The sequence below is a fragment of the Triticum urartu genome, chromosome 1, assembly GCF_003073215.2.
Source record: "Triticum urartu cultivar G1812 chromosome 1, Tu2.1, whole genome shotgun sequence".
Lineage (NCBI taxonomy): Eukaryota > Viridiplantae > Streptophyta > Magnoliopsida > Poales > Poaceae > Triticum > Triticum urartu.
This window is the reverse complement of record NC_053022.1, coordinates 157,107,671-157,179,759: the sequence shown is the minus strand read 5'-3', so window position 1 is coordinate 157,179,759 and position 72,089 is coordinate 157,107,671.

Here is a 72,089-nt window from a genome sequence, read left to right as displayed (position 1 = left end):
TGTCTGACTCTTCGAGACTGGAGATCCAGACATAGTCCGTCCTTAATATGGAGGAAGAGTTGTCGACTCGCTCCTCGACTACCGCTATCTGGTGGGTGATTGACGGAGATTTGATTTCTCTCTGATCGGGTTTAAGCCCAATCCGATCGTAGTCTGTAGCGACCCCTAGGGCGGCGATGTGATCTAGGAGCTCGTTTAAGGATGAAAGCTCTGCCGGATCCATCTGCTTGGAGTGTTCGGAGTCGATATGAAGGGGGTTTTCGATGACCCAAGAGGTCATCATCGGCTTAATGACCGAACGGACGGTCATGGTAAAGCCGCCCAGCCGGAGGCTTTGGCCTGGAGGCAGCGTTCCTCCAGTTGCGATATTATCCTTGAGAACAAGGCAAGACATCGATCTTGTTGTCGATGGCACAGTGGAACTCTCAATGAAAGCACCAATGTCTGTGTCAAAACCGGCGGATCTCGGGTAGGGGTTCCCGAACTGTGCGTCTAACGTCGATGGTAACAGGAGATAGGGGACACGATGTTTACCCAAGTTCGGGCCCTCTCTATGGAGGTAATACCCTACGTCCTGCTTGACTGATATTGATGAATACGAGTATTACAAGAGTTGATCTACCTCGAGATCGTAATGGCTAAACCCTAGAGGTCTAGTTGGTATGGCTATGATGATGAATTATTCCCTATCTGGACTAAGTCCTCCGGTTTATATAGACACCGGGAGGATCTAGGGTTACATAAGGTCAGTTACAAAGAAAAGAATCTACATATTGGACGCCAAGCTTGCCTTCCACGCCATGGAGAGTCCCATCCGGACACGGGTGTAGTCTTCGGTCTTCGAATCTTCACAGCCCATCAGTCCGGCCCATGGCTAACAGGCCGGACGCTGGAGGACCACTTAGTCCAGGACTCCCTCAGCCGCCGCGGCCTCGTCCTCCACGCCGCCAGCGCTGCTGGCCTCCCTGGCGAGCTCCGCCTCCACCGCCCTGGCGGCGATATAGTCCAGCTCCTCTTGGGTGGTGTCCTGGATGAGCAGCAGCTCTTCACGGACGTACTTCTCCGACAGGGTGTCGAAGAACATCTGCACCTAGTCCGCCTCCGGCTCGACCCAATTCGGGTCAAGGCCGTGCGCATTACAGTCCGGCATCATGGCGATGATGTCGGTTTGGTGGGAGTTGTTGCTCTGCGGGACCACCCCCGCCGGCAACCCGAATAGGGGCCCCTTGGCGACCTTGCTGGCCTTCGCAAACTTGCTGGTCCTCTCGGCCCTGCCATCGCGGTTCACGTCGAGCTGAAAGAGCCGCTGGTAGAAGTGGGCATGCCCCATCACCATGAAGTTGTGTTTCAGGCCGGGACGGAGCGCATGATGCCAGCCGCATTCCTGAAGAGCCATGCCGGCCTCCCCTTGTTGTGTAGTGGAGCGATGCGGCGGCGGATGAAATCCGCCACAATCATCTCCAGGGTAAGCCCGACAACAATGAGGCGATGGATTCTGGTGATGGCGACCGTGAGCTTCCCATCCTGGGCATCGACATCGCCCCAGTCGTCTTTGCGAACCGGCGGCACCTGGCAGAATTCCTGTGGGTCCTCCTCCTCAATCCAGCACCAATGGCTTCGCCACTCCTCTCACCTCTCCTTCTGAGCACCCTATGGATACGTCCCCTTCTCCAGGGTCCTTGGGATCCAGGCGACACAACCGGAGCCTCCCCTCTGGATCCGAGGATAGAAGTAGTGGCGGAAAAGCGCCGTGTTGGGATGCACTCCGGCGAAACCCTCACAGAGATGGGCGAAAAGGGCCATGCACGCCATGACATTTGGAGTGAAATCCATAAGCTGGAAGCCATAGGTGTGCATGACATCATTGAATAAATCGGAGAAAGGGGGGCAGAGGCCGCAGGAAAAGTACTCGACGTAGAATGGGTACCGATTCGGGGCGGCCTTGGCGCAATCAGCGGGGATGATGCGCGTGGCCGGGTGCCCCGTCGTCTCACCCCCCGTCTTGCACCTCCATAGGGGCTTGAAGTTGTCCCGGAGGTGGACCGCGTCAACCGTCGAGGGAAAGTAGGCGAGCTGCGTCCGCCGCTCCGCCGACTCACTCTCCGGCGGCTCCGTCCCCCCGGCGTCCTTCGCCACTCCTTTGCCTTTGCTGGTTTTGGGTGCCATGGCAGCTGCAAGAGGTGAAGGGGGAAGGGCAGAGAAAACACGACCGCGGCGAGCGAGAGCAAGAACTTGAGGAGGAGGAAGGAGGGGACGGCGGTTCCGAGATTGGAGAAGGCACGGAGGGTAAATGAGCAGCGCGCCCGCGGTTATTCCTTTTTATGGGGAAGGTGTGGGCCGCCTCTTTACCATCTGCCATGATGTGACGCACGCGTGCGGAAACCTCCCCACGCATGACCCCCACGTCACGCATGACCCCCCCACGTCGCACGTTCAACGCAGGTCGTGGGGAAGCACATCAGGCGGAAAAGTTACTGTAGTAAAAATCCGCCTGCCTGCCCACGCACTGTTCTGGGCCTAGCCCAACAATGGGTCGCGCTTATGTGTGGCCCAGGCCCGGGGGCTCCCGTCGGTGTAGAAAAGTAGGGGCTCTCCTTTCGCACCCCTTTACTTGTGCACGGGCAGTCAGAGCCGCGCCCACGGCCGCACTGAGTAGGGCAGAGGAGGGATGCCGGAGCGCAAGACAGCAAGAGCAACGCCAAGACCATGGGCGCAAAGAGAGCAAGAGGGCGAGGCGGACTCCCCCAGCAAGACTCTTGATGGGGTGGCTTCCGCAGCCCCGGCAAGATCCTTGACGGGGCAACTTGCCTGACACCAGCAGAGTGCGCCACCCTTGAGCCCAAGGGTTCCCGACGCCATCAGCCACATCAAAACCAAGGCTCGGGAGGCACCTCCATGGTGGCATGCAGACCCTTGTAAGATCATAAATACGCAAGATCGGATGAGAACCAGAAGACGGCGGTCCTTGGCGAGATCCTTGCCAAGGAAATCCACGAGACCCCCGGCAAGATCCTTGCCGGGTACGGCCGCGGTGCCACGGCAAGACCCTTGCCGGACCCCCGGCAAGACCCTTGCCGAAGACATCTACGGGGCCGAAGCCAGGCCCACGTCTGCCCAGACTCCATCGTCGCTCCCATGCAGCTGCTAACTCAACCAGTTGGGCAGGCGTCTGCGTGGCAGCGTGCGGCCTCCACACCGACTCAGCAAGCACCTGCGTGGTGGCATGCAAATCTTCGTGAAGGCTCCGCCATTACGCCAGCCCAGCAGCCAGCCAACGTGGCACTACAACACCTCGTCAGCTCGGACGCGCGTCAGAGCCAGGCGAGGCGGCGACAGCTGGGACGAGCTTCCTTGCCGTCCCCAATAAAGCAAGAGGGGCACGTCGGCAGCGCATTAAATGTGCTTGTCCGACGATGCCAGAGGATAGACTCAGCCACGATGCACCTTTCCACCTCCTGTGTGCCACTGTGGCGACCCCTTTCGTCTATAAAAGAAGGCCCGAGGCGTACTGGAGGGGGATTCAGATCTTTGGAACCTGAGAGACACCGTAGCTAGTTCAAGGACTCAAGAACAATCAAATATACATCAAAGCAGGACTAGGGTATTACATGTCTCCGCGGCCCGAACCTGGGTAAATGATCCTTGTGCTGACCGCCAGACCCGCTCTTTGCACAACCCCGCGCCCGTCAACTATAGAAGGGATCACAGTGACCCCATAGGTGTCATTTCCCACCGACACTACGGCATACCTGCAAGCTTAAATAATCCACAAACTTCATCCACATATATTAGGTGCAAGTCGGGATGTAATGTTCCATCTCCTGTAAAAGGATTAGCTAGCAGTTTCTCTATCATACCCGAACGAATTTCAAAATAAAAATTTTCAGTAGGTTGAGGAGCAACTCTTTGCTCTACTGGTCAGGGTGAAGATACCCCGAACAAGCCACTCAAAGGATTATGTTCCATAGTAACAAGTAACAGTAAATTTCAGCACACTATATAAATTTTTCCTTACCAAATTCCACCTACCAAAGGTGCTTCACTCACCGGCAATGCCACCAGAAAAGAGTCTTGATGACCAACAAGTGTAGGGGATCTATCGTAGTCCTTTCGATAAGTGGGAGTGTCGAACCCAACGAGGAGCAGAAGAAAATGATAAGCAATTTTCAGTAAGGTATTATCTGCAAGCACTGAAATTATCGGTAACAGATAGTTTTGTGAAAAGGTAATTTGTAACAGGTAACAAGTAATAAAAGTAAATAAGGTGCAGCAAGATGGCCCAATCCTTTTTGTAGCAAAGGACAAGCCTGGACAAACTCTTACATAAAGGAAAGCGCTCTCGAGGACACATGAGAATTATCGTCAAGCTAGTTTTCATCACGTTCATATGATTCGCGTTCGGTACTATGATAATTTGATATGTGGGTGGACCGGTGCTTGGGTACTGCCCTTCCTTGGACAAGCATCCCACTTATGATTAACCCCTATTGCAAGCATCCACAAATACAACAGAAGTATTAAGGTAAACCTAATCATAGCATGAAACATATGGATCCAAATCAGCCCCTTACGAAGCAACGCAGAAACTAGGGTTTAAGCTTCTGTCACTCTAGCAACCCATCATCTACTTATTACTTCCCAATGCCCTCCTCTAGGCCCAAACAATGGTGAAGTGTCATGTATTCGACGATCACATGACACCATTAGAGGAAAGACAACATACATCTCATCAAAATATCGAACGAATACCAAATTCACATGACTACTTATAGCAAGACTTCTCCCATGTCCTCAGGAACAAACGTAACTACTCACAAATCATGTTCATATTCATAATTAGAGGGGTATTAATATGCATAAAGAATCTGAACATATGATCTTCCACCGAATAAACCAACTAGCATCAACTACAAAGAGTAATCAGCACTACTAGCAACCAACAGGTACCAATCTGAGGCTTTGGGACAAAGATTGGATATAGGAGATGAACTAGGGTTTGAGATGAGATGGTGCTGGTGAAGATGTTAATGGAGATTGACCCCCTCCCGATGAGAGGATCGATGGTGATGAATCCCCCCCCCCGGAGGGAAGTTTCCCCGGCAGAACAGCTCCACCGGAGCCCTAGATTGGTTCCGCCTCGTGGCGGCAGAGTTTCGTCCCGTGAGCTAGCTTATGATTTTTTCCTAGATGAAAGACCTCATGTAGCAGAATATGGGCATTAGAGGGCTGCCAGGGGGCCCACGAGGCAGGGGGCGCGCCCAGGGGGGTAGGGCGTGCCCCCCACCCTCATGGATGGTGGGTGGCCCCCCTCTGGTACTTCTTTCGCCCAATATTTTTTATATATTATGAAACTTGCTCCCGTGAAGTTTCAGGACTTTTGGAGTTGTGCAGAATAGGTCTCTAATATTTACTCCTTTTCCAGCCCGGAATTCCAGCTGCCGGCATTCTCCCTCTTCATGTAAACCTTGTAAAATAAGAGAGAATAGGCATAAGTATTGTGACATAATGTGTAATAACATCCCATAATGCAATTAATATCGATATAAAAGAATGATGCTAAATGGACGTATCAGCCACCGGAAGGGACCCGCTGTCCATCACCTTCGGGTCCAGCGAATTTCCCGAAGATGAGGATCGCTCGAGGTCGGAACAAGCCGGACTGCAAGTGCACGATTCAGCATGACAAAACTATGAAGTAAAGAGGATGATATATGAATGGGTCAAGGTCTTTGGATACTCACGGTTAGGCTGGGGGCTTATCTCGGGGACACCACTCTGGGTTGCTATCGATGTCCCATGCGGAGTTATCCGCGAGGGAGACTTTCCCCTTCTTGTACGCCTCTACTTCCAGAGTTGTGGAAGCCGCCCTCTTCTTCCTCCCCCCTCAGGGGGAGAATTGCTTTCCTCCTCCTCCTCATCATGTTCGGCGACGGAGGAGTGAGTTTTGGCATCTTCGGGCGTCATGTCTGAAGTACCCTTGTAACGGAGGCCACCTCTGGTCCCCTTGGCCTTCTTCTTGGCCTTCTTCTCCGGCACCTGGTAGGGCGCCGGAACCAGCATCTTCATCAGAAGCGGGATGGCTGGTTCCTCAGGCAGCAGAGCCGGACGCTGAATCCGCTACGCCTTCTTTGTCCAGCCCTGAATATATATATATATATATATATATATATAGGGCTTCTTAGGCCCCTTCTCTGAATAAGGAAGTAAAGGATACGCCATGAAATGTGAAAGTCTTACCGGACTGGTAGGATGGGCTAGGTTGTGCCCGCGGTCATCGGTCGTCTTCGGCCACGTCTCGTTGGCCTTGAAGAGCACCTTCCAGATATCTTCATGCCTAGTTCCGAAGAACCGCTGCAAGGTCTGCTGCTCGGCCAAATCGAACTCCCATAGATGGCAAGCCCGACTCTGGCATGGACGGATCCGACAAACTAGCATCACCTGAATCACGTTGACAAGTTTGACGTTCTTGTCCACCAAGCGCTGTATGCGCGTCTGCAGCATTGTCAGCTCGTCTGACAAAACCCAATTTAGGCCCTTTTCTAGCTAGGAGGTGAGCCACATTAGGGAGTCGGACTTGACTTCTGGAGCTACGACCCAGGTGGCGTCGCGGGGCTCTATGACATAGAACCACAGTTGCTGCCACCCTTTGATGGTCTCCACGAAGGAGCAGTCAGGCCATGTGACGTTGGGCATCTTGCTCACCATGGCGCCTCCGCACTCTGCTTGTTGGCCACCCACCACCTTCGGCTTCACATTGAAGATCTTTAGCCACAATCTGAAATGGGGTGGGATGCGGAGGAAAGCCTCGCACACGATAATAAATGCCGAGATGTTGAGGATGGAATTTGGGGCTTGATCATGGAAATCTAGCCTATAATAGAACATAAGTCCACAGACGAAAGGGTGGAGTGGAAACCCCAGCCCGCGGAAGTGGGGGATGAAAACTACCCTCTCATGGGGCTCCGGGGTAGGGATGATCTGTCCCTAAGCCGATGGGCGAGTTCCTTGGCCAAATATCCGGCCTCCCGGAGCTGGGTGATGTCCTTCTCCTTGACGGAGGAGACCATCCACTTTCCCTATGCTCCGGATCCGGACATGGTTGGAGTGCTTTTTTGGAGGCGAAAAAAATGAGAACTTGGGCGCTGGAGCTCGAGAGTGGGTAGGCAGAGAGAGAGAAGGCGTGGGTGAAAGAGGGTGAATCCTTATAAAGGCAGCGAATATCAAGCGCCCCCCACTAGCCTTAAAACTCGCCTGTTTCCCAAGGGCCGTGCAAATGGCACGGTTGGATTACCCACGCCCGTATTAATGAGAATCCCGCAATAAGGGGACACGATCTCTGCTTTGATAAGATGTGCCAGTAAAACTGCATCTCGAAATATGAAGCGGCAGGCCGAAAAACGCTTTGAAATAATGACCGGGTGGTGATGTTATGTAATCCTACAAAAAGTTGTCTGTGGATTGGACTCGTGGAATATTATACTCTCTGCGGTTGTGCGTGGTGCTTGTTTTGCAGAGCCGGACACATTCTTTGTGTCCGAAAAGGTTGTTGACGGTGTCCTAGACTAGGGGGTACTCACCATGTCGTCTCCCGACTAGTGCGTCAAGCCGAGGACCCCCACGGCGGTTCACTAATGGGCCAGTTCGGACAGCCGATCACATATACGAGGAAGATTCCACAAGACTTGGTGATCAAGACAAGGAATCCTCTCCACCGACGTATTCAACTAGGAATCTTGTTATCCTAGGCCTCTGGTATGTTATATAAGCCGAGGCTACGCTAGTCGATAGATCATTATGACATTATTCATCATACCCTCAGGTTTTGGACCACAACATATGATCTCGCGGTAGATCAACTCTGTACTTGATACTCCATTAATATAAACAAAAGCAGGACGTAGGGTTTTACCTCCATCAAAAGGGCCGAACCTGGGTAAAACATCGTCTCCTTCATTCATGTTACCATCAATCCGAGAATCCACAGCTCAAGACCCCCTACCCCGAGATTTGCCAGTTTTGACACCGACAATGGTGCTTTCATTGAGAGTTCCGCTGTTTGATCGGCGAAAGGATCAATGGCTCGCCTGCAGATCAACTGCGACATCGACGTCTTCGTCGCCGCCTTGACTGGTCACCTTGTCTTGATCGAGGACTGTGCCCTAACTCCAATCATCATATTCAGACGAGGGCCTTCATCAATATCAACTCCGATCTCTATCAAGATCATGGAGGAATCATCCATGGAGCTCGGGGGCTCAACGTCAATATTGCCCTCGGGCGACCGTGCTGTTTTTCTGGACAGTGAATTTGTATCCGCCTCCACGAGTGTCGTTTTAACTATTTCTTCGGTGGAATTGTGCAGAATTGAGTCTACAACAACCCTAGAAAATTTCGTCGAGTTTCAATGGAGGAATTTCTGGCAATCTATGATATACCGGAGCCCTATCAAATCTGGACGGGAATCTGTACGAGTTTAGGGCGTGGTCTCCAGAACCCAGCTCGGAGGTCCTTTGGAAGATCCAACCGTTCATCTTATCTGGAATTCCCATATCTGCCACCCCTCAAAATTTCAGCTCGCTCCGACCATCCAAACTCCGGGAACCTTCTGATTAGTGCATCATTTTTCAGATCTGTTTTCTGCGTGAGAACGAATCTGACCCGAGTTCATCTTTTTTATGAACGGGATTTCAGACAACCTTTTTGGAAGAATCTCTTTCTAGGGTATTGTGTTTTGTTTCTGAACACATGCTCACAAATTTTGCTCCTTTTCAGAGATAATCTTCACTGTCATGCTAGTGTCAAACCAGTCCGGCAATATTGCTTCACAACTGCCGACCTGCAGTAGACATGTCGTTGCTTTGTTGAGCTGAGCTCAACTTCTTCGGATCATCATCTCAGCGAGCCGAACAAAAGTTTTCGGAATCACAAAGGATAAATCATCACCAACATCGCCACCCCATGGATCACACAGAGCAGGCACACCGGCATCGCCGCATGGTCACTTCATCAAGCCGGCATTGGTCGCGTCACAAATTACGACCTATGTCGGCATGGCCGCACTGTTGCTTCTTCAAGCCGATGTCCATCATGCCGAACTGCTTCAACACCTCGGCTGACACGACAGCTGCAATATCACCTTACCGACCTGCTTTGTCACCTCGGCTGGACCAGGGGCTTCACCATATCTTCATCAAACCTACTCCGGTGGCTTCGGCATCACCAGCCGACCTGCTTTGACTCATCGGCTGACATGGAGGCTTCGACACCTCGGCTGGATCGGGGACTTCGCTATTTCTTCATCAACATACTCCAGTGACTTCGGTGTCACCAGCCGACCAGCTTCGTCACGTTAGCTGTACCGGGGGCTTTGCCTCGGTGAGCCAACCTTTGCCAGCATCGCCATGCCGTCACTTTATCGCCCATCAGGCAATGGGTATGCGGATCGAGTCCCAATTTTGGGAGTCACTTTTCTTCGGACTACTACAACAAATAAACCAGGTGCTATTAATCCCAACAATTTTTGCTTGTTTGGGTTTATTTTTCCCAAGGAATTATTACTCTGGTTTGTTCCATCATCCGTACACAGGTCTATCAACTAGTGGTCGCATTAACGACGGTCGCGTGGTGGTTCGGCTTTGCCACGCCTTTACCGCATCACGCCAATGCCCTGCATCGACATTGACTTCGGCGCTAGGCCCAATATCTTTAAATAAATTATTTTGCGTAAATTAACTACTCGGGGATTTTTATATATTTATATTATTATTGTTGGACTGCACTATTTTACATGTGTAGATAATCGACTTTGACTACATCACGCGGTCACTCCGGCAAGCCGACATCGTCGTTCCAATCGGCCTAAATCGGCTCGCGTGATCACCTTGCTGGTCGAATTGCCATACCGACATGTTCGGTTGCCTCGGGACTTCGGCATCGCTGAGGGAGCTCTACCACATCGAGTGTTCGGCACACATGCCATATTTCTTTTATTACTCACTTTGCATAAATTATTAATTATGCAACAATTTTTTTAAATTTATTATCATTACTATTATCTTCGGTTTGCACTATTTCTTATGCACAGGTAAATGATCCGGGTCGGGCAGTGTTGTCACCTCGGCTGGACTGGGGCCTTCGTCCTCACTTCATTAAACCGCGCCGGGGACTTCGGCGTCCCTCTGCCGGCCTGCATTGGCCGTGCTATGTTACCACTCCGGAGTGTTGAGCTCTTCGCTCTGCCACCTCGGGACTGGCTTGAGGGCTGAGACCTCGTCCCGCCGTAAGCTCGGACTGCGTCATCAATGCCGAACACAATAACCAGCTAAGTCGCTTTTATGCTCAAAGCTTTAAATTTTTAAATTTTTTTCGGTTCGACCAAGCATTATACTTTTTTGGCAAAGAGTTGTTTGTGAAAAACTTCCTTGTCAAAACTTTGTTTGTGACACACAAACTCAAATACCCCATTTACTTGGGGGCTTCCTTTATGAAGCCTTCCTCTTGCATATGATTATACTTGTACGGCTTCGTTCCTTGTTCGTGTATTACGCCACAATATGCACCATGTTGACTTAAGTGTTCCACAAGCTGGGTTGCCTTGCTCCTGTGTTTACCCCTACATTCCCGATTGTTCGGCTAGGGAGTAAAGGGAGAACCTCTGCGATTGTCACGATCGGGTCATCCTAGCTCGGACCTCAGACTGGGTGAAGCCGAAAGCTAGCGCTCTTATTGTTTTCAATCATGGTCGGCACACAACGGAACTCATGAGTACAAAAAATATGTTGCACAAGTCTCATAGTAACAATGAGAAACCGAAGAAAGGTATGGGTGGGGGTACTATTTTCTTCAAAGATGCTTCTTACACTTCATCAGTAATATAGCATAAGTTCCCTGAGCGCGCTTTGTCTGTTACAGCCTTATGGACTGATTGCCTAGTTATCGGAAACATCGTCGATATTCTTGATAGATGGAGTACATAACACTTTTCGACCCTTGGACGAAGAGGGAGAAGCCGACGGTCGGTTAAGACGCGTTTAAAGTTCGTGTGAACACAAATATGATATAAGTACTTCGGTACATACAATCATTATACATAAAATTCTTTTACCCAAATCACTTGGGGGCTCTTAAATTATGTGAGCTGTTTTATAATAAGTGTTCTTCTTCTTAAACGTTGCAAAATCTTTTTCTATCACTCCTTTTTCGACGCGAGTGTGTGGTCAATAGCTGGATAGCCCATTTTCTCTCTCGTGACCGCTTGAGTTTAGTTCGCTACACTGGTCTAACGAGCAGTACTCCGCCTTTGGCATAGGAGGTTGCAGCCGTAGGCTGACCCGCTTGAAGTCTTGAGATCGGATGTGTCATATTAATGCACGACAGAAGCACAAAAGTAAGACTAATTTTCGGATTGGCACCGAACACTCGATCTAGTTCGGACGTCAAGTTTTTACTGATATTTTTTGGTTTTCCAAACCTATGGTACTTTAAAACTATTTGTGTGCTTCCAGCATAAGTCTCGTAGTGCAAAGCCGGACACCTTTAGAGATTCGGCAAAACATTCTTGGGTATTTCTTTATATGCATCGGTTTCAAATTGTGTCTTCGGTCAATAGTTGGGTTGCCCGGCTCCTGTGTTTCCCTCCTACGTTCCGCTTTGTTCGACTAGGTGTGCAAAGGGAGAACCACTGCAATTGTGCTTCCAACTCGCATGGTTAAGCGCCTCAGTGGAGAAAGCCGAAAACTGACTGTCACAATAAGCATAAACTGGTCAGCAATCCAATGACCATGTTAAATTATGGGCCATTCATAACATTGGCCGAACTGTTAATGGCTAGACTTCGGTCAGTGTCGAACACTAACCGGGGGCTCGTAGCTAGCTTCCCCAGTTTAAAGCTCCTATGACTAAGTAAAAGTTATAAAGCCCGCATATCTAATTGCCTCATTTCTGCTAACACAACCACCTTCGGGCACCGAGACGTCGGTAAGAGTTGTTTTGTTATTGCGGAAACACCCTACGTAGCATCTACAAGGGGGTGGAAGCCGACGATGGGCCACTTTCAATTGATAAACGGTCGAAACGGAGTCAAAATAAACATATCATCGGTGTTTGTATTTCATATACGAGGGCTGCCTTCCACAATCATTGTTATAAATCCATAAATATGCATCAATTTGACTTAAGATTTTGGACCAAGCTGGGTTGCCTGGCTCCGGTGCTTACCCCTACGTTCCCGATTATTCGGCTAGGCGGTAAAGGGAGCACCTCTTGATTGTTACTACCGGGTCATCTGAGTTAGTAGCTCAGACTGGGTGAAGCCGAAAGCTAGCGATCTTAAAGGATATAATTGGTCGGCAACGACGGAAGTGAAAATTTTGGTTCATTAATACCATAGAGTTTGGGAACTTTCCCCGAACTAAATCCTCAATATTTTCCTCCCACATTGATTGGAGGTGAGGTTTCATGATCATGATCAGCATGACAACCCAAAGAAAGGAACCAATAGCGGGATTATTTTCATTGAAAGATGTTTCATATCTCTCTGCGTACCTTTGTTTATAAAACCATATGGCCGGACTGCCTAGTTTTCCATAAATCTTTGCCCTTATAACGGGTTTATAAAGTGGGACAAACGCTCCCCGGCTTCTGGCCGAGGAGGTTGAAGCCGATGGTCGGTCAACAAAGTTTTGTACAATGCGGATCCGAGCATTAATGATGTAAAGTACTTGGATACGTAGAATCATTACACATAATTTGTGATTTTACTCTAGATATCGATCCTTAATTCGGCCACCTGTGCCCACATTAAGGCTCGAGGGCTACTGGGCTTCGGGCTTATCATTCATTAATATTAAAAGGGGCATATCGATCCCCTGATCTGGTGTTGCCACCCGACCAGTGGTTCGGGGGCTACTGCATTGCTTATTCAATGCAGAAAATTCAAAGTGCTCAGTGTTCAGCATGACCGAACTATGGAAAAGCGCGTCTTCAGACAACAATAAGTACCATCTAGGACTTATCCAGCATCAAGCTAATATATCACGGCGACTTCTCACAACCCTTTCTCAGGGGTCTGTCCACCGATCACTATTTCTAATATATTACACAGTGTTTCTATTCCTACGTATGCTGCCGAGCTAGGAGTTGATCCTCAAGACGATTTCGCAAATCGACCTGAGTCTCATGGGCTACTAGGATCAGCAGTTTTATGTTTTCCTTCAGGTGCATCTCGGGTTTTAGACCGACACACACCTTGAGGGCTACTGGATATACATATACTGGCTATATATCTTGGCAGAGAATAAATTGCACCAATAAAAAATATACACAAAAAATCGACCCGCAGACGGGGTGGTGCACCACCTCGGAAGCAGTCCGGCATAAAGCTCGGGCGCCAGTGGCTGGCTCCACAGAGGGCATTTCCGGTATTAAGCTCGACTAAACTCCTTCAATTTTTTTGAACCAAGGTGATCTATGACACCTCGGATATAGTCCGGCGTTGGAGCTTGGATATAGTCCGGCATTGGAGCTCGGATACATTCTGGCGTTTGAGCTCGGAAGCGGTCCGGCGTTGGTGCTCGGCTGCAAAAGATACCTCGAATATAGTCCGGCGTTGGAGCTCGGACGCAAGAGGACACTGACACCCAAGAACAATTTCAAACCCGAGGTGGGCGTAAAAATAACAAGGCATTGATAACAGCCTATAACTTAAAGGGGCTCCTTGGATACCCGACATGTAAACTCTTCGGATTTACTTCAGCAATCCTCAAGATCGAAGATAAGGAGATTTGTTGAACCAGTTTTCAAGACCGACGACTGAAGATGAAGAACAGTTCGGAGGAATCGATGAGCGTCCCCAACTTGAAGACCGGTTCAGGGGGCTACGGATGGTGTCCTGGACTAGGGGGTACTCACCACGTCATCTCCCGACCAGTGGGTCAGGCCGTTGCCGAGGAGGCTTACACCAAGTCAAGTCAAGATTTGATCTCCCGCCAACGTGCAGAGTTCTGGCGCCGTTGCCGGGGAGATCTACGCACAAGTCAAGACATACCAAGTACCCATCACAAACTATTATCCCTCGCATTACATTATTTGCCATTTGCATCTCGTTTTCCTCTCCCCCTTTTTCTGTTCGCCTTCTTTTCGCTTGCCTCTTGTTTACTAGTGTGTTGGATTGATTGTTTGTCACGATGGCTCAATATAATACTAAATTGTGTGACTTTTCCAATACCAACAATAATGATTTTATTAGCACTCCGATTTCTCCTCTTACCGATGCTGAATCTTGTGAAATCAATACTGCTTTGCTGAATCTTGTCATGAAAAATCCGTTTTCTGGCCTTCCTAGTGAAGATGCTGCTACCCATCTAAACAGCTTTGTTGATTTGTGTGATATGCAAAATAAGAAAGATGTGGATAATGATATTGTTAAATTGAAGCTATTTCTGTTTTCGCTTAGAGACCGTGCTAAAACTTGTTTTTTGTGTTTGCCTAAAAATATTATTGACTCATGGAATAAGTGCAAAGATGCTTTTATCTCTAAGTATTTTCCTCCCTCTAAGATCATCTCTCTTAGAAACGATATTATGAATTTTAAGCAACTTGATCATGAGCATGTTGCACAAACTTGGGAGAGGATGAAATTAATGATACGTAATTGCCCTAATCATGGATTAAATTTACTAGTCACCAACCCGTGCACTCGCACGGGCTAGCATGAAATACAGCTGTATACGGTATAAGAATCTAAAATATTTTTTGAGCTATGGTTTGTCTCCTATAAAAACACTAAAAACATATGGACAAACTAATATCACAGCTAAACCTATTTAGTAATTATAAAAATTAACTATATGAAAAAATCACATGCATCAGAAGTATAATCATTACAAAACTTTTGAAATAATTATCGACAATACAAGATTGGTTGTACAAAATTTGTTTTCTTGCTTAATCTATGAAATGGTAATAATATTATCAATGGTTAATTTCAACAATGCAAACAATAAATGGCAATTTTACAATGTATCTAAAGTTCATGTATAGAAATATTTCAGCTATTTTTGCTCGAATTTCTAATGTAAAGGCCTGGACAGAAATTTCTATTCTCATGGGAGACTTATATTGTTCCATAGTTGTTTTTGAAAGGTCTAGGTCCATAATTTAGTTGTATTTTGAAATACTTAAGCTAATTAAGTTCCCCTCTGTACTTTTTATAGTATTAGAATTGTGGAAGCTAACATTCTATAGCTTGAAGTCATGTGCCGTTACATATTAACTTCTGTCTTGTCACATGCTACAATTTTTAGTTTTGTTTTATATTTAATAATAAACATTAATAATTTTGAACTGGTATGTCTGGCTGGTGTTGTGAGATGGTTCAAGGTCAAGCAAACTTTCTCACTAAAGAAGTAAAATATAGTAATGCACAATGTACGCTCCGTATAGTTCAGTGAGATTGCATAATATTCTGCTGGAAAATAGACTACATATTGTTCTTTTCACCATGAAAGATCCCACAATATTCTTAAGTATTTTTAATCAGTATTATTATCATCTGTTTTTTATCTTGAATATTGAAGTTTTGATAGAGAAAAGGAATATTTAATTGTATTTTATGCCAATCACTAAAATTTCTAAATTATTTAGTTGTAAAAGAAAAAGAAAACATTCTCTAACTTCGTATCTTTATCCACAAAACGCTAAAAATAATCCTTAAACATACAATATACTATCTAAAAATAAGGATAGGGCCTTTTACATTTGCATGATCTAAAAAGAGCATGGTCAACCATAAAAGAGCATAAGTAGGAATGACATAGTGTCCAGTCTTACATGGTGGGAAACAGTCGATTGGAGATAGTACCAGGCATTTATTGAGGATACCATCGGAAATGTAAAGAAACATATGAGCCATTGGGTACTTCCATTTTGTTATCCCACAACCGGAAAACCTTTGTCGAAACATAAGATGACCGCTTTAAGAATTGAAATTGTAAAGAATTCGTTAAATCAAAGAGGCCCTTTTTGGCCAAAACATTTTTAGATGGATGAACCAATAATTCAGTACATGCTCTAAACAGGAGTTCAAGTCATTATATTCATGGATCAAGCATCTCCTATCCCATACAAAGTGGTACTCGTCTGAAAGGTTCCAGGTAGCCTGAGCTACAAAGGAACTTTGCGCTCCAAGATACTATTAAGGTTCTTGACAACAATATCTATCTAAATAGTATCTGTTAATACGACTCACCGTACATACATTGAGGGTTGCCCAGAAGGCCATAAGTTGTTTCTTTGCCTACCTTACATACCTTGATGGTAACGCAAAATTAAGGACAGACTCTTCTTTCTGATACTTCTCCAAATGTCTGAGACATAAGATGTTAAACTGGATGCTTAAGAACTAATCAAAATGTATCACGAAGAACTGAAAACTTAATGCACAACACACACTTAATTCTGGATCTGACATGATATAGTGTCTATCATCACCTGCATGCGTCCCTATTTGTAAAATCTATTTGATTGCTATCTTACAGAAATTTGTTCTGCAATTTTCATTCAGCTACGGGAATTGAATATCTCATATTAACTCTTTTTAATCTTATATTAACTAATGCTGCATGCGCGTGCCTGCTATTGTACAAATATATCTTCCAACAACCATGTTACGCCTTATCATAGCTCTTGCGCTGTTGACCTGTTGTTATCTTCAGAATTCCACTTATTGCTGAAACTAAATCTACTTTCACATTAACCTCTCTAAAGTAATCATGTTTTACTTCCCTGCTTTTCCCTTTCTTGGACATCATCTTCTCCATGTCTTCCCTTAAGATGATTGTTCCAATGCTTCCTTAGAACCATATAGACCATGTTCTCATCCTCAAACGCTAATGAAACATCCGATGCAAGTGATGTTAATACGCCGACTTTAGAAACATCCTGCCTGGGGATTTTTTAATTATGGAAAACACATCAAATATTAACATCAAGCTAGCAGTCAACCAACATACACATTCAGAGTCACCTTTAGGCTAGATGTCTGGTGTCTAAGTCCCTTTTGCGTAAACATGACACATGGCACCATCTGGGTAGCTCTACTGGAGTACAGTGTTGCGGGGTGCGGAAAAAGGCAAAACTATGGTGCAATGTGGCATGGTCGTTAACTCATCATTTGGTCTGTGTAATTTGGCTGCCACGTGTTCCCCGTATTTTGCACTCGTCAATTTTTTTGCAGTTGTCTACGTATGGGCCAAAATGTATATATTATATAGACCGGATTTTATTCAAGTGTCTATTGATTGATAGAATTGTAATAACCATTAAAAGTTTATATCCATACGTGAGTAACAAAACAAATCTTCACTGTCTTGAGAAAATGAGCACAAAAAAGAATTGGCTATCCAACATAAAGGGACGATATTTATTGGAGTAGCAAAAGAGGGAACAAAGTCTTGAAAAGCCACAAGTTTTAATGTACATGTACTAAATCAAACAACTCAGCAGCCTTGTTATAATCCATTGTGAATTTATAAAGTTAGAAGAAATAGAATCCATAAGCTAAGAAATTACGCAGTTGGGAATGCATTTATATAAGTCTGATTCATCTGAATAATATGATGGCCAAAAGTAGCAGGAGCATCAGTGTTACATATATCGGGGAAGTTCTTTTAACAATCTCAAAGGATAATAGGCATAAAAATAACCATATAGGTATTGAGCCTCATTGACGAATTGGTCAAGAAATTAATAAGATAAACTGAATACACAGGTACTTAAAATAACCATATAGGTATTTAGCCTCATTTACTTGAGCCAATGCTGTGGAAAATCTGAACAAATAAATTGCTTAAGTGTACATCTCATAACATCAGATCAGGTGCATAAAAGAAGGTAGTAGTGAGTGCATGTTATAGAAAATTAAAACGCTACATACACGTACTCTTCAGAGCATCCATGTTGGATCGTCTTGCATAGGTAGATGATAGAATTATTCTCCAGTGTGCCTGCATGTGTGAATAGCATAAATGAAAATTTTGAAGTGCATCATTCATTAAGTTGACATGGAAATCAGAAGATACTTTATGTTGGAGCATTGTATGGCTTTTATGGTGTTTCCAAAGCAAGTACGACAACTTTCAGAATGCACTTCCATTTGTGATTAATGGCAACAATTAGATGGAAATTTAGCTTAATGCACACATGTGAAAAGGGAAGACCCTGTCGGAGCTAAATTCTGACAGTAAAGATATGAAATCTGGAAGATAGTAATATTGGGTTACAACAGCCATAGAAGCAGACTTACAATTAGTATGATTTTAAGGAAAAACATCAGCAAACACATGGGATCAAATTTCCAACTTATAAAACTAAACTAACATTGACCAGGAAATAGAAATCTTGCTATCCAAGCACAACCCTCTAGAAAAATCAACACTCACTAAGTTACCATAAGGCTAATTTAATTTAAGGTTAGGCTCATGCAATTCATTACCAAAAAATTGTATAAAGTAAGAATTCAGATATCATATAAAAGTAAAACTGGATGGGAAAATATAAAGCGGGTGAAAAACTTCCGGGAATATATATAGATGCAGACTTTAGTCCAACAATATAATCTTGCTGCAGCAAGTCGTATTACAACATGGTGTATCTCGTGTTCCTAAGTCCAGTAGTAAATAGCATCAGGAAACATGGGATATACACTATTGGAGCTAACCATGATTTATTAATTAAGTGGTCATGTCCCGTTCGGACTTGGGCAATGGCGTGGTTGTGTTGATCCTGTACTCCGGCTGCCCGATCCAGTAGATAGCTTAGGCTAGCCAGCCTTGTCTGGTGCGTCCTGCATGAATCAATCAAGGTGCTTGAGTCCTTGTACTTTGTCCTACCTGAAAAAGAATCTTCAAGGCCATAGGGGAAAAAGTCCTCAACCTAGGATCGAGACCTGCGTCAACATAAATGGTACTGTTGCAATTACTTGCGTTCTTACACAAACATTTTAGATTATAAACTACAAGAATTTTTTTTCAATCGAATCAATGATATCAGCGGAAAAACAAATAAATTAAGAGCCAATACAGAAGCTGCACGGTAGAATCGGCCAGCGCTGTCCGCACCTTACCCTGATCAATCCTTTCTGATCATCAAGATTTTTGTACTTCCACGGCCACATCTAAGCTCCATTGACAATCAAGCACTTAGGAAGTGGCGCAATAACAACGTTGTGCACCGAGGCATCCTCTAGTTGGTGTCAGCACCGGCCGGAATCGGCGACCATTACCAGATAGATCGAGAAAGTATCACAGAGGACGTGGATGGCGGCAGAATTAGGGCATGACGCCAGTCGAGCAGAGATACACGGATGGGCGATAGAAGCCTGTGAATCGTGGTCTATTGAGATATGTCAGATGCGTGCAAATCATAAATAAAAAAATATGCGTGCAAATAACTTGATGGCATACGTGGGTATTTTTTAACTATAATATGAAATATCTATTGTTTCAGCCGAGGATTCCCATGTGTTAATCTACACCGTTATAACTTGGTCCCATCAGATTAACGGCTCGTATTTTCTAATTAACATGGGAATTATTAGAGAGTCTGTAATTATTATAGATATAGATATGGATGGATGATCATACAAAATTTTTATGTTGAATTGAATTTTGCTTCTAGAAATCTTTTAGATTCGGCAGCGGGAGGCACTTTTATGGAAATCACTTTAGGATAAGCTACTAAACTCCTAGATAATATTATGGTTAATTATTCTCAATGGCACACCGAAAGATCTACTAGTAAAAAGGTTCATGCTATAGAAGAAATTAATGTTTTGAGTGGAAAGATGGATGAACTTATGAAATTGTTTGCTAATAAGAGTGTTTCTTCTGATCCTAATGATATGCCTTTGTCTACTTTGATTGAGAATAATAATGAATATATGGATGCGAATTTTGTTGGTAGGAACAATTTTGGTAACAACGCGTATAGAGGAAACTTTAATACTAGGCCGTTTCCTAGTAATTTCTCTAATAATTATGGTAATTCCTACAACAACTCTTATGGAAATTTTAATAAGATGCCCTCTGATTTTTTGATTAGTGTTAAAGAATTTATGATTTCTCAAAAGAATTTCAATGCTTTGCTTGAAGAAAAAATGCCTAAGATTGATGAGTTGGCTAGGAACGTGGATAGAATTTCTCTTGATGTTGATTCTTTGATTAGATCTATTCCACCTAAGCATGATATCAATGAGTCTCTCAAATCTATCAGAGTTTCCATTGATGAGTGCAAAGAAAAAACCGCTAGGATGCATGCTAAAGAAGATTGCTTTATAAAAGCGTGTTCTTCCAGTTTTCACGATAATAAGGATGAAGATCTAAAAGTGATTGATGTGTCTCCTATTAAATCTTTGTTTTGCAATATGAATCTTGATAATGATGGGACTGGAGATGAGTCAACTTTAGCTCAAAGGTGTCCCAATGATTCGGAGTTTTTAGATCTTGATGCAAAAATTGGTAATAGTGGGATTGAAGAGGTCAAAACTTTACATGTGAGTGAACCCACTATTTTGGATTTCAAGGAATTTAATTATAATAATTGCTCTTTGATAGATTGTATTTCCTTGTTGCAATCCGTGCTAAATTCTCCTCATGCTTATAGTCAAAATAAAGCTTTTACCAAACACATCGTTGATGCTTTAATGCAATCTTATGAAGAAAAGCTTGAATTATAAGTTTCTATCCCTAGAAAACTTTATGATGATTGGGAACCTACTATTAAAATTAAAATTAAAGATCACGAATGATATGCTTTATTTGATTTGGGTGCTAGTGTTTCCACGATTCCAAAAACTTTGTGTGATGTGTTAGGTTTCCGTGAATTTGATGATTGTTCTTTAAATTTGCATCTTGCGGATTCCACTACTAAGAAACCTATGGGAAGGATTAATAATGTTCTTATTGTTGAAAATAGGAATTATGTGCCCGTAGTTTTCATTGTTCTTGATATAGATGCAATCCTACATGTCCTATTATTCTTGGTAGACCTTTCCTTAGAACGATTGGTGCAATTATTAATATGAAAGAAGGAAATATTATATTCCAATTTCCATTAAGGAAAGGCATGGAACACTTTCCTAGAAAGGAAATTAAATTACCTTATGAATCTATTATGAGAGCCACTTATGGATTGCATACAAATGATGACAATACGTAGATCTATTCTTGTTTTTATGCCTAGCTAGGGGCGTTAAACGATAGCGCTTGTTGGGAGGCAACCAAATTTTATTTTTGTTTCTTGTTTTTTGTTCCTGTTTATTAGTAATAAATAATTCATCTAGCTTATGTTTAGATGTGGTTTTATGTTTTTAATTGGTGTTTGTGCCAAGTAGAACCTATGGGAAGACTTGGGGGAAGTCTTTGCGATCTTGCTGTAAAAAAACAGAAACTTTAGCGCTCACGAGATTTTCTGCCATTTTTTACTGGAGAGTGCGATTAGGTTGATTATTTTTGAAGATAATTAATAGACAAATTCCTCACGTCCACAAATTTATTTCAGAATTTTTGAAGTTACAGAAGTATTCGAAACCTACATATTACTACAGACTGTTCTGTTTTTGACAGATTCTGTTTTTTTGTGTGTTGTTTGCTTATTTTGATGAATCTATGGATAGTATCGGGGGGTATGAACCATAGATAAGTTGGAATACAGTAGATTTAATACCAATATAAATAAATAATGAGTTCATTACATTACCTTGAAGTGGTGGTTTGTTTTCTTATACTAACGGAGCTCATGAGATTTTCTGTTGAGTTTTGTATTGTGAAGTTTTCAAGTTTTGGGTAAAGATTTGATGGATTTTGGAATAAGGAGTGGAAAGAGCCTAAGATTGGTGATTCCCAAGGAACCCCAAGGTAAAATTCAAGGACAACCAAAAGCCTAAGCTTGGGGATGCCCCGGAAGGCATCCCCTCTTTCGTCTTCTTCCATCGGTAACTTTACTTGAGGCTATATTTTGATTCACCACATGATATGTGTTTTGCTTGGAGCGTCTTTGTATTATTTGAGTCTTTTATTTTTAGTTTGCCACAATCATCCTTGCTGTACAAACCTTTTGGAGAGACACAAATGAATTGGTATTTATTAGAATACTCTATGTGCTTCACTTATATTTTTTGAGCTAGAAAATTTTGCTCTAGTGCTTCACTTATATCTTTAAGAGCACGGTGGTGGCTTTATTTTATAGAAATTATTGATTTCTCATGCTTCACTTATATTATTTTGAGAGTCTTTTAGAACATCATGGTAATTTTCCTTGGCTATAAAATTAGTCCTAATATGATAGGCATCCAAGATGGGTATAATAAAAACTTTCATAAAAAGTGCATTGAATACTATGAGAAGTTTGATACTTGATGATTGTTTTGAGATATGAATATGGTGATATCAGAGTCATGCTAGTTGGGTAGTTGTGAATTTGATAAATACTTGTTCTAAAGTTTGTGATTCTCGTAGCATGAACGTATGGTGAACCGTTATGTGATGAAGTTGGAGCATGATTTATTTATTGATTGTCTTCCTTATGAGTGGCGGTTGGGGACGAGTGATGGTCTTTTCCTACCAATCTATCCCCCTAGGAGCATGCGCGTAGTACTTTGTTTCAATAACTAATAGATTTTTGCAATAAGTATGTGAGTTCTTTATGACTAATGTTGAGTCCATGGATTATACACACTCTCACCCTTCCACGATTGCTAGCCTCTCTAATACCGCGCAACTTTCGCCGGTATCATACACCCACCATATATCTTCCTCAAAAAGCCACCATATCTACCTATTATGGCATTTCCATGGCCATTCCGAGATATATTGCCATGCAACTTACCACCGTTCCGTTTGTTATGACACATTTCATCATTGTCATATTGCTTTGCATGATCATGTAGTTGACATCGTATTTGTGGCAAAGCCACCTTTATAATTCTTTCATACATGTCACTCTTGATTCATTGCATATCCTGGTACACCGCTGGAGGCATTCACATAGAGTCATATTTTGTTCTAAGTATCGATTTGTAATTTTTGAGTTGTAAGTAAATAAAAGTGTGATGATCACCATTATTAGAGCATTGTCCAAAGTGAGGAAAGGATGATGGAGACTATGATTCCCCCACAAGTCAGGATGAGACTCCAGACGAAAAGAAAAAAAAGAAAAAAAAGGCCATAAAAAAAGATAGAAAATGCCCAAATAAAAAAAATGAGAGAAAAAGAGAGAAGGGACAATGTTACTATCCTTTTATCACACTTGTGCTTCAAAGTAGCAACATGATCTTCATGATAGAGAGTCTCCTATGTTGTCACTTTCATATACTAGTGGGAATTTTACATTCTAGAACTTGGCTTGTATATTCCAATGATGGGCTGTTGGGGAACACAGTAATTTCAAAAAAATTCCTACGCACACGCAAGATCATAGTTATGCATAGCAATGAGAGGGGACAGTATTGTCTACGTACCCTCGTATGCCGTAAGAGGAAGCATTATGACAACGCAGTTGATGTAGTTGTACGTCTTCACGATCCGACCGATCCTAGTACCAAAAGTACGACAGCTCTGCGATCTGCACACTTTCAGCTCGGTGACGTCCCACGAACTCATGATCCAACAGAGTGTCGAGGGAGAGCTTCATCAGCACGACGGTGTTATGACGGTGATGATGATGCTATCAGAACAGGGCTTCGCCTAAGCACCGCTACGATATGACCGAGGTGGATTATGGTGGAGGGGGGCACCGCACACTGCTAAGAGATCAATGATCAACTTGTGTGTCTATGGGGTGCCCCCTCCCCCATATATAAAGGAGTGGAGGAGGGGGAGGGCCGGCCCTCTCTATGGCGCACCCTAGGGGAGTCCTACTCCCTCCGGGAGTAGGATTCCATCCCTTCCAAGTAGGAGTAGGAGAGGAAGGAAGGAGGAGAGAGGGAGGAAGGAAAGGGGTCCGGCCCCCTCCCAATTCGGATTGGTCTCGGGGGGCGCGCCTCCCTCTTTTCCCTTCCCTCTCCTCTATTCCACTAAGGCCCAATAAGGCCCATATACTCCCCGGAGAATTCCCGTAACTCTCTGGTACTCCGATAAATACCCGAACCACTCAGAACCTTTCCGATGTTCGAATATAGCCTTCCAATATATCGATCTTTACGTCTCAAACATTTTGAGACTCCTCTTCATGTCCCTGATCTCATCCGGGACTCCGAACAACCTTCGGTACATCAAAACACATAAACTCATAATACCGATCATCACCGAACGTTAAGCGTGCGGACCCTACGGGTTCGAGAACTATGTAGACATGAACGAGACTCATCTACGGTCAATAACCAACATCGGAACCTGGATGCTCATATTGGCTCCTACATATTCTACGAAGATTTTTATCGGTCAAACCGCATAACAACATACGTTGTTCCCTTTGTCATTGGTATGTTTCTTGCCCAAGATTCGGTCATTGGTATCTCAATACCTAGTTCAATCTCGTTACCGACAAGTCTCTTTACTCATTCCGTAAAGCATCATCCCGCAACTAACTCATTAGTCACATTGCTTGCAAGGCTTATAGTGATGTGCATTACCGAGAGGGCCCAGAGATACCTCTCCGACAATCGGAGTGACAAATCCTAATCTCAATCTATGCCAACTCAAGAAGTACCATCGGAGACACCTGTAGAGCACCTTTATAATCACCCAGTTACGCTGTGACGTTTGGTAGCACACAAAGTGTTCCTCCACTATTCGGGAGTTGCATAATCTCATAGGCAGAGGAACATGTATAAGTCATGAAGAAAGAAGTAGCAACAAACTAAACGATCATCGTGCTAAGCTAACGAAATGGGTCAAGTCAATCACGTCATTCTCTAATGATGTGATCCGGTTAATCAAATGATAACTCATGTCTATGGCTAGGAAACTTAACCATCTTTGATTCAACGAGCTAGTCAAGTAGAGGCATACTAGTGACACTCTGTTAGTCTATGTATTCACACATGTATTAAGTTTCCGGTTAATACAATTGTAGCATGAATAATAAACATTTATCATGATATATGGAAATAAATAATAACTTTATTATTGCCTCTAGGGCATATTTCCTTCAGTCTCCCACTTGTACTAGAGTCAATAATCTAGCTCACATCATCATGTGATTTAACACCAATAGTTCACATCTTTATGTGATTAGTTCACATCTCCATGTGACTAACACCCAAAGGGTCTACTAGAGTCAATAATCTAGTTCACATCGCTATGTGATTATCACCCAAAGAGTGATCATGTTTTGCTTGTGAGAGAATTTTTTTTGATTGGAAACTGTGAGGCAACAGCCCCACAACACTTTATTAAAACTCAACCACCAAACAAACAAAGAGGTTCTGAAAAGAAAGCTAACTATAGAGGTAGAGGACTACTTACCTATTGATCTATTTACACAACTACAGAAATATATACATGGATACATACAACCAACTAGGGCAATGAATTGACCCAAGCTAACAGCAATGGCTTTAGACTAGGCTTGAATCTTTGAGAGTGCAGAGTAACATCATGAGTGAAGTTTCTCTTCCAAGCAGCAAAAGTTGGCCTTTTATATCTGAAAATTCTGCCATTTCTGATGAGCCAAATATTCCAAGCTGCTAGATAAGCGACCTCCCTGAAGAAAGGTTGCCCCAAGCTCTTCCTTGCAGCAAGTAAACACTGAGCTGGGGTTAAACCAGCTAACCATTGGATGATCAAGTAGTTCCATACTCTTGTGCTGAATTGACATGTGAAGAAAAGATGATCTCTATCCTCATGAGCATGGGCAAAGCATAATGGGCATGTGTTTTCATCCTGAGGTGATCGCCAGTGCCTCCTCACCTGCATATCTCTGGTATTGAGCCTATCATTTAACATCAACCAGGCAAACACCTTTATCTTCATTGTCGCCTTACTTTCCCAAATCCATTTGGCTGGAGTATCAGTGGCCATATGAGCATGCATCACTATATAATAACTTTTGGCGGAGAAAATACCTTTGCCAGGTGTCCAGGACCATGAATCAGGAATCCCTTCATCAGCATGAAGGCCAAGGAGTCCAGACTGGACAATGATCATCTCATCCATTGCTTCTAGTGACAAGGGTAGATGAAATAGTTCAGACATATCAGTTGTGTTTATCACCTCTCGTACAGACACCTTGTCATCAATGGCAAAAGAGAACAACCTAGGAAATCTCTCTCTGAGGGGAACAAATGAGCCTAGGAACACCCAAGCATCAAACCAAAAAAGAACAGAGTCCCCCCATGTTGATGGTAACCTCAGAATGAAGTCTGAAAACTTCATTGAGCTTGAGTATGTCTCTCCACCAATAAGAACCACATAAAACTGTGCCATGAGGAACAACACCATCATAGTAGGTATTCCAAATGAGAGAAACCCAAGGGATATTTGCTTTGTTATAAAACTTGGAAAGGTGCTTGGAAAGGAGAGCTCTGTTTTGGATGGTTAGATTTACTATCCCCATGCCACCTTTATCTTTGGGTCTGCAAACAAGAGGCCAAGCTACAAGTGATTGCCTAGGAGTATCAGAATTTCCTCTCCATAAGCACTGCCACATAATCCTTCTAATTGCTTTATAATACCAGCTGGCAAACATAAACTGCAAAGAAAATAGATGGGCAAAGAGGACATCACTGATTGTAGTAATTGTAACCTAGCACCCTGATTGAGAAGGCTAGAACTGGCAGACAACCTTCTTTCAACTCTATCAACCACAGAAAATAAATCTTGGATTCTGGGTTTAGTTGTTCCCACAGGGAGCCCCAGGTAGGTAAAGGGAAGGGTCCCAACTTGGCAACCAAAAACAGAAGCTAACCTGGCAGTTTCTGCCTCATCCACATTAATAGGTAATATGCATGATTTATGGAAGTTTACCCTAAGACCTGTGGAGGCATGGAAATCTTGCAGCATCTCCTTGAGAGCTAATAGTTGCGAATCCACAGCAGGCACAATGAGGAGAGTGTCCTCAGCATATTGCACTATAGGGAAATTAGGATCATGAGTTTCAATAGGCAGGGAGATCACTCCATTTCTGAGCATATTGTTTACCAAAGTTTGTAGCAGATCGGCTGCAAGAACAAACAAGAGGGGTGACAGTGGGTCACCCTGACTCACTCCCCTTTTGCAGGTAAATTGTTTTCCAGGCACACCATTTAGAATGATAGAAGAAGTACAAGAGGATAGAATCTCTCTAATCCAACCAATCCACTTGCTATCAAAACTTTGTGATGCAGGAGTTTGAGTATTAGGTCATGCTCAACAGTATCAAAGGCTTTGGCAAAATCCAGTTTAAGAATCAAGATAGGCTTCTTGGACTTGTGACACTGATGGATATATTCCAGAGTCCAAGTAATGCAATCTTGGATAGACCTGCACTTAAGGAACCCATATTGGTTTTTATGAATGCACTTTAGGATAACCTTCTGCAATCTATTAGCCAGCATTTTAGTCAGAAACTTCAGATAAGTATTTGTTAAGGAAATAGGCCTAAAATCATTAGGACTCTCAGGTGATAGTTTCTTTGGAATTAAGGTGATTAAAGACCCATTGATGCTGCTAATAGTGACATTTCCATCATAGAAATCTTGGAATAGCTGCAAAAAATCATCCTTAATGATGTGCCAGCACCGTTTGACAAACAAACCGGTAAAACCATCAGGGCCAGGGGCCCTATCAGTAGGCAGAGACTTAAGAACCTCATTTATTTCCTCCTCAGAAAATGGAGTAGACAAATTATCCAGATCATCCACTTTGTCAATCAATGAGGCTAGGTAAAACTTCATATCAGTCCCCTCAGTGACACCCATTCTATCCTTGAAAGTGCCCCATAACATGCCAGCCATCTGTTGGTGATCAGAGATAACATCACCATTTTCATTATGCAGAGAGGAAATTGAGTTCCTCCTGAAACGTTCAATCGCCATTGCTTGGAAAAACTGAGAGTTCTCCTCCCCAACTTTTATCCACCGAATGGTACATCTCTGTTTCCAGTATAGAAACTGCAGGTGGAGTATTTCCTCGATGTGAAGTTTAACAATTTTCCTGAAATTAAATTCAGGTCTTGTTAAAGGCCTTAACTCTTCCAGATTATGAAAAAAGATGACCACCTTGTTACAAGCTTGAATGGCCTTCTTAAGTTTAGACAAGATGATGTACCAGTGTTTAAGAGCATTTCGAAGTCTCTTGAATTTTTCAGTCAAGCGAGTTGCAGAATTTGTTCTTTTTGTTGGGGCATTCCAAGATTGTTCCACACAGTCATAGAAACCAGGAAAATCCACCCAATAGTTTTCAAACCGAAAGATCTTTGACTTGGGAATAATTGTTGCAATGGAGACTACACAAGGTACATGATCTGACACTGTTCGTGCTAGAGGAAGGACCATCGTGTTAGGATAGTCATTAATCCAAGTGGAGAAAGTGAAGAACCAGTCCAGTTGTTCCAGCAACGGATTTTCTTGCATATTAGACCATGTGTACGATCTTCCTTTTAATGGCAACTCAAGGAGACCAAGGTGGCCAATGACCTCATTGAAGAGGAAAATATCATTTATATCTCCTCCTAGCAAGTTTCTGCTCTCAGGAGATCTAATGAAGTTAAAATTCCCCACAAGGAGCCACTTATCATCTGTTGGAATATCCAGATCATACAGCCACTGAACAAAATCATCTCTATGCTGCCCTTGACAAGGCCCATAAACATTGACCAAGGTCCATCGGCTTGCATTATGGGCGGATATGAAGAAGACTATGATACCAAACGGCTTAATATCCACTAAAGTGCCAGTGAACATGTTAGAGCACCATAGCACAAGGATTTCACCAGAGGTACCAACAGAGGGTGAATAAACAAAGTTATCAAATCGTCTCGGGCAAAACTTTCTAATCGTACGCTGATCGAAGAAATCACATTTAGTTTCTTGCAAACAAATGATAGAGCAAATTTAGTCAACGGGTCTGCCACATTCAGAGCCGTATGTATTTTGTAAATTTTCTATGTCTGCAATGCTTTGCACGGAGCTACTCTAGCTAATTGCTCCAACTTTCGATATGTATCTAGATCGAGACTTAGAGTCATCCAGATCCGTGTCAAAGCTTGCATCGACGTAACTCTTTATGACGAACTCTTTGTCACCTCCATAACCGAGAAACATTTCCTTATTCCACTAAGGATATTTTTGACCGCTGTCCAGTGATCCACTCCTGGATCACTATTGTACCCTCTTGCCAAACTTATGGTGAGGTACACAATAGGTCTGGTACACCACATATCATACTTTATAGAACCTATGACTGAGGCATAGGGAATGACTTTTCATTCTCTTTCTATTTTCTGCCATGGTCGGGTTTTGAGTCTTTACTCAACTTCACACCTGACAACACAGGCAAGAACTCCTTCTTTGACTGTTCCATTTCGAACTACTTCAAAATCTTGTCAAGGTATGTACTCATTGAAAATATAGCAAGCGTCTTGATCTATCTTTATAGATCTTGATGCTCTATATGTAAGTACCTTCACCGAGGTCTTTCTTTGAAAAAATTCCTTTCAAACACTCCTTTATGCTTTCCAGAAAATTCTACATTATTTCCGATCAACAATATGTCATTCACATATACTTATCAGAAATGTTGTAGTGCTCCCACTCACTTTCTTGTAATTACATGCTTCACCGCAAGTCTGTATAAAACCATATGCTTTGATCACTTTATCAAAGCATATATTCCAACTCCGAGATGCTTGCACCAGTCCATAGATGGATCGCTGGAGCTTGCTCACTTTGTTAGCACCTTTAGGATCGATAAAAACCTTCTGGTTGCACCATATACAACTCTTCTTTAAGAAATCCATTAAGGAATGCAGTTTTGACATCCATTTGCCAGATTTCATAAAATGCGGCAACTACTAACATGATTCGGACAGAGTGTTAAGCATTGATACGAGTGAGAAAATCTCATTGTAGTCAACACCTTGAACTTGTCGAAAACATTTTGCGACAATTTGAGCTTTGTAGATAGTAACACTACTATCAGCACCCGTCTTCCTCTTGAAGATCCATTTATTCTCAATGACTCGTCGATCATCGAGCAAGTCAATCAAAGTCCATACTTTGTTCTCATACATGGATCCCATCTCAGATTTCATGGCCTCAAGCCATTTTGCGAAATCTGGGCTCGTCATCGCTTCCTCATAGTTTGCAGGTTCGTCATGGTCTAGTAACATGACTTCCAGGACAGGATTACTGTACCACTCTGGTGCAGATCGTACTCTGGTTGACCTACGAGGTTCGGTAGTAACTTGATCTGAAGGTTCATGATCATCATCATTAGCTTCCTTACTAATTGGTGTAGGCATCACTGGAACTGATTTTTGTGCTGAACTACTTTCCAATTCGAGAGAAGGTACAATTACCTCATCAAGTTCTACTTTCCTCCCACTCACTTCTTTCGAGAGAAACTCCTTCTCTAGAAAGGATCCATTCTTAGCAACAAAATATCTTGCCTTCGGATCTGTGGTAGAAGGTGTACCCAACAGTTTCTTTTGGGTATCCTATGAAGACGCACTACTCTGATTTGGGTTCGAGCTTATCAGTTTGAAACTTTTTCACATAAGCATTGCAACCCCAAACTTTAAGATACGACAGTTTTGGTTTCTTGCCAAACCATAGTTCATACGGTGTCATCTCAACGGATTTAGATGGTACCCTATTTAACGTGAATGCAGATGTCTCTAATGCATAACCCCAAAACAATAGTGGTAAATCGGTAAGAGATATCATAGATTGAACTATATCCAATAAAGTATGATTACAACGTTCGGACGCACCATTATCCTGTGGTGTTCCAGGTGGCATGAGTTTCGAAACTATTCTTCATTGTTTCAAATGAAGACCAAACTCGTAACTCAAACATTCTCCTCCACGATCAAATCGTAGAAACTTTATTTTCTTGTTATGATGATTTTCCACTTCACTCTGAAATTATTTGAACTTTTCAAATGTTTCAGATTTATGTTTCATCAAGTAGATATACCCATATCTGCTCAAATCATCTGTGAAGGTCAAAAAATAATGATACCTGCCGCGAGCCTCAACACTCATCGGACTGCATACATCAGTATGTATTATTTCCAACAAGTATGTTGCTCGCTTCATTGTTCCGGAGAACGGGGTCTTAGTCATCTTGCCCATGAGGCATGGTTCAGAAGCATCAAATGATTCATAATCAAGTGATTCCAAAATCCCATCAGCATGGAGTTTCTTCATGCGCTTTACACCAATATGACTTAAATGGCAGTGCCACGTATAAGTTGCACTATCATTATTAACTTTGCATCTTTTGGCTTCAATATTATGAATATGTGTATTACTACGATCGAGATTCAATAAACCATTCACCTTGGGTGTATGACCTCATAAGGTTTTATTCATGTAAACAGAATAACAATTATCCTTGACTTAAATGAATAACCGTATTGCAATAAACATGAACCAATCATATTATGCTCTACGCAAACACCAAATAACATTTATTTTAGGTTCAACACTAATCCCGAAGGTAAAGGGAGTGTGCGATGGTGATCTTATCAACCTTGGAATCACTTCCAACTCACATCATCACCTCACCCTTAACTAGTCTCTGTTTATTTTGCAACTCCCATTTCGAGTTACTACTCTTAGTAACTGAACCAGTCTCAAATACTGAGGTGTTGTTATAAACAATAGTAAAGTACACATCAATACCATGTATATCAAATATATACTTTGGTTCACTTTTCCATCCTTCTTATCCGCCAAGTATCTAGGGCAGTTCCACTTCCAGTGACCATTTCCTTTGTAGTAGAAGCACTCAGTTCTAGGCTTGGGTCTAGCTTTGAGCTTCTTCATGGGGGCAATAACTTGCTTGCTATTCTTCTTTGAAGTTCCTCTTTCTTTCCCTTTTCCCTTTTTCTTTAAACTACTGGTCTTGTTAACCATCAACACGTGATGCTATTTATTGATTTCTACCTTCGCCGATTTCAGCATCGCGAAGAGCTTGGGAATTACTTTCGTTATCCCTTGCATATTATAGTCATCACTAAGTTCTAGTAACTTGGTTATAGTGACTAGAGAACTTTGTCAATTACTTTCTTATCTGGAAGATTAACTCCCACTTGATTCAAGCAATTGTAGTACCTAGACAATCTGAGCACATGCTCACTAGTTGAGCTATTCTCCTTCATCTTGTAGGCAAAGTACTGTCAGAGGTCTTCTACCTCTCGACACGGGCATGACTATGAAATACCAATTTCAACTCTTGGAACATCTCATATGCATCATGGTGTTCAAAATGTTTTTGAAGTCCTGGTTCTAAGACGTAAAGAATGGTGCACTAAACTATCATGTAGTCATCATACCGAGCTTGTCAAACGTTCATAACGTCTGCATCTGCTACTGCAAAAGGTCTGTCACCTAGTGGTGCATCAAGGACATAATTCTTATGTGCAGCAATGAGGATAATCCTCAGATCATGGAGCTAGTCCGCATCATTGCTACTAACATCTTTCAACATAGTTTTCTCTAGGAACACATCATAAATAAAACGGGGAAGCTATACGTGAGCAATTGATCTACAACATAGATATGCAAATACTATCAGGACTAAGTTCATGATAAATTAAAGTTCAATTAATCATATTACTTAAGAACTCCCACTTAGATAGACATCCCTCTAGTCATCTAGATGATCATGTGATCCAAATCAACTAAACCATGTCCGATCATCACGTGAGATGGAGTAGTTTTCAATGGTGAACATCACTATGTTGATCATATCAACTATATGATTCACGCTCGACCTTTCGGTCTCTAGTGTTCCGAGGCCATATCTGCATATGCTAGGCTCGTAAAGTTTAACCTGACTATCCTGTGTGTGCAAAACTGACTTGCACCCATTGTATGTGAACGTAGAGCTTATCACACCCGATCATCACGTGGTGTCTCGGCACGACAAACTGTCGCAACGGTGCATACTCGGGGAGAACACTTATACCTTGAGATTTAGTGAGAGATCATCTTATAGTGCTACCGCCGAACTAAGCAAAATAAGATATATAAAGGATAAACATCACATGCAATCAAAATATGTGACATGATATGGCCGTCATCATCTTGTGCCTTTGATCTCCATCTCCAAAACACCGTCATGATGTCTATCGTCACCGGCATGACACCATGATCTCCATCATCTTGATCTCTATCAACGTGTCGTCACATGGTTGTCTCACCAACTATTGCTTTTGCAACTATTGCTATCGCATAGCGATAAAGTAAAGCAATTATATGGCGCTTGCATCTTATGCAATAAAGAGACAACCATAAGGCTCCTGCCAGTTGCCGATAACTTTAACAAAAAAATGATCATCTCATACAACAATTTTATATCTCATCACGTCTTGACCATATCACATCACAATATGCCCTGCAAAAACAAGTTAGACGTCCTCTACTTTGTTGTTGCAAGTTTTACGTGGCTACTACGGGCCGAACAAGAACCATTCTTACCCATGCATCAAAAACCACAACGCGGTATAGTGATTGCTTTTTGATCTTCAAAAAGAACCATGTTCATTGAATCTGATTCAACTAAAGTTGGAGAAACAAACACCCACTAGCCACATGTGTGCGAAGCACGTCGGTAGAACCAGTCTCGCGCAAGCGTACGCGTAATGTTGGTCTAAACCGCTTCATCCAACAATACCACCGAATCAAGGATCAAGTAGTGACGGCAAGCAATATGTATATACCCACGCCCAAAACTCCTTTGTGTTCTACTCGTGCAGATAACATCTATGCATAAATCTGGCTCTGATAACCCACAAGTATAGGGGATCGCAATAGTTTTCGAGGGTAGAGTATTCAACCCAAATTTATTGATTCGACACAAGGGGAGCAAAAGAATATTCTCAAGTATTAGCAGTTGAGTTGTCAATTCAACCACACCTGGAAACTTAATATCTGCAGCAAGGTATTTAGTAGCAAAGTAATATGATAGTGGTGGTAACGGTAGCAAAAGTAATGTTTTTGGTATTTTATAGTGAGGATAACAATAGCAACGGAAAAGTAAATAAGCGAAGAACAATATATGGAAAGCTCGTAGGCAATGGATCGGTGATGGAGAATTATGCCGGATGCGGTTCATCATGTAACAGTCATAACCTAGGGTGACACAGAACTAGCTCCAGTTCATCAATGTAATGTAGGCATGTATCCTGAATATAGTCATACGTGCTTATGGAAAAGAACTTGCATGACATCTTTTGTCCTACCCTCCCGTGGCAGCGGTGTCTTATTGGAAACTAAGGGATATTAAGGCCTCCTTTTAATAGAGTACCGGACCAAAGCATTAACACATAGTGAATACATGAACTCCTCAAACTACGGTCATCACCGGGAGTGGTCCCGATTATTGTCACTTCGGGGTTGCCGAATCATAACACATAGTAGGTGACTATAGACTTGCAAGATAGGATCAAGAACTCTCATATATTGATGAAAACATAATAGGTTCAGATCTGAAATAATGGCACTCGGGCCCTAGTGACAAGCATTAAGCATTGCAAAGTCATAGCAACATCAATCTCAGAACATAGTGGATACTAGGGATCAAACCCTAAGAAAACTAACTCGATTACATGATAAATCTCATCCAACCCATCACCGTCCAGCAAGTCTATGATGGAATTACTCACGCACGGTGGTGAGCATCATGAAATTGGTGATGGAGGATGGTTGATGATGACGATGGTGACGGATTCCCCTCTCCGGAGCCCCGAACAGACTCTAGATCAGCCCTACCGAGAGAGTTTCGGGCTTGGCGGCGGCTCTATATCATAAAACGCGACGAATCCTTCTCCCTGGTTTTTTTCTCCCCGAAAGTGAATATATGGATTCCAGGTTGAGGTCGGTGGAGCGTCAGGGGGCCCACGAGGCAGGCGGTTGCGCCTAGGGGGGTAGGGCGCGCCCCCACCCTCGTGGACAGGTGGAGCCCCCCCTGACGTGGATATTTTCCAGTAATTTTTATATATTGCAAAATAATTCTCCGTTGATTTTCAGGTCATTCCGAGAACTTTTGTTTCTGCACAAAAATAACACCATGGCAATTCTGCCGAAAATAGCGTCAGTCCAGGTTTGTTCCATTCAAATCATGCAAGTTAGAGTCCAAAACAAGGGCAAAAGTGTTTGGAAAAGTAGATACAATGGAGACGTATTAGGCTCTGATACCACTGTTGGGGAACGCAGTAATTTCAAAAAAAATTCCTACACACATGGAAGATCATGGTGATGCATAGCAATGAGAGGGGAGAGTATTGTCTACGTACCCTCATAGACCGTAAGCGGAAGCATTATGACAACGCGGTTGATGTAGTCGTACGTCTTCACGATCCGACCGATCCTAGTACCGAAAGTATGACACCTCCGCGATCTACACACATTCAGCTCGATGATGTCCCACGAACTCATGATCCAGCAGAGTGTCGAGGGAGAGCTTCGTCGGCACGACGGCGTGATGACGGTGATGACGATGCTACCAGAACATGGCTTTGCCTAAGCACCGCTACGATATGACCGAGGTGGATTATGGTGGAGGGGGGCACCGCACACGGCTAAGATATCAATGATCAACTTGTGTGTCTATGGGGTGCCTGTCGGTGTCAAAACCAGCGGATCTCGGGTAGGGGGTCCTGAACTGTGCGACTAAGGCGGATGGTAACAGGAGGCGGGGGACACAATGTTTTCCCAGGTTCAGGCCCTCTCGATGGAGGTAATACCCTACTTCCTGCTTGATTGATCTTGATGATATGAGTATTACAAGAGTTGATCTATCACGAGATCGGAGAGGCCAAACCCTAGAAGCTAGCCTATGGTATGATTGTTGTTGTCCTACGGACTAAAACCCTCCGGTTTATATAGACACCGGTGGGAGCTAGGGTTACACAGATTCGGTTACAAGGGAGGAGATCTACATATCCGAATCGCCAAGCTTGCCTTCCACGAAAGGGAGAGTCCCATCCAGACATGGGACGAAGTCTTCAATCTTGTATCTTCATAGTCCAACAGTCCGGCCAAGGGATATAGTCCGGCTGTTCGAGGACCCCCTAATCCAGGACTCCCTCAGTAGCCCCTGGACCAGGCTTCAATGATGACGAGTGTGGCGCGCAGATTATCTTCGGCATTGCAAGGCGGGTTCCTCCTCCGAATACTCCACAGAAGATTTTGAACACAAGGATAGTGTCCGGCTCTGCAAAACAAATTCCACATACCACCGTAGAGAGTATAATATTTCCACAAATCTAATCTGTTGACAACTTTTCATAACGTGACATCACGCCATGGCTCCGGTTATTATTCGAACCGTTTTTCTCAACTAGCTACTACACATATTGTGAGGCGGTTTTCTTGGCACGTCTTGTCGAAGCAGAGATCGTGTCCCCTTATCACGGGATTCTAATCAATACAGGTGTGGGTAACCCAACCACACCATCAATCACGACGCTTGGGGAATAAGCGAGTTTTACCAGGCAAGTGTGGAGGCACACAGTTCTACCGCCCTTATTAAGGGATAAGGACTTTTCTCTTTTACCCACGCCTTCTTCTCCTCTGCCCATCCATTCTTGCGCACTCGAGCTCCAGCGCCCAAGTTTGCATTTTCTCCGAAGAACCACTCCAAATATGTCTGGAGCGGGAGGCAATTGGATGGCCTCTACCGTCCGGAAGAAGGACATCAAGAAACTTCGGGAGGCCGGGTATCTAGCCCAGGAAATAGGCCACCGTCTCCCGACGGCGGGACAGATGGTCCCTACCCCGGAACCCCATGAAAGGGTAGTATTCCTCCCTCGTTTTGTCCATGGGCTAGGGTTTCCCCTCCACCCATTTGTTCGCGGCATCATGTATTATTACGGGATTGATTTTCACGATCTATCCCCCAATTCCTTCCTCAATATCTCGACATTCATTGTCGTGTGTGAGGCTTTTCTCCACATCCCGCCACACTTCAGCTTATGGCTGAAGATCTTTAATATGAAGCCAAAGGTAGTGGGCGGTGAGCACGCTGAGTGCGTGGGCGCTATGGTGAGCAAGATGCCCAACATCACATGGCCAACAGGTACCTTCAATGACTCCGTCAGGGAGTGGCAATAGGAGTGGTTTTACATTACCGAGCCGCGCGGCGCGAAGTGGGCCGCTGCTCCTGAGTTCCAATCCGGAGCCCCTCTGCGGCTCACGTCCTGTCTCAAGAAGGGCTTGGAGTGGTCCTCGTCCGACGAACTGTTGGCGCTCCAGACGTGCGTCAAGGGTATGGAAGACAAGAATATCGAACTTGTCAATGTAGTCCAGGTGATGTTAGTCCGCCGTATCCTACCTTGTCAACACCGGACTTGCAATCTATGGGAATTCGATACGACCAAGCACCAGACCCTGCGAGAGCTCTTTGGCTCCTCACACGAAGACATCTGGAAGCTGATTTTTAAGCCCGACAAATCATGGCCAGACTTGGCCGAGGACCGCGGGTACTAACTGTCCCGCCCTGCAAGCTCGGTAAGTTACCATACGTTTTATTCTCATAACTCAAGGGAAATGCTTAATGTGTTTTACACAACTTCTCCTAGGGCTGGACAAATAAGGCAGGGCGGATCCAATGTCCGGCCCCGCTGCCCGAAGAACCGGCCGGCCCACTTTTGACGAAGATGTTGGACCCGGCGCCTTACAAGGTGCCGGAGAAGAAGACCGAAAAGGAGGCCAAAAAGACCCAGGTGGCCTTCGTCACCATGCCCGACCCGCCTCCTAAGAGGACGAGGAGGAGGAAGACGAATCCCCAGTAGGGGGAAGAAAGAAGAGGACGGCCTTCATACACTTGGAGGCCGAGTCGCCTAAAAGGGGAAAAAAATCTTCTTACAGAAGAGTCCACTGCCATCGCCGATAGCAGCCCAGCGTGGGATCCTAGGGCCCAGCCCCTACTGAACTCGTAAGTATATAAAATCCGAACACGTTCATGTGTCCGGACCATCATGGCATAGCATTTTAACCTGAGCCATATTTTTTGTAGTCCGACGGGGTCCCGTTCCGAACAATCCTCGTCCAAGGATTTGCTGAGCTCGCATGCTATGGAGAGCGGGACGCCCCCGAAGGCCCCTCCCCCCGAACATGTGATCAACAATGAGGCTTCGTCCCAGAGGGACTCCGTCCAAGGAGGGGCGGAGAAAATTGTGAAGGCGGCGCCTGGAGGTCAAACTTCAGGGGCCAGAGACATGGGGAAGAAGATCCCCACAGGAGTCGACGACGGGGACCATCTCGAATTCGGCCCCCAGCCGGACACAGTTTCGGAGACCAATACGACTCCGGAATCAAGCAGGCGGCCTTCCTATGCTGGAGAGGGCGACCCTGTTCCACCGGCCACCTCTGTCCAACCAGAGGCGTCGGGTGCTTTATTGGCGGCACTGAAGAGCGCCTCCATCGTCGATGAACACCGTGCCCTTATTGGTGCGGTGATCGAGAAGATTTAGTCCGTTGAAAATGGACTGAATGAAGCCTGTATCGGCCTTATAAGAGGTTTTGAGGTATGTTTTATACGGTTTCGAAGAGTTTCATAGTATGGATAGTAGCCCCTGATACACTGTCCGGTGAACGAAAGAACCGGACAGAGGATCAAATATATTTTTCGCAGGAAGACTCATTTGATGACATCTATCTCTCTTCTTTTGTAAGTAGGCATCTATAGTGGCTACTGCCGCTCATACCGCGGAGGTTTCCGGACTGAATCAAAGTCTGGAGCGGGCCGAAGCGGAGCTTGGCCAGTAAAAAAGGCAGTTGGAAGATCAACAAGGTATGCACAAATCTTTGTTGCGTTCAGTGCGAACGAATTTTCAGTATGACACAATATGTGTCATGATTTGCGCCAGGGGTGTTGACCGAAGTCGAGGCTCTGAAGAAGGCTGTTGCCGAGGCCGAGGAAAAGGCAGCCGCAGAGCAGGATCGTCGTGAGAAGCACGAGGCCAAGGTTGTGGAAGCTAGGCGGGAGCTCCAAGAGGCCATGAAAAAATGCGAGACCCTGGAGTAGAGTTTAATGGAGAAAGAATCCGAACTCACCAGGGCTCATCAGGCCGTGCGCGATGCCCATGGGGAAACTCAAGGCGCCCTGCAGGAGATCCAAGAGGCGCGGGAGATCACGGTGGGTAAGGTCTTTTTCCATGTAAAGCAAGTATTTCAGGAGAAAATTATGCTTTATAAATTTAAGTTCAGATTTCTCTAGGGGTGTTTGCGGAACTTCCTCGCAGCATTTCGGATGCCGCCCAATTCTACTGAGCCGAAGAGGGGAATATTGTGGATAAGCTCTTCTGGTCGCAGTATCTGGCACCGAACTATCCGGTGCCTTTTACCGATCAACTGAAACAGCTGATTGAACTGCATAAGGCGGCCGAACTAGGATTTGATTATCCGGCTATGGCCCGCCGATCCGATTCTAGGTAGCTACTTCGGGCTCGTGAAGTGACTTGTTAGTGCCTGCCCTCGACTTGACGTCATCCAGCGGTCGGTCTGCATAGAAGGTGCACGAATGGCCTTTGCCTGCACAAAGGTGCACTGGGGGAAGATGGATGCTGAAAAGCTGATAACCGAGGGACCGCCAGAGGGAAAGGAGCACCGCAAGCCTGAATTGTATTATGAAAGTACCCCTTTTCTTGGCCTCTTGCATATCTTCAGGACTGAGAAATAGAATAACCCTTTTCTTCGGAGCTGGGTTACGAGTTGTTCAGGAATTGGATCAGGAATTGGATCAGGAAGTGTCCAATTATTTTCATTAGTCGACATATTATTCAATAGAATTTCAGCTTCATCTGGTGTTCTTTCCCTGAAAACACAACCAGCACAACTGTCCAGGTGGTCTCTGGAAGCATCAGTTAGTCCATTATAAAAGATATCAAGTATTTCATTTTTCTGAAGAGGATGATCAGGCAAAGCATTAAGTAATTGGAGAAGCCTCCCCCAAGCTTCTCGGAGACTCTCTTCTTCAATTTGCACAAAATTATATACTTCCCTTAAAGCAGCTTGTTTCTTATGAGAAGGGAAATATTTAGCAGAGAAGTAATAAATCATATCCAGGGGACTACGCACACAACTAGGATCAAGATAATTAAACCATATCTTAGCATCACCCTTTAATGAGAACGGAAATAATTTAAGGATGTAATAGTAGCGAGTTTTCTCATCATTAGTAAACAGGGTAGCTATATCATTTAATTTAGTAAGATGTGCCACAACAGTTTCAGATTCATAGCCATAGAAAGGATCAGATTCAACTAAAGTAATTATCTCAGGATCAGCAGAGAAATCATAATCCTTATCAGTAACAAAGATAGGTGAAGTAGCATAAGAAGTATCATATTTCATTCTAGCATTCAAAGTTTTTTGTTTCAGCTTAGCTAATAATTTCTTAAGATCGCTCCTATCATTGCAACCAAGAAAATCTCTAGCAGTTTCTTCATCCATAACATAACCCTCAGGAACAACAGGCAATTCATATCTAGGGGGAGAATCTTCATCATCACTTTCATCAATATTATTAGCTTCAATAATTTTATTCTCTCTGGCCCTAGCAAGTTGTTCATCAAGAAATTCACCAAGTGGCACAGTAGTATCAATTATAGAAGTAGTTTCATCATAAGTATCATGCATAGTAGAAGTGGCATCATCAATAACATGTGACATATCAGAGTTAATAGCAGAAGCAGGTTTAGGTGTCGCAAGTTTACTCAAAATAGAAGGTGAATCAAGTGCAGAGCTAGATGGCAGTTCCTTACCTCCCCTCGTGGTTGAGAGATAAATCTTGGTTCTTGGATCTTTCAAGTTCTTCATAATGATAAGCAGATATAAATCACAAGTGACTCAAAGAATAGAGCTATGCTCCCTGGAAATGGCGCCAGAAAATAGTATTGATAACCCAGAAGTATAGGGGATCGCAACAGTTTTCGAGGGTAGAGTATTCAACCCAAATTTATTGATTCGGCACAAGGGGAGCCAAAGAATATTCTCAAGTATTAGCAGCTGAGTTGTCAATTAAACCACACCTGGAAACTTAATATCTGCATCAAGGTATTTAGTAGCAAAGTAATATGATAGTGGTGGTAACGGTAGCAAAAGTAATTTTTTTGGTGTTTTATAGCGAGGATAACGATAGCAACGGAAAAGTAAATAAGCGAAGAACAATATATGGAAAGCTCATAGGCAATGGATCGGTGATGCAGAATTATGCCGGATGCGGTTCATCATGTAACAGTCATAACCTAGGGTGACACAGAACTAGCTCGAGTTCATCAATGTAATGTAGGCATGTATTCCGAATATAGTCATACGTGCTTATGGAAAAGAACTTGCATGACATCTTTTGTCCTACCCTCACGTGGCAGCGGTGTCCTATTGGAAACTAAGGGATATTAAGGCCTCCTTTTAATAGAGTACCGGACCAAAGCATTAACACATAGTGAATACATGAACTCCTCAAACTATGGTCATCACCGGGAGTGGTCCCGATTATTGTCACTTCGGGGTTGCCAGATCATAACACATAGTAGGTGACTATAGAGTTGCAAGATAGGATCAAGAACTCTCATATATTAATGAAAATATAATAGGTTCAGATCTGAAATCATGGCACTCGGGCCCTAGTGTCAAGCATTAAGCATAGCAAAGTCATAGCAACATCAATCTCAGAACATAGTGGATACTAGGGATCAAACCCTAACAAAACCAACTCGATTACATTATAAATCTCATCCAACCCATCACTGTCCAGCAAGCCTATGATGGAATTACTCACGCACGGCGGTGAGCATCATGAAATTTGTGATGGAGGATGGTTGATGATGACGAAGGCGATAGATTCCCCTCTCTGGAGCCCCGAACAGACTCTAGATCAGCCCTCCCGAGAGAGTTTAGGGCTTAGCGGCGGCTCCGTATCGTAAAACGCGATGAATCCTTCTCCCTGGTTTTTTCTCCCCAAAAGTGAATATATGGAGTCCAGGTTGAGGTCGGTGGAGCGTCAGGGGGCTCACGAGGCAGGGGGCGTGCCCAGGGGGGTAGGGCGCGCCCCCACCCTCGTGGACAGGTGGAGGCCCCCCTGACGTGGATCTTCCTTCCAGTATTTTTTATATATTCCAAAATAATTCTCCGTTGATTTTCAGGTCATTCCGAGAACTTCTATTTCTGCACAAAAATAACACCATGGCAATTTTGCTGAAAACAGCGTCAGTCCGGGTTAGTTCCATACAAATCATGCAAGTTAGAGTCCAAAACAAGGGCAAAAGTGTTTGGAAAAGTAGATACGACGGAGACGTATCAACTCCCCCAAGCTTAAACCTTTGCTTTTCCTCAAGCAATTCAGTTGATAAACTGAAAGTGATAAAGAGAAACTTTTACAAACTCTGTTTGCTCTTGTTGTTGTAAATATGTAAAGCCAACATTCAAGTTTTCAACAAAGATTATGAACTAACCATATTCACAATAACATTTAGGTCTCATGTTTACTCATATCAATGACATAATCAACTAGCGAGCAATAATAATAAATCTCGAATGACAACACTTTCTCAAAACAATCATAATATGATATAACAAGATGGTATCTCGCTAGCCCTTTCTGAGACCGCAAAACATAAATGCAGAGCACCTTTAAAGATCAAGGACTAACTAGACATTGTAATTCATGGTAAAAGAGATCCATTCAAGTCATACTTAATGTAAACTAACAGTAATGAATGCAAATGATAGTGGTGCTCTCCAACTAGTGCTTTTTAATAAGAGGATGATGGCTCAGCATAAAATTAAATAGATAGGCCCTTCGCAGAGGGAAGCAGGGATTTGTAGAGGTGCCAAAGCTCGGTTTTGAAATAGATATGAATAATATTTTGAGCGTACTTTCATTGTCAACATAACAACCAAGAGATGGTGATATCTTCCATGCTACACACATTATAGGCAGTTCCCAAACAGAATGGTAAAGTTTATACTCCCCCTCCACCAACAAGTATCAATCCATGGCTTGCTCGAAACAACGAGTGCCTCCAACTAACAAGAGTCCCGAGGGAGTTTTGTTTGCAGTTATTTTGATTTGATTTGCATAAAGCATGGGACTGGGCATCCCGGTGACCAGCCTTTTTCTCGTGAGTGAGGAGCGGAGTCCACTCCTCTTGAGAATAACCCGCCTAACATGGAAGATACGGACAACCCTAGTTGATACATGAGCTATTCGAGCATACAAAACAGAATGTTTATTTAAAGGTTTAGAGTTTGGCACATACAAATTTACTTGGAACGGCAGGTAGATACCGTATATAGGTAGGTATGGTGGACTCATATGGAACAACTTTGGGGTTTATGGAATTGGATGCACAAGCAGTACTCCCGCTTAGTACAGGTGAAGGCTAGCAAAAGACTGGGAAGCGACCAGCTAGAGAGCGACAACAGTCATGAACATGCATTAAAATTAATCAACACCGAATGCAAGCATGAGTAGGATATAATGCACCATGAACATAAATATCATAGAGGCTATGTTGATTTTGTTTCAACTACATGCGTGAACATGTGCCATGTCAAGCCACTCGAATCGTTCAAAATAGGATACCACCCTATTATACCACATCACAACCATTTTAATAGCATGTTGACACGCAAGGCAAACCATTATAAGCTCCTAGCTAATTAAGCATGGCATAAGAAACTACAATCTCTAATTGTCATTGAAAACATGTTTATTCATAATAGGCTGAATCAGGAACAATGAACTAATCATATTTACAAAAACAAGAGAGGTCGAGTTCATACCAGCTTTTTCTCATCTCAATAAGTTCATCATATAATCATCATTATTGCCTTTCACTTGCACGACCAAATAGTGAGGATAATAATAATAGTGCACGTGCATTGGACTAAGCTGGAATCTGCAAGCATTCAATTCAAGAGAGAAGAAAAGGTAATATGGGCTCTTTGTTAGATCAACAATAATGCATATAAGAGCCACTTTAACATTTTAATTATGGTCTTCTCCTCTCGGCCCCCAAAGAACAAGAAAAGAAATAAAACTATTTACACGGGAAAGCTCCCAACAAGCAAAAGAAGAACAAGAAATCTTTTTGGGTTTTCTTTTTAATTATTACTACAAGCATGGAAAGTAAACTAATTAAAAGCTAGAACTAATTTTTTTGTTTTTCTTAAGGTTTATCAAACACACAAGAAGAAAGCTAAAAATGGAAAATGAACTAGCATGGATGATACAATGAAAAAGTATGAGCACCGATGCCTAGCATGAGTGTGTGAACGTGAATGTAATGTCGGTGAGAGATACGTACTCCCCCAAGCTTAGGCTTTTGGCCTAAGTTGGTCTATGGCCACGGCTGGCCTGGCGGATATCCAAAGTAATAGTTGGGGTCGTACTGTGAAGAAGCCTCGGATTTCCACTGGTTGGCAATCACCTCCGGATCCCACTGGTAATCAGACTGTCATGGCAGATCAAATTGTGGTTCCGTCTTGGGCTCTATAGCTAATGTAGGGTTCCGGTAGGCGTGAATGGCCTCCAACGGAACAAGGTACTTGCCTGCAGATAAATCAAACATGGAAGGAGTAGGCAAGGTAATAGTCTTAGGATGATTTTCACCAAATATTAATTTGTACTTAAGCGCCTTTTCCCTATTCTTAACGATAAAATCATGTGCTACCATACTCTTATAATCTAGATAAACAGGAGGCAGCAACTTCTCTTCCTTCTCATAATGCCTAATAGGTATGTTAAAGTGTGCAGCAAGGCGCGAGGCGAAGATGCCTCCAAGGACAAGGCCCTTAGTACGGTTAAGATTTAACCGCTTTGCAACAATAGCGCCCATACTGAACATGTCATCATGAAATAAGGCATGGCACAAAATAACAATATCAGGGGCACTCAGGTTTCCACAGTTTCTGCGCCCAATTAAGCATCTACTAGCAAATATACCAAAGTAACATAGAACAGGAAAGTGTATGCTAGTAATTCGTGCGTCGGAAACCTTCCGCGTTTCCCCTACAGTAATGGTATCAATAAACCCATCCACATCGTCACGATGTGGTTCCTCTACACTTCCCTCAAAAGGGATCAAACAAACCCAACAAAAATCATGAAGTGACATCTCCTTATGCTCATCATTTAAATAAAATTCCACCGTAGGTGGTGAGCTCCTAGCATGGAAATGAAAGTTTTGCACAAAGATATTGGTGAGTAAGAGGTACTATTCGCGTTGGTCGTGGAGGAAGGTGGTGAGGCCTGCTTTCTCAGCCAATTCATAAAAATCATCATAAATTCTGACTACTCTCAAGAAATCATCACAAGGCCATTCACATGGCTGAACCGTCGCGGTGCGAGGAAGATTATATTTGGGCCTCTTATCCTCCTCACTTTGCTTATCCTTCGAGCTTCGGCTCGATGAGCCCCTCAAAAATCTCTTCATCTTTTTCTGAAAATTTCTGAAATTTTTAGTAACTTCGAAATAAAAGTCAAAAACTCAACAAAATTGATAGCAACTACTCCTACAAGTGCCTAGAGGCAATATCATGCATCAAAACTACTTTTGACCACACAAATTTGACATGCAAGCTCAAGAACAGGGTCACCTAAGCAGCAAAAATATGCAATGAATAAATCACTAGAACAAAAACTAATTGGGCCATTGGAGGATTCACATACCAAGGAACAATCCCCCAAAGCAGTTTTTTGAATGGAGCTTTGAGCAAGGAGATCGAAAATGGCAGCAAAATGAGCTTGGACTCGGGTTTGAGCTGGTTAGTGATGTTTGTGGGAGGAAGAAGGAGTGTGTGGTAGCTGGAATAAGTGGAGGGGAGCCACCATGGACCCACGAGGCAGGGGGCGCGCCCAGGGGATAGGGCGCGCCCTCCACCCTCGTGGCCAGGTGCTTGCTCCCCTGCTATGTTCTTAGTGTCAGATATTCCCAAATATTCCAGAAAAATCATATTTAAATTTCAGGGCATTTGGAGAACTTTTATTTTCGGGGTATTTTTTATTGCACTGATAATTCAAGAAACAGACAGAATATACTATTTTTGCTTTATTTAATATAAATAATAGAAAGTAAAAAGAGGGTACAGAGAGTTGTGTTTTCTAAATTCATCCATCTCATGCTCATCAAAAGGAATCCACTAACAAGGTTGATCAGGTCTTGTTAACAAACTCATCCCTAATAACATGGAACCGGAGAATTTTCGAATAACACTAGGTTACCTCAGCGGGGATATGCACATCCCCAACAATAATAATATCATATTTCTTCTTGACAATAGGAAGAGGAAATTCAAAACCTCCAATAGTAATAGTTGGAATTTTTCCAATAGAATTGATACTGTGGACTTGAGGTTGTTTCCTCGGAAAGTGTACCGTATGCTCATTACCATTAACATGAAAAGTGACATTGCCTTTGGTGCAATCAATAACAGCCCCTGCAGTATTCAAAAAGGGTCTTCCAAGAATAATAGACATACTATCGTCCTCGGGAATATCAAGAATAACAAAGTCCGTTAAAATAGTAACGTTTGCAACCACAACAGGTACATCCTCACAAATACCGACAGGTATAGCAGTTGATTTATCAGCCATTTGGAAAGATATTTCAGTAGGTGTCAACTTATTCAAATCAAGTCTACGATATAAAGAGAGAGGCATAACACTAACACCAGCTTTAAGATCACATAAAGCAGTTTTAACATAGTTTCTTTTAATGGAGCATGCTATAGTTGGTACTCCGGGATCTCCTAGTTTCTTAGGTATTCCACCCTTAAAAGTATAATTAGCAAGCATGGTGGAAATTTCAGCTTCCGGTATCTTTCTTTTATTTGTAACAATTTCTTTCATGTACTTAGCATAAGGGTTCATTTTGAGCATATCAGTTAATCGCATACGCAAAAAGATAGGTCTAATCATTTTGGCAAAGCGCTCAAAATCCTCATCATCCTTTTTCTTGGATGGTTTAGGAGGAAAAGGCATGGGTTTCTGAACCCATGGTTCTCTTTCCTTACCGTGCTTCCTAGCAACAAAGTCTTTCTTATCATAACGTTGATTATTTGATTGTGGGTTATCAAGATCAACAACAGGTTCAATCTCTACATCATTATTATTGCTCGGTTGAGCATCAACATGAACATCATCATTAACATTATCACTAGGTTCATGTTCATTACCAGATTGGGTTTCAGCATCAGAAATAGAAATATCATTGGGATTCTCAGGTGTGTCAACAACAGGTTCACTAGAAGCATGCAAAGTCCTATCATTTTTCTTTTTCTTCCTTTTAGAAGGACTAGGTGCATCAATATTAGTTCTCTGAGAATCTTGCTCAATTCTCTTAGGATGGCCCTCGGGATACAAAGGTTCCTGAGTCATTTTACCACCTCTAGTCATAACTCTAAAACATTATCATTCTTTTTACTATTCAATTCATTAAGCAAATCATTCTGAGCTTTAAGTATTTGTTCTACTTGAGTGGTAACCATAGAAGCATGTTTACTAATAAGTTTGAGTTCACCTTAATATTAGCCATATAATCACCCAAGTGTTCAAGCATATCAGCATTGCGTTTTAATTCCCTTCCAAAATAAGCATTGAAGTTTTCTTGCTTAACCATAAAGCTACCAAACTCATCCAAGCATGGGCTATCAAACTTAGTAAATGGGATTTCAGCTTTTTCATATCTATAGAGAGAATTTACCTTTACTACCCGTGTCGGGTTATCAAGACCATGTATTTCTTCAACAGGCGGTAAATTAAGACCATGTATTTCTTCACTAGGAGGTAAGTTCTTAACATCTTCAGCTTTAATACCTTTTTCTTTTATAGATTTCTTTGCCTATTGCATATCTTCAAGACTGAGAAATAGAATACCCCTTTTCTTCGGAGCTGGCTTACGAGTTGGTTCAGAAATTGGATCAGGAATTGAATCAGGAAGTGTCCAATTATTTTCATTAGTCAACATATTATTCAATAGAATTTCAGCTTCATCTGGTGTTCTTTCCCTGAAAGCACAACCAGCACAACTGTCCAGGTGGTCTCTGGAAGCATCGGTTAGTCCATTATAAAAGATATCAAGTATTTCATTTTTCTTAAGAGGATGATCAGGCAAAGAATTAAGTAATTGGAGAAGCCTCCCCCAAGCTTGTGGGAGACTCTCTTCTTCAATTTGCACAAAATTATATATTTCCCTTAAAGCAGCTTGTTTCTTATGAGCAGGGAAATATTTAGTAGAGAAGTAATAAATCATATCCAGGGGACTATGCACACAACTAGGATCAAGATAATTAAACCATATCTTAGCATCACCCTTTAATGAGAACGGAAATAATTTAAGGATGTAATAGTAGCGAGTTTTCTCATCATTAGTGAACAGGGTAGCTATATCATTTAATTTAGTAAGATGTGCCACAACAGTTTCAGATTCATAGCCATAGAAAGGATCAGATTCAACTAAAGTAATTATCTCAGGATCAACAGAGAAATCATAATCCTTATCAGTAACAAAGATAGGTGAAGTAGCATAAGTAGTATCATATTTCATTCTAGCATTCAAAGTTTTTTGTTTCAGCTTAGCTAATAATTTCTTAAGATCACTCCTATCATTGCAAGCAAGAAAATCTCTAGCAGTTTCTTCATCCATAACATAACCAAAGGAACAACAGGCAATTCATGTCTAGGGGGAGAATCTTCATCATCCCTTTCATCAATATTATTAGCTTCAATAATTTCATTCTCTCTAGCCCTAGCAAGTTGTTCATCAAGAAATTCACCAAGTGGCACAATAGTATCAATTATAGAAGTAGTTTCATCATAAGTATCATGCAAAGCGGAAGTGGCATCATCAATAACATCCGACATATCAGAGTTAATAGCTGAAGCAGGTTTAGGTGTCGCAAGTTTACTCAAAATAGAAGGTGAATCAAGTGCAGAGCTAGATGACAGTTCCTAACCTCCCCTCGTAGTTGAGAGATAAATCTTGGTTCTTGGATCTTTCAAGTTCTTCATAATGATAAGCAGATATAAATCACAAGTGACTCAAATAATAGAGCTATGCTCCTCAGAAATGGTGCCAGAAAATAGTCTTGATAACCCACAAGTATAGGGGATCGCAACAATTTTCGAGGGTAGAGTATTCAACCAAAATTTATTAATTCAGCACAAGGGGAGCCAAAGAATATTCTCAAGTATTAGCAGCTGAGTTGTCAATTCAACCACACTTGGAAACTTAATATCTGCAGCAAGGTATTTAGTAGCAAAGTAATATGATAATGGTGGTAACGGTAGCAAAAGGTAACAGTAGCAAAAGTAATTTTTTTGGTGTTTTATAGTGAGGATAACAATAGCAATGGAAAAGTAAATAAGCGAAGAACAATATATGGAAAGCTTGTAGGCAATGGATCGGTGATGGAGAATTATGCCGGATGCGGTTCATCATGTAACAGTCATAACCTAGGGTGTCACAGAACTAGCTCCAGTTCATCAATGTAATGTAGGCATGTATCTCGAATATAGTCATACGTGCTTATGGAAAAGAACTTGCATGACATCTTTTGTCCTACCCTCCCGTGGCAGCGGGGTCCTATTGGAAACTAAGGGATATTAAGGCCTCCTTTTAATAGAGTATCGGACCAAAGCATTAACACATAGTGAATACATGAACTCCTCAAACTACGGCCCTAGTGACAAGCATTTAGCATAGCAAAGTCATAGCAACATCAATCTCAGAACATAGTGGATACTAGGGATCAAACCCTAAGAAAACTAACTCGGTTACATGATAAATCTCATCCAACCCATCACTGTCCAGCAAGCCTATGATGGAATTACTCACGCACGGTGGTGAGCATCATGAAATTGGTGATGGAGGATGGTTGATGATGATGATGGTGACGGATTCCCCTCTCCGGAGCCCCGAACGGACTCCAGATCAGCCCTCCCGAGAGAGTTTAGGGCTTGGCGGCGGCTCCGTATCGTAAAACACGATGAATCCTTCTCCCTGGTTTTTTCTCCCCAAAAGTGAATATATGGATTCCAGGTTGAGGTCGGTGGAGCGTCAGGGGGCCCACGAGGAAGGGGGTTGCGCCTAGGGGGTAGGGCGCGCCCCCACCCTCGTGGAGAGGTGGAGGCCCCCCTGACGTGGATATTCGTCCAGTATTTTTTATATATTCCAAAATAATTCTCCATTGATTTTCAGGTCATTCCGAGAACTTTTATTTCTGCACGAAAATAACACCATGGCAATTCTGCTGAAAACAACGTCAGTCCAGGTTTGTTCCATTCAAATCATGCAAGTTAGAGTCCAAAGCAAGGGCAAAAGTGTTTGGAAAAGTAGATACGATGGAGACGTATTAGGCTCTGATACCACTGTTGGGGAACGCAGTAATTTCAAAAAAAAATCCTACGCACACGGAAGATCATGGTGATGCATAGCAATGAGAGGGGAGAGTATTGTCTACGTACCATCATAGACCGTAAGCGGAAGCGTTATGACAACGCGGTTGATGTAGTCGTACGTCTTCACGATCCGACCGATCCTAGTACCTAAAGTACGACACCTCCGCGATCTACACACATTCAGCTCGATGACGTCCCACGAACTCATGATCTGGCAGAGTGTCGAGGGAGAGGTTCGTCAGCACGACGGCGTGATGACGGTGATGACGATGCTACCAGAACAGGGCTTTGCCTAAGCACTGCTACGATATGACCGAGGTGGATTATGGTGGAGGGGGCATGACACACGGCTAAGATATCAATGATCAACTTGTGTGTCTATGGGGTGCCTGTCGGTGTCAAAACCAGCGGATCTCGGGTAGGGGGTCCCGAACTGTGCGTCTAAGGCGGATGGTAACAGGAGGCGGGGGACACAATGTTTACCTAGGTTCAGGCCCTCTCGATGGAGGTAATACCCTACTTCCTGCTTGATTGATCTTGATGATATGAGTATTACAAGAGTTGATCTACCACGAGATCGGAGAGGCCAAACCCTAGAATCTAGCCTACGGTATGATTGTTGTTGTCCTACGGACTAAAACCCTCCGGTTTATATAGACACCGGTGGGAGCTAGGGTTACACAGATTCGGTTACAAGGGAGGAGATCTACATATCCGAATCGCCAAGCTTGCCTTCCACGCAAGGGAGAGTCCCATCCGGACACATGACAAAGTCTTCAATATTGTATCTGCATAGTCCAACAGTCCGGCCAAGGGATATTGTCCGATTGTCCGAGGACCCCCTAATCCAGGACTCCCTCAGTAGCCCCTGGACCAGGCTTCAATGACGACGAGTCCGGCGCGCATATTGTCTTCAGCATTGCAAGGCGGGTTCCTCCTCCGAATACTCCATAGAAGATTTTGAACACAAGGATAGTCTCCGGCTCTGCAAAACAAATTCCACATACCACCGTAGAGAGTATAATATTTCCACAAATCTAATATGCTGACAACTTTTCATAACGTGACATCACGCCATGGCTCCGGTTATTATTCGAATCGTTTTTCTCAACCAGCTACTGCACATATTGTGAGGCGGTTTTCTTGGCACCTCTTGTCGAAGCAGAGACCGTGTCCCTTATCATGGGATTCTCATCAATATGGGTGTGGGTAACCCAACCACACCATCAATCACGACGCTTGGGGAATAAGCGAGTTTTACCAGGCAAGTGGGGAGGCACACAGTTCTACCGCCCTTATTAAGGGATAAGGACTTCTCTTTTTTACCCACGCCTTCTTCTCCTCTGCCCATCCATTCTTGCGCACTCAAGCTCCAGCGCCAAAGTTCGCATTTTCTCCGAAGAACCACTCCAAATATGTCGGGAGTGGGAGGCAAGTGGATGGCCTCTACCATTTGGAAGAAGGACATCAAGAAACTTCAGGAGGCCGGGTATCTAGCCCAGGAAATAGGCCACCGTCTCTCGACGGCGGGACAGATCGTCCCTACCCCGGAACCCCACGAAAGGGTCATATTCCTACCTCATTTTATCCGTGGGCTAGGGTTTCCCCTCCACCCATTTGTTCGCGGCATCATGTATTATTACGGGATTGGTTTTCACGATCTATCCCCCAATTCCTTCGTCAATATCTCGACATTCATTGTCGTGTGCGAGGCTTTTCTCCACATCCCGCCACACTTCAGCTTATGGCTGAAGATCTTTAATATGAAGCCAAAGGTAGTGGGCGGTGAGCACGCTGAGTGCGTGGGCGCTATGGTGAGCAAGATGCCCAACATCACATGGCCAACAGGTACCTTCAATGACTCCGTTAGGGAGTGGCAATAGGAGTGGTTTTACATTACCGAGCCGCGTGGCACAAAGTGGGCCGCTGCTCCCGAGTTCCGATCTGGAGCCCCTCTGCGGCTCACGTCCTGGCTCAAGAAGGGCATGGAGTGTTCCTCGTCCGACGAACTGTTGGCGCTCCAGACGTGCGTCAAGGGTATGGAAGACAAGAATATCGAACTTGTCAATGTAGTCCAGGTGATGTTAGTTCGCCGGATCCTACCTTGTCAACACCGGACTTGCAATCTATGGGAATTCGATACGGCCAAGCACCAGACCCTGCGAGAGCTCTTTGGCTCCTCGCACGAAGACATCTGGAAGCTGATTTTTAAGCCCGCAAATCATGGCCGGACTCGGCCGAGGACCGCGGGTACTAACTGTCCCGCCCTGCAAGCTCGGTAAGTTACCATACGTTTTATTCTCATAACTCAAGGGAAATGCTTAATGTGTTTTACACAACTTCTCCTAGGGCTGGACGAAGAAGGCGGGGCGGATCCAATGTCCGGCCCCGCTGCCTGAAGAACCGGCCGGCCCACTTTTGACGAAGATGTTGGACCCGGCGCCTTACAAGGTGCCGGAGAAGAAGACCGAAAAGGAGGCCAAAAAGACCCAGGTGGCCTTCGTCACCATGCCCGACCCGCCTCCTAAGAGGACGAGGAGGAGGAAGACGAATCCCCAGTAGGGGGAAGAAAGAAGAGGACGGCCTTCGTACACTTGGAGGCCGAGTCGCCTAAAAGGGGAAAAAACTCTTCTTACAGAAGAGTCCACTGCCATCGCCGATAGCAGCCCAGCGTGGGATCCTAGGGCCCAACCCCTACTGAACTCGTAAGTATATAAAATCCGAACACGTTCATGTGTCCGGACCCATCATGGCATAGCATTTTAACCTGAGCCATATTTTTTGTAGTCCGACGGGGTCCCGTTCCGAACAATCCTCGTCCAAGGATTTGCTGAGCTCGCATGCTATGGAGAGCGGGACGCCCCCGAAGGCCCCTCCCCCCGAACATGTGATCAACAATGAGGCTTCGTCCCAGAGGGACTCCGTCCAAGGAGGGGCAGAGAAAATTGTGAAGGCAGAGCCTGGAGGTCAAACTTCAGGGGCCAGAGACATGGGGAAGAAGATCCCCACAGGAGTCGACGGCGGGGACCATCTCGAATTCGGCCCCCAGCCGGACACAGTTTCGGAGACCAATACGACTCCGGAATCAAGCAGGCGGCCTTCCTATGCTGGAGAGGGCGACCCTGTTCCACCGGCGACCTCTGTCCAACCAGAGGAGCTGGGTGCTTTATTGGCGGCACTGAAGAGCGCCTCCATCGTTGATGAACACCGTGCCCTTATTGGTGCGGTGATCGAGAAGATTTAGTCCGTTGAAAATGGACTGAATGAAGCCTGTATCGGCCTTATAAGAGGTTTTGAGGTATGTTTTATACGGTTTCGAAGAGTGTCATAGTATGGATAGTAGCCCCTGATACACTGTCCGGTGAACGAAACAACCGGACAGAGGATCAAATATATTTTTCGCAGGCCGATATAGTATGGATAGTAGTTCTCCCTGTGCCGCCTTAGCCGATATAGCGGAACGTAAGGCAGCAAAACATGGGAGCCGGGCAAACCCAACATTCCGTGAAGGTGTTCGGACTTTATTGTCGTATTATGGGTAAAACGAATCCCCTGGCGAAGGCATATCGCGGTGTATGGATGCCACTTTACAAAAGAGTTTCAATAAGAAATAACAGCAAATAAGTGTCATATAAGTGTACATGTTGTATTTGAATAATACGTCAAAGCGTATGAGTACAGGTAATGTGATAAAAAGGGAAATATGACTGTGGAACCTGCTGGGACCGGGGAGGAAGAAGATGTGTGCAGATCCGGAGTATAGCTGGATGGACGTCGTGAGGAATATCTAAAGATTCCATTGTGTATTCGAGCTGTTACCATGTCACCGGGCCCGGTCTGCGCAGAGGTGAGCCTGCAAAGGAAATGTAAGAAATATTTGTGCGTCGGAGAGCGGTCGAGCCGCGATATGTGGCATGTTCTGGACTTCGCCGGAATGTTTAGTTGAGCCCTGGACGATCCGGGCTATCCTTCCGCGAAGTAGTTCAGACTACTTTGAATGTGTCCGATGTTTTAGCCATCAACTCAAGATTTGACTGGAAGGTGCCCTCCATTGCTTCTGCTGTTAATGCGATGGCATACTCTATGGTACCAAGGGAGAGTTCGGCCTCGCCATTAACCGTGATGACGCCGCGTGGACTGGGCATCTTGAGTTTACGGTAGACGTAATGTGGCACTTCATTGAATCGAGCGAACGCAGTTCGCCCGAGCAGTGCCTGATAATCACTGCGAAAGGGGATGATGTCGAAGATTAACTCTTTGGTACGGTAATTGTCTGGTGATCCGAAGACTACCTCGAGGGCGATGGAGCTGATACAGCTGGCCTCCACGCCTCATATAATACCTCTAAAGCTGGCTTTAGTGGGTTTGATCATCGAATGGTCGATGCCCATCTTGCGCACTTTCTCCTGGTAAAGCAGATTTAGACTGTTGCCTCCGTCCATAAGGACTCGTGTGAGGTGGAACCCGTCAATTATTGGGTCAAGGACTAGTGCGGCTCGATTGCCGTGACTGGTGTTGACTGGACGATCCATTTGGTTGAAGGTGATCGGCCCTAGTTTGTATTGCGGGCTGAATGGTTTCGTTAGGTCGACATCCCTAAGGGTGTGCATCTAGTCCGGGTTGGGAGTGTGGGTGGCGTTTACCATATTCACCGTTTGGGTTTGCTGGAGAGATTTCTTTTGTCCTCCTCTATTCGGTGATCTGGGCTCCTCGTCGCTGTCATCGCTTTGATACCTCTTATCTTTGTTTTTGGCGCCTAACCTGCCAGCTTGTTTGAAGACCCAACATTCTCTGCTGGTATGATTGGCTGGTGTTCCTGGTTTGCCATGAATGTGGCATGGATGGTCGAGTATGCGGTCCAAACTGGACGGACCCGAATTGTCATTTTTGAGTGGCCCTGTCTGCTGGCCGGACTTAGAGCTATTAAATCCAGCATTGATTGTCGTGTCTTTGGCGCTTTGACCATGTTTGTGGCGTTTGTGTTTGTTGCGCCGGGGTTTGCCGTTGCTATCTCTGGCCTCTGATTTGCCACTGTTGCTTGCTGTGTTGTTGCGACGAGCCAACCAGCTATCCTTGCCCACGCAGAAGCGGGTCATGAGTGTCGTGAGGGCTGCCATGGACCTTGGCTTCTCTTGGCCGAGATGTCGGGCGAGCCACTCGTCACGGATGTTATGTTTAAAGGCTGCTAGGGCTTCGGCATCCGGACAGTCCACACTTTGGTTCTTTTTGGTTAGGAACCGTGTCCAGAATTTCCTGGCTGACTCTCCGGGCTGTTGTGTTATGTGACTCAAATCATCAGCATCCGGTGGTCGCATATATGTGCCCTGGAAGTTATCCAGGAATGCGTCTGCCAGGTTCTCCCAATTTCCATAGAGTTTGCTAGCAAGCTATTCAGCCAATGCCGAGCCGGTCCTTTGAGTTTCAACGGGAGATACTTGATGGCGTGTAGATCATCCCCGCGGGCCATGTGAATGTGGAGGAAGAAATCCTTGATCCATACTGCAGGGTCAGTAGTACCATCTTATGATTCAATGTTCACGGGTTTAGACCCTTCCGGGAATTCATGATCCATTACTTCATCAGTGAAGCATAGAGCGTGTGCAGCGCCTCTATGCCGGGCTATGTCACGACGCAGTTCGTACGAGTCTTGTCTGCTGTGTTCGGCCCGGCCGGATTTGTTTTTGGTATATCCGGCATGACGGTCGTCGTCATGTGTTGGGGCGCGCCCTCGTGATCCGAAGATCGGTCTTTTGTGTCCTGCTTTGTTTTCCAATACGTCTCGCAGGTCCTGCGTGTTACCCCGGGCCTTGCTATTTTTGTTTGACTGGCGACGGGGTGCGGGCTGGTCTTCGGGCTTATATGCCACTTTGTCGCGGCCACGAGGTGGCCAGTTTGCCGCATCATACGCTAGAAGCGCAGGCTTTAATGCTTCCTCTTCAAGTTGGGGTAGCAACCTGCGCTTTGGGAAACTTTTGATTGGGCGCTCGAGTTCGTGTTCCTCGGCTGCCAGGACCTCAGTCCATCTATCTGCTAGCAGATCTTGCTCAGCTTGAAGCTGTTGTTGCATTTTCTTCAGGCTTTTTGCTGTGGCAATAAGCCGGCGCTTGAAGCACTCCTTTTCGACGGGATCCTCAGGCACGATAAATTCTTCATCGCCAAGGCTCACCTCGTCTGCGGAGAGAGGCATGTAATTGTCATCCTCTGATTCTACGTCTGCTGCCTGTTCCTTGGGGCTGGCTTGCCCATCCTCCTTCTCAAAGCCTGGCTGGAGGGGATTGTTTTTGTCTTCGGAACTGTTTGCAGCGTTATTTTCTCCTGTGCCGGTATCGCTGTTTTTGCTATGGCGGGGCTTAGAGCGGCGCCGATGACGCCTGTTCTTGGATTGCTTCTCGGGGGGATTATCCTCCGTTGCCTTGTTGCCATCGCTTTCTTTGGGGATGTCCACCATGTATATATCATATGATGAGGTGGCAGTCCAGCGCCCTGTGGGCGGTGGTTCCTGTTCATCTCCCACATCGTCGTCCATACCGTCGATGTCTTCGGAGTCGAAGTCGAGCATGTCGGTTAGGTCGTCGACAGTGGCTACCAAGTGGGTGGTGGATGGGGAACAAATTTCTTCGCGCGTCCGCTTCCCACTCGAGCCGAACATAGTTCGGCCAAGGGTCTCCTGACAAGGAGAGAGACCGTAACGAGTTTAGCATGTCGCCTAGGGGCGAGTGCTGAAAGATATCCGTGTAGGTGAACTCCATGATCAGTGCCCAATCAGATTGGATGGGCACGGACGCGAGCGGTTCGGAATCTATGGCCGGGGACGAATCCGAGTGTCCGGCAACACAGGTCTCATGGGAAGTGAAGTCAGTATTCGGCTCTATCGCCGCTGAGTGTGCGGCCTCCATGGCGTGGTCCATCCACCCGTCCTCGGACGGTGCGATCTGTTCCAGATTGAGGGCCGGAGTAGTTACAGGTGTGATCTCCCGAACACTGTCCGGTGGCAGTGCTAAATCATGCTCATCGTGACTATGCGGCGTACCTGACATGGGTTTGAATCCGTCGAAGATCAAGTCGCTGCGGATGTCGGCTGTATAGTTCAAGCTTCCAAACCTGACCTGATGGCCAGGGGCGAAGCTCTCGATCTGCTCCAGATGGCCGAGCGAGTTGGCCCGCAGTACGAAGCCACCGAATATGAAGATCTATCTGGGGAGGAAAACCTCACCCTGGATCGCATCATTGCCGATGATCGAAGGAGCCATCAAGCCTTATGATGAAGACACAGTGGAACTCTCAATGAAAGCACCAATGTCGGTGTCAAAACCGACGGATCTCGGGTAGGGGGTCCCGAACTGTGCGTCTAAGGCGAATGGTAACAGGAGGCGGGGGACACAATGTTTACCCTGGTTTGGGCCCTCTCGATGGAGGTAATACCCTAATTCCTGCTTGAATCTTGATGGCATGAGTATTACAAGAGTTGATCTACCACGAGATCGGAGAGGCTAAACCCTAGAAGCTAGCCTATGGTATGATTGTTGTTGTCCTACGGACTAAAACCCTCCGGTTAATATAGACACAGGTGGGAGCTAGGGTTACACAGAGTCGGTTACAAGGGAGGAGATCTACATATCCGAATCGCCAAGCTTGCCTTCCATGCAAAGGAGAGTCCCATCTGGACATGGGATGAAGTCTTCAATCTTGTATCTTCATAGTCCAATAGTCCAGCTAAGGGATATAGTCCGGCTGTCCAAGGACCCCCTAATCCAGGACTCCCTCAGTTCCCCCTCCCCCGTATATAAAGGAGTGGAGGAGGGGGAGGGTCGGCCCTCTCTATGGCGCGCCCTAGGGGAGTCCTACTCCCTCCGGGAGTAGGATCCCCCCCTTCCAAGTAGGAGTAGGAGAGGAAGGAAGGAGGAGAGAGGGATGAAGGAAAGGGGGCCGCCCCCCTCCCAATTCGGATTGAGCTTGGGGGGCGCGCCTCCCTCTTTTCCCTTCCCTCTCCTCTATTCCACTAAGGCCCAATAAGGCCCATATACTCCCCGACGAATTCCCGTAACTCTCCGGTACTCCGATAAATACCTGAACCACTCAGAACCTTTTCGATGTCCGAATATAGCCATCCAATATATCGATCTTTACATCCATAACATTTCGAGACTCCTCGTCATGTCCCTGATCTCATCCAGGACTCCGAACAACCTTCGGTACATCAAAACACATAAACTCATAATACCGATCGTCACCGAACGTTAAGCGTGCGGACCCTACGGGTTCGAGAACTATGTAGAGATGACCGAGACTCATCTCCGGTCAATAACCAACAGCGGAACCTAGATGCTCATATTGGCTCCTACATATTCTACGAAGATCTTAATCGGTCAAACCGCATAACAACATACATTGTTCCCTTTGTCATCGGTATGTTACTTGCCAAAGATTCGATCGTCGGTATCTCAATACCTAGTTCAATCTCGTTAACGACAAGTCTCTTTCCTCGTTACGTAAAGCATCGTCCCGCAACTAACTCATTAGTTACATTGCTTGCAAGGCTTATAGTGATGTGCATTACCGAGAGGGCCTAGAGATACCTCTCCGACAATCGGAGTGAAAAATCCTAATCTCGATCTATGCCAACTCAACAAGTACCATCGAAGACACCTGTAGAGCACCTTTATAATCACCCAGTTACGTTGTGGCGTTTGGTAGCACACAAAGTGTTCCTCCGGTATTTGGGAGTTGCCTAATCTCATAGTCAGAGGAACATGTATAAGTCATGAAGAAAGCAGTAGTAAAAAACTAAACGATCATCGTGCTAAGCTAACGGAATGGGTCAAGTTAATCACATCATTGTCTAATGATGTGATTGATACGTCTCCAACGTATCTATAATTTTTTATTGCTCCATGCTATATTATCTACTGTTTTGGACATTATTGGGCTTTATTATCCACTTTTATATTATTTTTGGAACTAACCTATTAACCGGAGGCCCAGCCCAGAATTGCAGTTTTTTGCCTATTTTAGGGTGTCGAAGAAAAGGAATATCAAACGGAGTCCCAACGGAATGAAACCTTCGGGAACGTGATTTTCTCACCGAACACGATCCAGGAGACTTGGACCCTCCGTCAAGAAACTAAGGAGGAGGCCACGAGGTAGGGGGAGCGCCTACCCCCCCTAGGCGTGCCCTCCACCCTCGTGGGCCCCCTGTTGCTCCACCGACGTACTCCTTCCTCCTATATATACCAACATACCCCCAAATGATCAGATACGGAGCCAAAACCCTAATTCCACCGCCGTAACTTCCTGTATCCACGAGATCCCATCTTGGGTCCTGATCCGGAGCTCCACCGGAGGGGGTATCCATCACGGAGGGCTTCTACAGTAACACCATAGCCTCTCCGATGAAGTGTGAGTAGTTTACCTCAGACCTTCGGGTCCATAGTTATTAGCTAGATGGCTTCTTCTCTCTTTTTGGATCTCAATACAATGTGCTCCCCCTCTCTTGTGGATAACTATTCGATGTAATCTTCTTTTTGCGGTGTGTTTATTGAGACCAATGAATTGTTGGTTTATGATCAATTCTATCTATGAACAATATTTGAATCTTCTCTGAATTCTTTTATGTATGATTGGTTATCTTTGCAAGTCTCTTTGAATTATCAGTTTGTTTGGACTACTAGATTGATCTTTCTTGCAACGGGAGAAGTGCTTAGCGTTGGGTTCAATCTTGCGGTGTCCTTTCCTAGTGACAGTAGGGGCAGCAAGGCACGTATTGTATTGTTGCCATTGAGGATAACAAGATGTTTTTTTATCATATTGCATGAATTTATCCCTCTACATCATGTCATCTTGCTTAAGGCGTTACTCTGTTTTCACTAACTTAATACTCTAGATGCATGCTGGATAGCAGTCGATGAGTGGAGTAATAGTACTAGATGCAGGCAGGAGTCGATCTACTCATCTCGGACGTGATGCCTATATACATGATCATACCTAGATATTCTCATAACTATGCTCAATTCTGTCAATTACTCAACAGTAATTCGTTCACCCACCGTAGAATACTTATGCTCTTGAGAGAAGCCACTAGTGAAACCTATGGCCCCGGGTCTATCTTCATCATATTAATCTTCCAATACTTAGTTATTTCCTTTGCTTTTATATTACTTTGCTTCTTTATCATAAAAATATCAAAAATCTTATCTTATCATATCTATCAGATCTCACTCTCGTAAGTGACCGTGAAGGGATTGACAACCCCTTATCACGTTGGTTGCGAGGAGTTATTTGCTTTGTGCAGGTACTACGGGACGCGCGCGCAACCTCCTACTGGATTGATACCTTGGTTCTCAAAAACTGAGGGAAATACTTACACTACTTTGCTGCATCATCCTTTCCTCTTCGGGGAAATCCAACACAGTGCTCAAGAGGTAGCAAGAAGAATTTCTGGCGCTGTTGCCGGGGAGGTTCGTGCAAGTCAAGATTTGACTTCCAACAACGAGCCATTTCTGGCGCCTACGCAAAAGTCAACATACCAAGTACCCATCACAATCCTTATCTCCCGCATTACATTATTTGCCATTTGCCTCTCGTTTAACTCTCCCCCACTTGACCCTTGCCGTTTTATTCGCCCTCTCTCTCTCTATCCTCCCTCTCTTTCTCTATTTGCCTCTTTTCCGTTTGCTTGTCGTTTTGGCGAGTCCTCTATCTTCTCCGCTATCTCCCGAGAATGAAGTTCTAAATTTTAAGCAAAGGGAGGGATAAAATCTAAAGGACGCTTGGTATAGAATTTGCAATGCTCAAAATAGATCTACCAGGAAGCATTCTACTTCCGTTCTTCTCCGCAATTTTTATGTAGGCATGGCTCCTTGGTACAGATATGTCCTTGATACCATTACCGGAGGGAATTTCTTGGGTATCCACACTTTTGATTCTTATAATGCTATGATAGATTTATTTGGCTCACCACCTCTTTTGGTTAATGGAACTGTATTAACATTGGAGCATGTAATGCAAAGGCTCGAAATTATTGAAAATAAGGTTGCTACCGTAGAGTCAATTGAAAATTTGGATAAAAAGATCCACAACCGAATTTCTCAATATGAATCTATTATGGATTGGCTACCAAAGATGACAATACCTAGATCTATCCTTGCTTTTTATGCCTAGCTAGGGGCGTTAAACGATAGCTCTTGTTGGGAGGCAACCCAATTTTATTTTCATTCCTTCCCTTTGCTCCTGTTTAGTAATAAATAATTTATCTAGCCTCTGTTTTGGTTGTGTTTTTTGTGTTTAATTAGTGTTTATGCCAAGTAGAACCGTTGGGAAGACTTGGGGAAAGTCTTGATATCTTGCTGTAAAAAACAGAAACTTTAGCACTCACGAGAACTGCTGCCATTTTTATTTGGAAAGTGCTATTTAGTTAATTATTTTTTCAGATAATTAATAGATAAATTATCACGTCCAGAAATTTATTTTAGAATTTTTGGGGTTCCAGATCTTGCGCTAGTTACAAATTACTACAGACTGTTCTGTTTTTGACAGATTCTGTTTTTCGTGTGTTGTTTGCTTATTTTGATGAATCTATGGCTAGTAAAATAGTTTATAAACCATAGAGAAGTTGGAATACAGTAGGTTTAACACCAATATAAATAAAGAATGATTTCATTACAGTACCTTGAAGTGGTCTTTTGTTTTGTTTCGCTAACGGAGCTCACGAGATTTTCTAGTTTAAGTTTTGTGTTATGAAGTTTTTCAAGTTTTGGGTAAAGATTTGATGGATTATGGAACAAGGAGTTGCAAGATCCTAAGATTGGGGATTCCCATGGCACCCCCAAAATAATATAAGGACACCTAAAAGCCAAAGCTTGGGGATGCCCCGGAAGGCATCCCCTCTTTCGTCTACTTCTATCGGTAACTTTACTTGGAGCTATATTTTTATTCACCACATGATATGTTTTTTGCTTGGAGCGCCTTGTATTATTTGAGTATTTGTTTGTTAGTTTAACACAATCATGCTTGCTGTACACACCTTTTGAGAGAGCCATACATGATTTATAATTTGTTAGAAAACTCTATGTGCTTCGCTTATATCTTTTGAGTTATATAGTTTTGCTCTAGTACTTCACTTATATCTTTTAGAGCATGGTGGTGGATTTGTTTTATAGAAACCATTGATCTCTCATGATTCACTTAGATTATTTTGAGAGTCTTAACTAGCATGGTAATTTTCTTAAATAATCCTAATATGCTTGGTATTTAAGAATAGTAAAAAACTTTCTTATGAGTGTGTTGAATACTATGAGAAGTTTGGTGCTTGATAATTGTTTTGAGATATGAAGATGGTGATATTAAAGTTGTGCTAGTTGAGTAGTTTTGAATTTGTGAAATACTTGTGTTAATGTTTGTGATTCCTGTAGCATCCACGTGTGGTGAACCGTTATGTGATGAAGTCGGAGCATGATTTATTTATTGATTGTCTTCCTTATGAGTGGCGGTCGGGGATGAGCGATGGTCTTTTCCTACCAATCTACCCCACTAGAAGCATGCATGTAATACTTTGCTTTGATTACTTGTAGATTTTTGCAATAAGTATATGAGTTCTTTATGACTAATGTTGAGTCCATGGATTTAGGGATGGCAATGGGTAGGGTATGGGTGGGTACAACCTCCTTCTACCCAAACCCATACCCATAGAAACTTTTTATACCCACCCACTTCGATACCCATGGATATAAACCGACACCCATGCCCATATCCATCGGGTATCCTATACCCAATGGGTATCCATCAGGTACAATATATAGCATTCAAATTCTTAAGAGGTAGAGAAATGAATTCAAAATTCAAGTGATCATGGTAGAATAGTACAGCACGTATGTGGCCTCCTCCAGTGGGTGTCCTCTTGGAGGCATCAAGGGAGTATGAGCAGCGGTGGTGGAAGGCTGACATAGTGGAAGGCGGTGGTGGGAATTGGGGATCGCTGGATCGAGTGTTCGACAAGAGTCTGGTAATGAAGAGCCAATATTTCATCTTTTTGAGGACTCACATAGGATGTTTGAGGAGTGGCGAGCAGGTGATTATGAGCCTATGAGCCATGACTTGTTTAAGGAATATGAGATTTAGGGTTGGACCATATGAGTTGGATGTTAACCCCGCATGTTATAGGAGTTATTTTCATTATTTATTATTTTCTGGGTATCCATTGGGTTACCCATGGGCACAATTTCTTACCCATGCCCTACCCATATATTTTGTGGGTATGGGTACCCATTACCTGTGGGTAGAAAATCTCTTCAAGTCTTGCCCATACCCATTGTTTTCGGGTAGGGTACCCGCGGGTACCCATACCCATGGGCAAAACTGCCATCCCTACATGGATTATACGCACTCTCACCCTTCCACCATTGCTAGCCTCTCTAATACCGCGCACCTTTCGCCGGTATCATACACCCACCATATACCTTCCTCAAAACACCACCATACCTACCTATTATGGCAGTTCCATAGCCATTCCGAGATATATTGCCATGCAACTTTCCACCGTTCCATTTATTATGACACACTCCATCATTGTCATATTGCTTAGCATGATCATGTAGTTGACATCGTATTTGTGGCAAAGCCACCATTCATAATTCTTTCATACGTGCCACTCATGAGTCATTGCATATCCCGGTACAATGCCGGAGGCATTCATATAGAGTCATATTTGTTCTAAGTATCGAGTTGTAATTGTTGAGTTGTAAGAAAATAAAAGTGTGATGATCATCATTATTAGAGCATTGTCCCAAGTGAGGAAAGGATGATGGAGACTATGATTCCCCCACAAGTCGGGAAGAGACTCCGGACGAAAAATAAATAAAAAAGAAAAGAGGCCATAAAAAGAGAAAAGGCCCAAATAAAAAATGAGAGAAAAAGAGAGAAGGGGCAATGCTACTATCCTTTTACCACACTTTTGCTTCAAAGTAGCACCATGATATTCATAGTAGAGAGTCTCTCATTTCGTCACTTTCATATACTAGTGGGAATTTTTCATTATAGAACTTGGCTTGTATATTCCAATTATGGGCTTCCTCAAAATTGCCCTAGGTCTTCGTGAGCAAGCGAGTTGGATGCACACCCACTTAGTTTCTTTTGTTGAGCTTTCATATACTTATAGCTCTAGTGCATCCGTTGCATGGCAATCCCTACTCACTAACATTGATATCTATTGATGGGCAACTCCATAGCCCATTGATACGCCTAGTTGATGTGAGACTATCTTCTCCCTTTTTTATTCTCCACAACCACCATTCTATCCCACCTATAGTGCTATATCCATGGCTCATGCTCATGTATTGCGTGAAGATTGAAAAAGTTTTGAGAATGTCCAAAGTATGAAACAATTGCTTGGCTTGTCATCGGGGTTATGCATGATTTAAATACTTTGTGTGGTGAAGATAGAGCATAGCCAGACTATATGATTTTGTAGGGATAACTTTCTTTGGCCATGTTATTTTGAGAAGACATGATTGCTTTATTAGTATGCTTGAAGTATTATTATTTTTATGTCAATATGAACTTTTATCTTGAATCTTTCGGATCCGAATATTCATACCACAATTAAGAAGAATTACATTAAAATTATGCCAAGTAGCATTCGACATCAAAATCTGTTTTTATCATTTACCTACTCGAGGACGAGCAGGAATTAAGCTTGGGGATGCTTGATACGTCTCCAACGTATCTATAATTTTTTATTGCTCCATGCTATATTATCTACTGTTTTGGACATTATTGGGCTTTATTATCCACTTTTATATTATTTTTGGGACTAATCTAATAAGCGGAGGCCCAGCCCAGAATTGCTGTTTTTTTGCCTATTTTAGGGTTTCGAAGAAAAAGAATATCAAACGGAGTCTAAATGGAATGAAACCTTCGGGAACGTGATTTTCTCACCGAACATGATCCAGGAGACTTGGACCCTACGTCAAGAAACAAAGGAGGAGGCCACGAGGTAGGGGGCGCGCCTACCCCCCCCCCCCCCCCCCCCCCCAAGGCGCGCCCTCCACCCTCGTGGCCCCCCTTTTGCTCCACCGACGTACTCCTTCCTCCTATATATACCTACGTACCTCCAAACGATCAGATACGGAGCCAAAACCCTAATTCCACCGCCATAACTTCCTGTATCCACGAGATCCCATCTTGGGGCCTGTTCCGGAGCTCCGCCGGAGGGGGTATCCATCACGGAGGGCTTCTACATCAACACCATAGCCTCTCCAATGAAGTGTGAGTAGTTTACCTTAGACCTTCGAGTCCATAGTAATTAGCTAGATGGCTTCTTCTCTCTTTTTGGATCTCAATACAATGTTCTCCCCTCTCTTGTGGAGAACTATTCGATGTAATCTTCTTTTTGCGGTGTGTTTGTTGAGACCGATGAATTGTGGGTTTATGATCAAGTCTATCTATGAACAATATTTGAATCTTCTCTAAGTTATTTTATGTATGATTCGTTATCTTTGCAAGTCTCTTTGAATTATCAATTTGGTTTGGCCTACTAGATTGATCTTTCTTGCAATGGGAGAAGTGCTTAGCTTTGGGTTCAATCTTGCGGTGCCCTTTCCCAGTGACAGTAGGGGCAGCAAGGCACGTATTGTATTGTTGCCATAGAGGATAACAAGATGGTTTTTTTATCATATTGCATGAATTTATCCCTCTACATCATGTCATCTTGCTTAAGGCGTTACTCTGTTTTCATTAACTTAATACTCTAGATGCATGCTAGATAGCGGTCGGTGAGTCGAGTAATAGTAGTAGATGCAGGCAGGAGTCGGTCTACTTGTCTCGGACGTGATGCCTATATACATGATCATACCTAGATATTCTCATAACTATGCTCAATTCTGTCAATTGCTCAACAGTAATTCGTTCACCCACCATAGAATACTTATGCCCTTGAGAGAAGCCACTAGTGAAACCTATGGCCCCCAAGTATATCTTCATCATATTAATCTTCCAATACTTACTTATTTCCTTTGCTTTTTACTTTGCTTTTATTTTACTTTGCTTCTTTATCATAAAAATACCAAAATTATTATCTTATCATATCTATCAGATCTCACTCTCATAAGTGACCGTGAAGGGATTGACAACCCCTTATCGCGTTGGTTGCGAGGAGTTATTTGCTTTGTGCAGGTACTAGGGGACGCGCGCACAACCTCCTACTGGATTGATACCTTGGTTCTCAAAAACTGAGGGAAATACTTATGCTACTTTGCTGCATCATCCTTTCCTCTTCGGGGAAATCCAACGCAGTGCTCAAGAGGTAGCAGTGATCCTGTTAATCAAATGACAACTCATGTCTATGGCTAGGAAACTTAACCATCTTTGATTCAACAAGCTAGTCAAGTAAGGCATACTAGTGACAGTCTGTTTGTCTATGTATTCACACATGTACTAAGTGTCCGGTTAATACAATTCTCGCATGAATAATAAACATTTATCATGATATAAGGAAATAAATAATAACTTTATTATTGCCTCTAGGGCATATTTCCTTCATGGGCTTCCTCAAAATGCCCTAGGTCTTCGTGAGCAAGCGAGTTGGATGCACACCCACTTAGTTTCTTTTGTTGAGCTTTCATACACTTATAGCTCTAGTGCATCCGTTGCATGGCAGTCCCTACTCACTCACATTGATATCTACTGATGGGCATCTCCATAGCCCCTTGATACACCTAGTTGATGTGAGACTATCTTCTCCTTTTTTGTCTTCTCCACAACCACCATTCTATTCCACCAATAGTGCTATGTACATGGCTCACGCTCATATATTGTGTGAAGATTGAAAAAGTTTGAGAACATCAAAAGTATGAAACAATTGCTTGGCTTGTCATTGGGGTTGTGCATGATTTAAATACTTTGTGTGATGAAGATAGAGCATAGCCAGACTATATGATTTTGTAGGGATAACTTTCTTTGGCCATGTTATTTTGAGAAGACATGATTGCTTTGTTAGTATGCTTGAAGTATTATTATTTTTATGTCAATATTAAAATTTTGTCTTGAATCTTTCGAATCTGAACATTCATGCCACAGTAAAGAAAATTACATTGAGAATTATGCTAGGTAGCATCCCACATCAAAAGTTCTGTTTTTATCATTTACCTACTCGAGGCCGAGCAGAAATTAAGCTTGGGGATGCTTGATACGTCTCCAACGTATCTATAATTTTTGATTGTTCCATGCTATTATATTATTTGTTTTGGATGTTTAATGGGCTTTAATATACCTTTTTATATTATTTTCGGGACTAACCTACTAACGAAAGGCCTAGTGCAAATTGCTGTTTTTTTTCCTATTTCAGTGTTTCACAGAAAAGGAATATCAAACAGAATCCAAACGGAATGAAACCTTCGGGAGAGTTATTTTTGGAACAAACGTGATCTAGGAGACTTGGAGTGGATGTTAAGAAAGAAGGTAGGAGACCACTAGGCAGGAGGGCGCACCCAGGGGGCCAGGCGCGTCCCCCACCCTCGTGGGCCCCTCGCAGCTCCACCGACGTACTTCTTCCTCCTATATATACCCATATACCCCGAAAATATCCAGGAGAAACACGAAACCCTATTTCCACCACCGCAACCTTCTGTACCCATTAGATCCCATCTTGGGGCCTTTTCCGGCGCTCCGTCGGAGGGGGAATCGATCACGGAGGGCTTCTACATCAACACCATAGCCTCTCCGATGATGTGTGAGTAGTTTACCACAGACCTTCGGGTCCATAGTTATTAGCTAGATGTCTTCTTCTCTCTCTTTGGATCTCAATACAAAGTTCTCCTCGATTCTCTTGGAGATCTGTTCGATGTAATTCTTTTTGCGTGGTGTTTGTCGAGATCCGATGAATTGTGGGTTTATGATGAAGATTATCTATGAACAATATTTGATTATTCTCTAAATTCTTTTATACATGATTTAATATCTTTGCAAGTCTCTTCGAATTATCAGTTTGGTTTGGCCTACTAGATTGATCTTTCTTGCAATGGGAGAAGTGCTTAGCTTTGGGTTCAATCTTGCGGTGTCCTTTCCCAGTGACAGCAGGGGCAGCAAGGCACGTATTGTATTGTTGCCATCGAGGATAAAAAGATGGGGTTTATATCATATTGCTTGAGTTTATCCCTCTACATCATGTCATCTTGCCTAATGTGTTACTCTATTCTTATGAACTTAATACTCTAGATGCATGCTGGATAGCGGGCGATGTGTGGAGTAATAGTAGTAGATGCAGGATCGTTTCAGTCTACTTGTTGCAGACGTGATGCCTATATACATGATCATGCCTAGATATTCTCATGACTATGCACTTTTCTATCAATTACTCGACAGTAATTTGTTCACCAACCGTAGAATTTGCTATCTTGAGAGAAGCCACTAGTGAAATCGATGGCCCCTTGGTCTATTCTCCATTATATTATTCTCCCGTCAACAAGCTATTTCTGTCACCATTTATTTTGCAATCTTTACTTTTCAATCTATACAACAAAAATACCAAACATATTTATCTTATTATCTCTATCAGATCTCACTTTCGTAAGTGACCGTGAAGGGATTGACAACCCCTTTATCACGTTGGTTGCGAGGTTCTTTTTTGTTTGTGCATGTACGAGGGACTTGCGTGTAGTCTCCTACTGGATTGATACCTTGGTTCTCAAAAAATGAGGGAAATACTTACGCTATTGCTGCATCACCCTTTCCTCTTCAAGGGAAAACCAACGAATGCTCAAGAGGTAGCAAAGCAGAGTACATAGCTGCTTCGGAAGCAGCAAATGAAGGAGTCTGGATGAAGGACTTCATATCCGATCTAGGTGTAATACCTAGTGCATCGGGTTAATGAAAATCTTTTGTGACAATACTGGAGCAATTGCCTTGGCGAAGGAATCCAGATTTCACAAGAGAACCAAAGACAACAAGAGACACTTCAATTCCATTTGCGATCAAGTCAAGGAGGGAGACATAGAGATTTGCAAGATACATACGGATCTGAATGTTGCGGACCCGTTGACTAAGCCTCTCTCACGAGCAAAACATGATCAACACCAAGACTCCATGGATGCTAGAATCATTACCATGTAATCTAGATTATTGACTCTAGTGCAAGTGGGAGACTGAAGGAAATATTCCCTAGAGGCAATAATAAAGTTGTTATTTATATTTCCTTATATCATGATAAATATTTATTATTCATGCTAGAATTGTATTAACCGGAAACTTAGTACATGTGTGAATATATAGACAAACAGAGTGTCCCTAGTATGCCTCTACTTGACTAGCTCGTTAATCAAAGATGGTTAAGTTTCCTGACCATAGACATGTGTTGTCAATTGATAAACGGGATCACATCATTATAGAATGATGTGATGGACAAGACCCATCCGTTAGCTTAGCATAATGATCGTTTAGTTTTATTGCTATTGCTTTCTTCATGACTTATACATATTCCTCTGACTATGAGATTATGAAACTCCCGAATACCGGAGGAACACCTTGTGTGCTATCAAACATCACAATGTAACTGGGTGATTATAAAGATGCTCTACAGGTGTCTCCGAAGGTGTTTGTTGAGTTGGCATAGATCGAGATTAGGATTTGTCACTCCGTGTATCGGAGAGGTATCTCTGGGCCCTCTTGGTAATGCACATCCCTATAAGCCTTGCAAGCAATGTGACTAATGAGTTACTTGTGGGATGATGTATTAGGGAACGAGTAAAGACACTTGCCGGTAACAAAATTGAACTAGGTATGATGATACTGACGATCGAATCTCGGGCAAGTAACATACCGATGACAAAGGGAATAACGTATGTTGTTATACGGTTTGACCGATAAAGATCTTCGTAGAATATGTAGGATCCAATATGAGCATCCATGTTCCGCTATTGGTTATTGATCGAAGATGTGTCTCGGTCATGTCTACATAGTTCTCGAACCCGCAGGGTCTGCACGCTTAACGTTCGATGATGATTTGTATTATGAGTTACATGATTTGATGACCGAAGTTTTTTTGGAGTCCCAAATGAGATCACAGACATGACGAGGAGTCTCGAAATTGTCGAGAGGTAAAGATTCATACATTGGAAGGTTATATTCGGACAACGGAATGGTTCCGAGTGATTGGGTAATTTTTCCGGAGTGCCGAGGGGTTACCGGAACCCCCTGGTGAAGTATTGGGCCAACATGGGCCTAAGGGAGAGGGAAGCCCATGGGAGGTGGTCGCACACCCCCCTCCTTGGGAGTCCGAATAGGACATGGAGAAGGGGGCGGTGCCCCCCTTCCTTTTCCCTCTCCCTCTCCTTCCTATTCCCTCCGGTGGAAGAAAGGAAAAGCAGGGGGACCGAATCCAAGTAGGACTCCTCCCATGGCACGCCCCTCCTGGCCTCCGGCCTCTCTCCCCCTCATTTATATACGTGGCCAGGGGCACCCCAAAGCACAACAGACAATCACTTAGCCGTGTGCAGTGCCCCCCTCCACATTTTAAGACCTCGGTCATATCGTTGTAGTGCTTAGGTGAAGCCCTGCGCTCGTAACTTCATCATCATCGTCGCCACGCCGTCGTGCTGACGGAACTCTACCTCGAAGCAATACTGGATCAAGAGCTCAAGGGACATCATCGTGCTGAACGTGTGCTGAACACAGAGGTGTCGTACGTTCGGTACTTGGATCAGTTGGATCGTGAAGAAGTTCGACTTCATCAACCGCGTTACTAAACGCTTCCGCTTTCGGTCTACGAGGGTACATGGACACACTCTCCCCTCTCGTTGCTATGCATCTCCTAGTTAGATCTTGCATGATCGTAGGAATTTTTTTTGAATTACTACGTCCCCAACAAAAAAACTCATAACACCATACCATCAGCCATCCGTCATACCATCAGCCATGCATGATCCATCAAATGCATCTACCAAGTGCTAAAAGTGTAAAACATTGTAGTGGGTATCTAGTTAACTAAAAAACACCAATCTGGCAAGTGGAGAATTTTCCAAGGTAGATGGTATTACTGCCTATGTTTCTCCATTGTCCCAAAAAAGAATGGAGTGACTATTGCTACAGTCACATTAGCAGAAGTAATAGATGAATCTACAGTGTCCACATAAATAAATCTATAGATTGTAAAAAACTAAAGAGTGATACTCACCGACAGTATCTCTTTAGTAGTGATGTCCAGCCGTGGAGGCATGATTTATGTTAGTAGTCGATGAGAGTAGCATGCATGATTGCAGTGCTTGAGATGATACTGCTCCTAGTTGAACATTAACACAAAAGGGACACGTTATAGACGACACCTCAAGCGAGAAGACCATTTAGAAGTGATGTCCAGCCGTGGAGGCATGATTTATGTATCCAACCATAACGGCAGTACGTTTAGAGACATGATTTAGATGAAGAGTGTGTCCAACCATGGAAGGAGATCCTGGAAACGAATCAGTCAAGAAACAGATTAATATATCTCATGCTAGATCCCTGCCGCTCATTGATGCTACATGTCTATGTGATTACCTTGATGTAGACCACCGCACG